General features: G+C 44.2%; 1 protein-coding gene and 1 pseudogene across 1 annotated transcript; both read right to left on the bottom strand.

Annotated features, from left to right (window-relative positions):
* Window positions 1-50,135: 50,135 nt before the first annotated feature.
* Window positions 50,136-53,846, bottom strand: LOC128070369 (transcription factor SPT20 homolog). The gene is made up of 2 exons (XM_052663688.1): window positions 51,890-53,846; window positions 50,136-50,644 (listed from the first exon to the last, which is right to left on the bottom strand). Exons 1-2 carry the CDS (start codon window positions 53,844-53,846, stop codon window positions 50,136-50,138), a joined length of 2,466 nt encoding a protein of 821 aa, XP_052519648.1.
* A 6,988-nt stretch (window positions 53,847-60,834) lies between these two features.
* LOC128069656 (ferritin light chain-like) lies at window positions 60,835-61,419 on the bottom strand (annotated as a pseudogene).
* Between the last annotated feature and the right edge of the window lie 10,670 nt (window positions 61,420-72,089).

Genomic DNA, 72,089 nt, shown 5'->3' with positions numbered 1-72,089 from the left:
ACATAGGAGCATGGTATGACCCTGGCCTTCCAGTGGTGACGGCCACCATCCTTTTTAGGTGAGTTCAGTTCAGTCGCAGTCGTGTCTGACTCGTTGCGACCCCATGAATCGCAGCACGCCAGGCCTCCCTGTCCATCACCAACTCCCGGAGTTCACTCAGACTCACATCCATTGAGTCCGTGATGCCATCCAGCCATCTCATCCTCTGTCGTCCCCTTCTCCTCCTGCCCCCAATCCCTCCCAGCATCAGAGTCTTTTCCAATGAGTCAACTCTTCGTATGAGGTGGCCAGAGTACTGAAGTTTCAGCTTTAGCATCATTCCTTCCAAAGAAATCCCAGGGCTGATCTCCTTCAGAATGGACTGCTTGGATCTCCTTGCAGTCCAAGGAACTCTCAAGAGTCTTCTCCAACACCACAGTTCAAAAGCATCAATTCTTCAGCACTCAGCCTTCTTCACAGTCCAACTCTCACATCCATACATGACCACAGGAAAAACCATAGCCTTGACTAGACGGACCTTAGTCGGCAAAGTATTACCTCTGCTTTTGAATATGCTATCTAGGTTGGTCATAACTTTTCTTCCAAGGAGTAAGTGTCTTTTAATTTCATGGCTGCAGTCACCATCTACAGTGATTTTGGAGCCCCCCAAAATACAGTCTGCCACTGTTTCCACTGTTTCCCCATCTATTTTAGGTGAGGAGGGCCTTAATTGTAAGCGACAGAATCCAATAGCTACTTTAGACAGAAAAAGACTTTATTTCTACTTCTTATCGAAGGATTTAATAAAGTGCTTAGCACTAGTACACTCTGTACCTTGATTAGCTTTTATATATGTATACACTTGTGTAATTACCATCCAGATCAAAATATAGATTATCCCCAGCCTTCCAGAAGTTCTTTGTGTCTCTTTCCAGTCAGTATTCATCCCATCCTCCCACCAGAGGTAATCATTTCCTCTATTTATATTACCACTGATTACTTTTTCCTGTTGTTGAATATTACAGAAATGTAACTACACCATGTGTGCTTGTCTGATCTCCATTGCTGAGGGTGTGAAATTCATCCTTGTTGTTGTGTATATGTTGTTTATCCTTTTATATTGCAGTGTAACATTCTGTTGAATGAATAGGTCACAATTTATATATCCATTCTCCTATTTCTAGACATTTGGTTTTATCTCTCTTTTCTAATTCTGCTGGCTGAAGCTTCTGTGAACATTCTCATTTGTGTCTTTGGTAAACATATGCATTTATTTCCTTTGGGTGACAAACCCAGGAAAGACAGTGTTGGGTCATAGACTGGGCATATGTTTAGCTTAGTCAATACAGTTTTTTTGAAAGTTGATTGTACTATCGGCAATGTATGAGAGTTCCAGTTGCCCCACATCCTTGCTGGTGCCTAGTGAGTCTTTTTATTTTTAGCCATCCTGGTGAGTGTGCTGTGGTGTCTTATTGTGCATTTAATTTGCATTTCTCTGATGAGTAATGATGTTGAGCACGGTGACAGATACAGAGTTTCCCAAAGTTTCCACAACATCTCCCATCATCTTACAATGGAACTGTGGCACTCTTCCCATTCAAGATGGAGTCCACGTGCCCTCCTCTTGAGTCCTGTGACTCTGGAGGAAGTGGTAACATGTAACTTCTGAGAGTCGGTCCTAAAAGGCATTACAGGCGTACCTGTTTTCACTGAACTCTGTTTTATTGTGCTTCATAAAGTTTTGTTTTCAATAAATTGAAGGTTTGTGGCAACCCTGCAGTGTCAGATGATGGTTAGCATTTTTTAGCAATAGAGTGTTTTTAAATTATGGTATGCACACTTTTTTTAGACATGCTATTACACACTTAGTAGACTACAGTATAGTGTGCACTTAACTTTTGTATGCTATTGGGAAACCGAAAAAATTGTGTGACTCTCGTTATGGCAATATTTATTTTATTGTGGTGGTCTGGAACTGAACCCCCAATATCTCTGAGGTGTGCCCACTTGCTTGGGACACCTTCTTGGAGCCCTGAGCTTCCACAGAAGCAGTTCAGCTAACCTGATGTCACCATGCTGTGAGGAAGCCCAAACTAGTCCGAAGAGACCATGTGGAGAGATCCTGAGACTACATGAGAAAGATTCCCAGCCAGCCTGCAGTTCTGACCACCATTTGGGTGTAGCTACATAAGACACCCCAAGTCAGAACCTCTCAGTTCAAGACATTCTCCAATATTTGCTGTTCTCAACTGGAGGAGATTTTGGTCCCAAGGGACATTTGAGAATGGCTAGAGACATTTTTGGTTGTCACAGCTTGGTGGGGGGCTATTCCTGGCATCTAGTGGGTAGAGACCAGATGCTCCTAAATATCCTACAGGATGCAAGACATCCCCCCTCCAAGAATTATCTGGCCCAAATGTCAGTTGTGCTAAGGTTGAGAAACCCTACTTTAAGCCACATAATCCACTAAGTTTGGGGATGTTTTGTTCCACTGCAAAAGTGCTAGAACAGGGACTTCCCTGGTAGTCCAGTGACTAAGACTTCACATTCCCAATGCAGGGGTCTGGCTTCCATCCCTGGTCAGGGAACTAGGTCCCACATGCCCCAAGCTAGATCCCAGATGCTGCAACTGAGAGTTCGCATGACACAACTGAAAAGATCCCACATGTCACAACTAACACCCAGCGCAGCCAAATAAAAATAAATATTAAGAAAAGTACTAGAACAAATACCCAAGCAGAAAGGGAATTTGTTAAAGAAAATTAGATAGTTCACAGATCTCTGAGAGGGCCAGAGTATTGGGCTTAAAGGCTACTCATCCAGGAATAATGGTCAAGCCACACTACATGGTGAAAACTGCTGGACATGGACCCAGAGTTTTCTGTCTGAGGTGCTGAGGACTGGATACCAGGACCTCTCCATGCTGGAAGCCAGTGCCACCCCACCAGGAAGTGGGTTCCAGGTGTTTTCTGCTTCTTCACATTGGTCACTTTTGAATCAGAGTCTTACGTTGGCATGTCTGATGGAAGAACCCTAAATCACGTGTGAATCTGCCTGACCTGTCTGCAAGAGAAGCTGACAAAGCAAGTTTTCTGGCTTCTGCTATGGAGGCAGGACCAACTCAGGAAAGGTGTTCCAAAGATGCTGGGAAGCCACAACCTTGACAGAATTCCCTGATAATATGTTGTTTTAAATCTTGCTGTAAATATGATTGATGATGGCTGCAGAATAACACCCATGATGACTCTACCGTAACTTCCCGATTCTTTTGATAATACATTTGGATTATTTTTATGTTTTTTGTTGTTGTTGTGAACTTATTTTAAATAATGCTGTGATATTATCAGACCTTTGGGCCGGAAGTTTTACTTTAGAGATTTTTTTAATACTAAAGAAATAACTTGTGAAAACTGCAGTTTATTATACAAAGGTCCTTACAGCTTTATTATTTTTAACTGCTGAAAACTGAAAATAGCGCAGACATCTAAAACCATGGAACGGGACTTCCCTGGTGGTCCAGAGCTAAGACTCTGCACTCGCAGCGCAGGAGGCCCAGATTTGATCCCTGATCAGGACACTAGATCCCACATGCTACAAGTCAGCTTCCACATGCCACACAAAGATCAAAGATCCCGCATGCTGCAACTAAGACCTGGCACAGCTAAATAAATTAATCAATCAAAAAATAAAACTGTGGAACAATGGACTGATTTGTAATATAACAAATTCTACAATTTCCTGGGATGGTAGTAATTCTAAATATTAGGCCATATTTGTCTCTGTTTGTTTATATTCGGTCAGACCATGTGTCCAGTTTACTTTGAAAAATGTAGTCACTGTGACTGTGTAATTTTGTTCTAATGGAATTTTACAATAAAAATAATGACTTTGTGTTCTGTTGGGCTAATACATGGAAAGTGGGTACAAAATGTTTTATGGAGGAAACCAAAATATAAGAGTCTCGATATATTCATTACAGCCATGTAAAGTTAGTGTTTGCATAATGCGAAGAGTCATGAGAAGGTTGCCTTTTGTTTTGGGTTTGTAAAGTTGTTTAACTATAGAAAAATAAAAGGAAATTCCCCAGGGTTTGTATTAACCGCTCAGCATCTGGAGAGCTTGCCCAATAGGTGGCACTACTGGATAGGAGCAGATAGAAACTTTTCCAGGCTGCCTTCAAGCGGTGTTTTTCAAACTTCCATTGGCATCAGAAAATGACCTGCTTCAAACACAGCTTGCTGGGCCCTTCCCTTAAATGCTCTGATGTAGTAGGTTTCACACGTGGCCCAAGAGTTTGCATTTCTAACAATATTCCAGGAGAAGCTGACACTGCTGGTCTGGGGACCATGATTGAGAAACGTTGCCTTTGCATGGAGCTCCTTGGAGTGTAGAAGAGTCAAAACAGATTTCTTCTCTCCTTCTTCATAGCAGTCCCCAGCTCACCTCACTGCCACGGCCACCCAGTGTTAACAGAGGAGTAGGGTGGCCACTCCGAGGTGGGGGGTTCCTGCTTGACCCCCTCCATCCTGTCTTCCATTTGAAGGGAGCGAAGTGGAGGGAAGGCTCTTCCTCTGTTGCTTTCCGGAGGCACCGACAGACCTCACACTGGGGTCCTGCACTGGCCAACACGGTGAATGACTGGTGGCCTCAGTTGCCACCCGATGGAGAGGATGGGGTGCCTCCTGTCCCTCAGTAGGCATCTTGGAGTCCTTTGCACCCCCACTTCCCCTACTTCTGTAAACATGGATCTTACTACGCACCTAAGTCTGGGTTAGCTCATTCCAGGCTTTGCGTGTCTTGTGCCCTAACTACTGAAGAAAGAGCTTGTCCTCCACCTCATAGAAATTCAAGCAAAATTCACCACTGTATTTTTCAAAAGCTCTCTCCTCTCAAACTTTCAACCTCTCCTCTCCCTAGTTTTACTCTCTCCCCTGAGCTTCACCTCACTTCCTACTTCACTAAGAACACAGAAAGAAGTAAAATTTCCATGAGTTCCCAGCACCAGAGCCACCCTCCCCACTGCATCTGGCCCCGTATACTGTACTTCCTCCCCAGTGAGATGGATGACTTGTTGATGCTCTCAGCCAAGAGCGCTCCCTCCGCTTGTACACTGGATCCATCTCCTCCCAAGGTCTTGGCTGCTGCAGTACTCCTCTCTACTGCATTGCCAATTTCCCTCTATTTACTGGACTGTTATTCCTTCTGTATTAAGTAGTAGAGTTGCTTCTGTCCATTATCTCCAGTTTTTCTGTTACTTTTCTCACACGAGCCCACCCAGTCACGTTTTGTCCCCATCTCTCTACCAGAACTACCCTGGTCACAAATGACCCCAGGTGGCTGAGCCCAGTGGTCACGCCTCAGTCCTCAGCAGCAGCACTTGACAGGATGGTCACTTTCTCGAAACACTTGCTTCCTTGGTTCCCGCAATACCCCAGTCACCTCTTATGTCTTCTCTTTTTTTTTTTCCAAACAAATTTTTATTGAAGTATAGTTGATTTACAGTGTTGTGTTGCAGAAAAGTGATTCAGTTTTTATATATTCTTTTTCAGATTCTTTTCTATTATAGGTTATTGAATATAGTTCTCTTTGCTGTACAGTAGGTCCTTGTTGTTCATCTATTTTAGATATAGCAGTGTGTATTCCTGGTGGCTCAGACAGTAAAGAATCTGCCTGTAATGCAGGAGACCCAGGTTTGATCCCTGGGTCAGGAAGATCCCCTGGAGAAGGGAATGGCACCCCACTCCACAGTTCTTGCCTGGAGAATTCCATGGACAGAGGACCCTGGCAGGCTACAATCCATGGGATTGCAAAGAGTCAGACACAACTGAGCAACTAACACACACAGTGTGTCTCTGCTAATCCCAAACTCTTAATTTATTCCTCCCCACTTTGGTAATCATAAATTTGTCTTCTATGTCTGTGAGTCTTTTCTGTTTTGTAAATAAGTTCAGTCGTATCATTTTTCTAGATTCCATGTATAAGTGACATTATATGTCTTTCTCTGTCTGACTTACTTCACCTAGTACAATAATCTCTAGGTCCATCCGTGTTGCTGAAAAGGGCATTATTTCATTCTTATGACTGGTATCCCACTGTGTAATACATATGTTCCACATCTTTATCCAATCATCTGTTGGTGGACATTTATTGTCTTTTCTTTTTGATCACTCTCTCATCCTGTTTGCTGCTTTCTCTTCATCTTCCCAACTTCCAAATGCTGAAGTGCCAGGTAGTTCAATCCTTGGACCTCTTTTGTGTCCACTCTCACTTTCTGAGTGATCTTATTTAATGCCTCTGGGCCTTAAATACCACCTACATGCTGATAACTCTCCAATTTCTGTCTCCAGCTTGGACCTCACTCCCAAACTCCAGACCCGTATATCCAGCTGCCCACATGGTCTCTCCACTTTGATATGTGTTAGGCATCCCCATTATCTGTCCCAAATAAGAGTCTTTGATATATATACCAACCCCACTCCAAGCTACTCCTGCAAACTTCACCCCCTCAGTTAGTGGTAGCTCTCCTAGTTCAAAGCCCCAAATGTCAGTGTCATTCTTGATTTCTTTTTCTCCCAACCCAGCAAATCTTCTTGGTCCCATCTTCAAACTGTATCCAGAATTCAGCTGCTTCTTGTTGACCTTTGTCCCTCCCCTAACTGCCACCATGCTGAACCCAGCCCCGAGCATCTCTCACCTGGATTATTGAAACAGACTCCCAGGTGGGCTCTTCGCTTCTGTCCTTATCCACCTGCATTCTCAACACAGCAGCCAGTAATCTCATGAAAACCCCAGTCAGATCAGGTCCTTCCTTTGTTGAACCCCGCCTCCATTTTATTCAAAATAACACCCAAGTCCTTAGGAAGACCTACTAGGCCGCACGTGCTCTGCCCGCTAGGGTTCTAATCTCCTCCATTCCTCCTCTCCTTGTTCACTCCAGCAGCGTGCTTGCCATGCTTCACTTCAAGGCCTTGCAACTTGCTTCTCACTCTACCTGTATTTCTCTTTCCTGGGTATTTATTTGTATGACTCTCTCTCTCTCACACACATTCTGAAAGTTTCCCCCCCAAAGCTCCCTTCTCAGCAGACTTTGACAGAGCAGCTTGGTGTCGCAAGTGGAGGTGGCAGGATTGAGTCAGGGTACGTATGATCTGGGTGGGCCTGGCCAGACTTAGTCTGGAGAGGCCAGCTGCATGGAGGGAGGTTTTCTTTGAGCAAGTGTGCTAGACTGAAGCAAGAGAAGCAGCTGGGGCCAGACTGAGGTTATTTCAGAATGTAGCTCTGGACTCTGATCATTCCTTTTAGGCCAGAGCCAGGAGAAGTCAGAAGTTTTTTGTGTGTGTGGGGGCAGGCCTATGTATTCTTTTTGTTTCAAGAGGCATCATGGTGTTACCCAAGGCCCAGTGAAATAGGGGTCAAAATAACTGATATCAGAGCTTTGGCACTTACTAATGATGTGATATTGGGCAATTCACTAAGCCTCAATTTCTTCATCTGATAATGGGGAGAATAACATCAACCAGCTACATTCTCTCAGGACTTGGATGAGGGCCATATGCGATGATGCTTGTGAAAAAGTCCATCAATTCAAAATTCTGTTCAGCTTCTAAGGCTTGCTATTCTCATTGTAACCAGCATGAGCTTCTCCACAAAGTTTAGCATATAAGCATGCTGCATCTCTTTTATTTTTTTGCAAATTCAGTCGAGAGAGATGCAGGAGCCTCTGTGCCAGGTGGACAGGAAATCCAGCATTAGCCTCGCAGGCTTCTCCACGGCCCTCTGGGCGGTCTGAGAACACAGCCTCACACAGTCCGAACGAAAGATTCCAGCTGGCTGCTGCCTGGTGCTGCCCTTGCTCCCTCCAGGCGCCGCAGAGAACACCCGTCTTCCGGGTCACTGGCCAGTGCCGTTGCTCCTCCGGGCCAGCGTGCTGCACTCCCTGGGTGATGGGCTCCTGGTACAGGCTTCCAGAGGTTACAGTTCTTAGTGTCCCATCCCATAGCCACACCAGTTAATCCTTTCCAGCGCCTGGAGGCCCTAGAAGTGCTGGGCCCAGGCTGGCCCAGCAGCTCTTGCTTAGTGCAACTCAGAATGCTTGCCCTCTTTCCAGTCCCGAGGATCGCCACGGCACCAGAGGGCTCCTCGTATGTCCCCAAAGACAATGGAGGGGCTGTCCCCTCTCATACCCTCTCTTAAGACCTTCATGTCTTCTGCATGCCCCCATCCCCACCCCACCAGGCAACTTCACTCTTTGACCCTGAAACACAAGAGGCTGATGACTTCCTTTTCCTGGACATCAGCAGTTGGTTTCCTCCAACAAGACACAGCCTTTCAAAAAGGTAAGCTTATTTCTGTCACATAGCCTCCCCCTCCCTGTTTTGAGAATTATCTTCCTAAAGGTTACTACGGGAACTAGTTGACTGAGCCCAAACCCCAAGCTTATCCTCTTATAGAACATTGTGACATATATATATACACACACACGTATAATATTATATATAGTATAAACATATATCTATAAATTTTTGTCCTAACTACTCTCTTTCCTCCCTCCCTTGATATATCCTCTGACATTCTGTGCTCTCCCACAGATTTTGCTGCAGCCTTTCTTACTATAACAAAAGCAGACACCACTAAGAACCTGGTGTGACCCCTTCTCTAAGACCAGGGATGGTTCAGAATTTGGCTCGAAAGAGAAGATCAATTTTCCACAGAGTTAAAATGTAGGCTTTAAGCATTCATTTGTACACTTAAAAAATGGCCACTTTATTGAGATAGAATTCACACAGTGTACAATTCACCCATTTAAAGTGTACATAATTCAGTGGTTTTTAATATATTCACAGATAGGTGCAACCATCACTACAAGTCAATTTTAGAACATTGGAATTACCTTAAAAAGAAACCCTGTATCCTTTAGTTATTCCCCCCCATCCTTCCTTCCCAGACCACAGTTCAGTTCAGTTGCTCAGTCATGTCCGACTCTTTGTGACGCCATGGACTGTAGCACGCCAGGCTTCCCTGTCCATCACCAACTCCCGGAGCTTGCACAAGCTCATGTCCATCAAGTCGGTGATGCCATCCAACCATCTCATCCTCTGTCGTCCCCTTCTCCTCCTGCCTTCAATCTTTCCCAGCATCAGGGTCTTTTCAAATGAGTCAGTTCTTTGCATCACGTGACCAAAGGATTGGAGTTTCAGCCTCAGCATCAGTCCTTCCAATGAATATTCAGGACTGATTTCTTTTAGGATTGACAGATTGGCTCTCCTTGCAGTCCAAGGGACTCTCAAGAGTCTTCTCCAACATCACAGTTCAAAAGCATCAATTCTTTGGCACTTAGCTTTCTTTATGGTCCAATCCTCACATCCATACATGACAACTGGAAATACCATAGTTTTGACTAGACGGACCTTTGTCGGCAAAGTAATTTTTATTTTTTAATATGCTGTCTAGGTTGGTCATAACTTTTCCACGGAGCAAGTCTTTTAATTTCATGGCTGCAATCACCATCTGCAGTGATTTTGGAGCCCCCAAAATAAAGTCTGTCACTGTTTCCCCATCTATTTTCTATGAAGTGATGGGACCAGAAGCCATGATGTTAGTTTTATTAATGTTGAGTTTTAAGCCAGCTTTTTCACTCTCCTCTTTCACTTTCATCAAGAGGCTCTTTAGTTCCTCTTCACTTTCTGCCATAAGGGTGATGTCATCTGCATATCTGAGGTTATTGACATTTCTTCTGGCACTCTTGATTCCAGCTTGTGCTTCATCCTGCAAGGCATTTTGCATGATGATGACCTGAATCAAATCCCTTATGATTATGCAGTGGAAGTGACAAATAGATTCAAGGGATTAAATCTGATAGAGTGCCTGAAGAACTATGGACAGAGGTTCATGACGTTGTACAGGAGGCAGTGATCAAGACCATCCCCAAGAAAAATGAATGCAAAAAGGCAAAATGGTTGTCTGAGGAGGCCTTACAAATAGCTGAGAAAAGAAGAGAAGCTAAAGGCAAAGGAGAAAAGGAAAGATACACGCATCTGAATGCAGAGTTCCAAAGAATAGCAAGGAGAGACAAGAAAGCCTTCCTCAGTGATCAGTGCAAAGAAATAGAGGAAAACAATAGAATGGGAAAGACTAGAGATCTCTCTTCAAGAAGATTAGAGATACCAAGGGAACATTTCCTGTAAAGATGGGCTTGATAAAGGACAGAAATGGTATGGACCTAACAGAAGCAGACGGAGAAGGCAGTGGCACCCCACTCCAGTACTCTTGCCTGGAGAATCTCATGGACGGAGGAGCCTGGTGGGCTGCGGTCCATGGGGTCGTTAAGAGTCGGACACGACCGAGTGAATTCACTTTCACTTTTCACTTTCATGCATTGGAGAAGGAAATGGCAACCCACTCCAGTGTTCTTGCCTGGAGAATCCCAGGGACGGGGGAGCCTGGTGGGCTGCCGTCTATGGAGTTGCACAGAGTCGGACACAACTGAAGCAACTTAGCAGCAGCAGCAACAGAAGCAGAAGATATTAAGAAGAGGTGGCAAGAATACAAGAAGAACTGTACAAAAAAGATCTTCATGACCCAAATAACCATGATGGTATGATCACTGGACTAGAGCCAGACATCCTGGAGTGCGAAGTCAAGTGGGCCTTAGGAAGCATCACTATGAACAAAGCTAGTGGAGGTGATGGAATTCCAGTTGAGCTATTTCAAATCCTAAAAGATGATGCTGTGAAAGTGCTGCACTCAATATGCCAGCAAATTTGGAAAACTCAGCAGTGGCCACAGCACTGGAAAAGGTCAGTTTTCATTCCAATCCCAAAGAAAGGCAGTGCCAAATGTTCAAACTATTGCACAGTTGCACTCATCCCACACACTAGTAAAGTAATGCTCAGAATTCTCCAAGCCAGGCTTCAACAGTACATGAACCATGGACTTCCAGATGTTCTAGCTGGATTTAGAAAAGGCAGAGGAACCAGAGATCAAACTGCCAACATCCGTTGGATCATAGAAAAAGCAAGAGAGTTCCAGAAAAACATCTACTTCTGCTTTATTGAGTATACCAAAGCTTTTGACTGTGTAGATCACAACAAACTGTGGAAAATTCTTAGAGATGTAAATACCAGACCACCTGACCTGCCTCCTGAGAAATCTGTATGCAGGTCAGGAAGCAACAGTTAGAACTGGACATGGACCAACAGACTGGTTCCAAATCGGGAAAGGAGTATGTCAAGGCTGCATGTTGTCACCCTGCTTATTTATCTTTCATCCTAAGCAACTAATATTTGTGTCTCAGTAGATTTGCCTATTCTGGATATTTCAGTTAAATGAAATCATGCAATATGTAGTCCTTTGTGGTTGTTTTTTTTTTTCACTCCACATAATATTTTGAAACTTCCTTCACATTGTGCTATGCATCATTGCTTCCTTCCTTTTTATGTTCAAATATTGTTCCATTGTATGGATAGATCACAGTCATCTGTTGATAGACAGTGGAACTGTTTCTAGCTCCTGGCTATTCTGAATGGTGCTGCTATGGGCATTCATGTACAAGTTTTTGTGTAGACATATGTTTTCATCATATGGCATACATTTTAACCCTTTAAATGAAGAGTTTTCTAAAACATACTCTGCCCAACTGTGTGTTCACAGACAAGACAGTGTGAGAACTCATTTGCTGTCTGCTTGACGGCTTGGAGTCTTTGCTCTTCGACAGTAGATGTCCTTGTTGCCTTTTATTGGCAGACTACAAACAAATATATCACAATTCTCAATCTATATTTTTGCCTTCTACAGTCCTCTTCCAGCTCATGCTCTGCTATTTTCTGTGAAACTGGATAACACAATTTGTCAGAATTTTGTTTTCAAAAGCCTTGATAAGCATTGAAGTCAATAAATCTTTGTTCAGTGATCTCTCATGGCCCCCTCATGGTGCATGAAATGTCTTGACAAAAATTTCAGTGGCTCTGGGGCCTCTTTTGCCTCAGCCAGAAACACTTGTGTTCCAGAAAGTTGAATTTGCCAGGAGAGTGGCTTTCAGAAAAGCACAGCATCGCAGTATCCATTGTTTTGCAAAAGGAAGATTTGTAGAAAAATTAAAAAGGCAGTTTTGGACTGGGAATCAGAGACCAGGATTCTGTAAACCAGCCAAGAATTAGCAGTGTGATCTGGGGAAATCATCTACCTCTCTGGGCCTCCGTTTTCTGGTTTTCAGTAAGGTGAGATTGAATGAATGGTTCTGAACTATTTTTTGGTTTGCAACGTCCTTTGAAATTCTAATGAAAGAAATGAACTCTCCTTAGTAATGCCAACTATGAAAAAATCTGTGTATGGTTTCCATGGTCTCTCCGTAACCCCTCCCCAGATGCCAAAACTAAGACTCTAATATTATGCCCCAAATGATTACTATAGTCACTTCAAATTTCAGAGATTGTAATGACTATTTTAAGGAAAATTTGAAGACTATAGAGTCATTCCCAGTACTGTGAACCCAATTACAACACTTAATTGTTTGAGGTAATTTTTACCTAATAAAGAGGAATGTTGTTGTTGTTGTTGTTGTGTGGTCACTAAGTCATGCCCCGAGCCTTTGTGACCCCATGGACTGCAGCACACCAGGCTTCCCTGTCCTTCACCATCTCCCAGAGTTTGCTCAAACTCATGTCCATTGAGTTGATGATGCCATCCAACCATCTCATCCTCTGTCTCCTCTTCCTGCCTACAATCTTTCCCAGCATCAGGGTCTTTTCCAATGAGTTGGCTCTTCACATCAGGTGGCCAAAGTATTGGAGGTTCAGCTTCAGCTTCATCATCAGTCCTTCCAGTGAATATTCAGGGTTGATTTCCTTCGAGATTGACTGATTTGATCTCCTTCCTGTCCAAGGGACTCTCAAGAGTCTTCTCACAAGGAAGAATGTGCAGCATATTTTAAAATGGTGATTCTAGAATAATCTAGTTCACTTGTTGTGCCTAAAAGAAAAACGAGATGATTAATTTACTTCTAAGGTGATGTGTTTCAGAACCAAGCAAACTGAAGATGACTCTGAGTGGGCCTCAGTCCCTCAGGCTTTTCAGTTCCTTGTCCATCCTTCCCAGCCCCTGTCACCATCCCTCCCACTGTCCCCCATGGTCCAAAGTCAACCGTAACCCACTTACGAGTGCCTTTCCAGGTTCACAGATGCACTACTGCCTCACTGGCTTGGCAAACCAATTGGTTTGGATAAACCAGTCAAGTTTGACCAATAGCACCACTCAAGCAGAATTGACCTCATCTCACATAGCACCTTCAGCTCTGGGGACAGTGCTCCTGGAAAGCCAGTGAGAGGCATTTCCATGGGCTACCAGGAGAATCTGACTGATTTTTGGCAGAGAAAAGAATGCGATAGGTAAATCTGGCACTTACACTTCCGGGCTCCAGCCAGCAAATGGGAGCCACAGCTCCTGTCTTTGGACCATTGGAGTGACGGCAAGAAAACAGAGTAACTGCAGAGAGGTAAGTGCCTGTGAGTGGAGCAATTCCTCTGTAATAGGTGTTAATCAGGGCAACATTTGAGTGGAATAATGTGGAATTCAGTAGAAATGTACATTATTACATCCATTGGGAACAAGACAACTTTATCACAGCTAATGTTATTACCATGAGTATAAAAGGAATGAATGATTCACCATTGAGTTACTTTCTGCCCTTCCCCCAACACCTTTTCTGCAGCTTTAACAAACTGGTCTGGAGCCAGCTGCGACATCAGTTTAGTCATGAATTTAAGCACCATTTACGCTGCTATCATCACAATTTAAATTGTCACTTTCTATTAAAAGGTCTAACTCAGAATGGTTTTAAGTGAAAGCGTTCCACACTGACAGTACAATTAAACAAGGAAAAAAAAAAACCTTTCTTGGGATGTCAGTGCAAACGCATTTTAAATAGTGGTTCAGCAGCGCCTTGCTAATTTAAACTACAGTATTGCTTTCTATTAAAGAATAGAAGCTGATTTAGGCTTTTTTTCCTTCCTTGTACTATGACAGTTTGAATTGGCATGGTGTCCCAGGCAAAGCCCTGATATGCCAATGGGGTCCATGAATGTTAAGTTTCTCCTCCTAAGGTAGTAGGCGTTAAACAGAAATAATTTCCCCCATGTGATGGGGAAGCATCACCTTTTGCAGCATTGGCTTGTAAAATTGCCCTTTTCTGATCCAACGTGTCTTTTCAGACTGTGGTCCACTTGCTCATCAGGGAAAGAATTTTTAGTTACAGGGTGGCGGCGGAGAGAGGGGGGTGTCAGGTAGAGGGGACAGTTTTATCAAGATGACAACATTCTGATTCAAAAGTGGACCATTAACTGTAGAGAAAATGTAGTGTAGAAAATAATTCTGAGCACAGGTGTGTGACTTTCTCTCTCTCTCTCTCAAATTTCTGAGTTGAGATCCCGAGGTGGTTTAAGCATTTCCCCAACCTCTTCTTCAATTCAGCTGAGGAAAGTCACTTCAGGCACTTTTCATCTTTGAATGCATTTTAACACAAATGGTAACAGAGTTCTAATGTTGAACGTGCTAGTGCAAAAAAACCATGTTTTATCCACCTCATTTGTCTTCTGGACTCCTATAGCCCCAGTAGTCCATAATTCCCAAGCATTTGGCTTAGATAGATTCCAGCTCTCAGAGAGAATAACACAATTACATTCTTAGGTGTTGGTGCCTTAAATTAGAAGTTGACGAATATTTGAACAGCAGGAATGACTGGCATTTTATTTTAATGGTCTTGAAGTGTTTCCAGCCTCTCTGGGAGTACCTTATGTCGTGAGCAATAGTCTTACTCTGGAGCATAGTAGCCTTCCCAGAAGTAAATGAGCCATAACATTTAAGTTGCTTCTCTTAACATTCTCAATTGATATCGTTATTGCTCCAAAGGACACTGAAATAACATCTTGAGGAAAGTGTCCCAATGATGGTTATAGAGATGCAATTTTTTATGTCTACACAATTACATTTCTAAACTTCACCACATTCCACACTTGACTGCCACGGAAAAGATGATCGATGTAAACCCAGTTCTTACACAAATAATACATAATCTACTGAGATCGAAACTCATTTTTATTTTACAAATTAGGCAGACTTTCTTTCAGTTCCATTTTCTTCCTCTTAATGTAACAGACATTTGTATTTAGCCCTAGGGCAGCTGGAAACAGAAGAAATGGCCTGCTTGATTTGGGGGCTGAGGTGGGGGCAGGAAAGACTTACCCCCAAAAGAAGTATTACTGAAAGGTGAAGAGAGAAGAGAGCCAGAGAAACTTTCTTTGGAACAATGTACACGAGAAAGTGGAGAAATCATTCCAGACCAAGAGAGGGACATAGGTAAGGCGGGGGAGTTTTGCAGGCAGTTGAGTCACAAAGCTTAGGGGCACAAGTTCTTTCCGTTTCACTCACACTTATCCACAAGTTTCAGAGATTCTTAAGAGCAGATTATGGGTCTTATTCATCTTTTTGGATCCCAGACAGCCCCCAGCCCTGGGCCAGGCATGTGACAGTATGCAAGATCAAAACAGCAGCTCTCAGCTGCCTTTTCTGTCTATAAAAATGAGATTCTGTCCCTTTTTTCTTTGCAAGATTAAGTGGAGTTGAACTGTTTAGATGCTGTGGGAAATAGAAATAAAAATGTAAGTTTAAATAACAATCTGGTGGTCATAGATATCCCAAGTTTTCATATCCTGTGGTGACATTGCAGGGATAATTTTGTGAAAATTTTAAGAACAGGGCCTTGAATTGTGTGTCAAAGTTGACCTGGGAAGAGAATGAGAATGCTTAAATGTAAATTTAGCTTTAAGGAATGAGGGAAGAGAAAACAGTGGGGTTACTCCAGCCAGTGATGACAGAGGGCTCAAAATTGAGCTAAGCCAAGATACACGGTGATATCCTGACTGTAGATCAAGGAAGTAATTGTATTCTTTTTTTTTTTTTTTTTTTTACAGTCATTGCATTCTTAATGAGGGACTTCCAGATGCTGGGCAAAGAGTGTGAATGAAGACAACAGTGACTGCCAGTTCTCCCTGGCCCTCTAGGTCAGCCATGTCTCCTCCTCCCATGAGGAATTTGGGAAAGGGTGCTGGAGGGAGGGCCTGAAAGTCTTTTATTCTTTCCCAGCACAGGATTCCTTTAAGCTTTCTAGCAGCATTTATACGATGAGATGCATAGGTTCTTTCATGACCCTGGAAATGTAATTTATTGAAGGTTAGAGGTGTAAACCTATTTAAAATGGCAGAATTTCATTTGCTCATACTGTTTTTTGTAAACTTTATTGAAGTATAGTTAATTTACACTGTTTTGTTAATTTCTTCTGTACAGCAGGGACTCAGTTTATATATATATATATATATATATATATATATATATATATACTTTTTCATATTCTTTTCCATTATGGTTTGTCACAGGGTATTGAATATAGTTCATTCACTGGGCTATACAGTAGGACCTTATTGTTTATCCATCCTATATGTAATAGTTTGCCTCAAAAAAAGTAGTTTGCCTCTGCTGATCCTAAACTCCCATTCCTTCCCTCCCCTCCTCCATCCCCCTTGGCAACCACAAGCCTGTTCTCTATATCTGTGAGTCTGTTTTTGTTTTGTAGATGGGTTCATTTGTGTCATATTTTAGATTCCACATATAAGAGATAACACATGGTATTTGTCTTTCTCTTTCTGACTTACTTCACTTAGTCTGAGAATCTCTGGGTCCATCCATGTTGCTGCAAATGGCATTATTATTATTATTATTTTTTGATGACTGCCTTTGCTCATTTTCTTTGCACATCTCTCACCACAGTCAATTTGAGAATATTTTTGTCCCCCTTGAAAAGGAACCCTGTACCTATTGGCAGTAACTCCCCAGTACCCACTATCACAGCCCTAAGCAATCACTAATCTACTTTCTGTCTATATAGATTTGCTTATACTGAATATTTTGTCTACATGAAATGATACAATATGTGACCTTTTATGTCTGGCTTCTTTCTCTTAGAATAATTTTTTTTGTAATTTTATTTATTTGGCCACACCACGCAACATGTGGGATCTTAGTTCCCTGACCAGGGTTTGAACCCTGGCCCCCAGCATTTAGAGCACGAAGTCTTAACCCCTGGACCACTAGGCAAGTCCCTAGCTTAATGTTTTCAGGTTCATCCACATTGTAGCATGTGTCAGTAGTTCATTCCTTTTTATTGCTGAATAAGATTCCAGTATATGGTTATATCAGATTTTATTTTTCCGTTCATCATTTGACAAACATTATGGGTTGAGTTGTGTTGCTCCCCAAAATGATATGTTGAAGTCTTAACCCCTGGTACTGCAGAATGTGACCTTATTTGAAAATAGGATCATGGCAGATACAACTGGTTAAAATGAGGTCATGTGGGAGTAGGTGGGCCGTTAAACAGTGTCTTTACAAGAGGAGAAGAGACACACAGGGAGGCGGCCATGTGCTGACAAGACGCAGAGACTGGAGTGATGGAGCTGAAAGCCGAGGAACTTCGTCTTGCCAGCCACCCTCAAAAGCTGGAGGAGCCAAGGACCGATTCTCCCCTGGAGACTTCAGAGGGAGGCTGGCCCTGCCAATACCTCTCTTGAGAGACTGTCTCTGTGTTTTAAGCTGCACAGTTGGTGGGATTCATTACAGCCACCCTAGGAAAGCAATGCAATGGGCATGTGGGTTGCTTCCACTTGACTTTTAGTTTGAATATTGTATATTTAAGATGTGTATAATAGTGCTTTCAGCCCATTCAGGCTCATTGCCTCAATTCATCCACACAACAAACTAGAGAGGCAGGTTGAACCCTTCCCACTTTTTGGAGAAAGAAACTGAGGTTCAGAGATGATGGGAAGGGCTCAAACCAGGTTTTAAACCCAAATCTTCTCATTCCAGCCTCAGCAATCAATCAACCAGGATGCCGAATAAGTAACTTCCAAAAGGAGAGACAGCTATGTCAGATAGGCTATCTTTCCCTAAGAAAACTACCATCTATAGTGACAGTGGCTAGCATTTACTGAATATTTACTGAGTACCAAGCACTGGGCTCTCCAGTGGCAGGCACTGCTAGCTGCCTACACAGTATCTTCTTCCTCACTAAGAGGAACCTAAGCTCGCTAGGGTTGCAGTGATATCCGGCTGAGAATTACATTTCCCAGCCTGTATTACAGGCAGGGGTGATCAGATGCCATAGTTCTAGGCAATAACATTTCTGTAGAAATGGCTATGGATCTCCAATGTGACAGAGACAGCTGTGTCCCTAAAGATTCATGCTCCCTTTCCGTGACAGAGAGATGTTGCTAGGAGGCATTGTCCACTTAGGGACTTTATTTTCTGGTTCCCCTTACATTTGTGTGGACCCACGTGACTGAAGTCTGGCTAATCAAATGTGCATAAAAATATAGTACCTCGATTCTCAATCTGATCCATAAACCTTCTTATACAATTCCCCATATTCTCTTTTTCCTTGCCTGCTGGTGGGATATTCATGCCTAATATAAGCCCAGAAGCCTCATACTCTAAATTGGTCCTTACATGATTGTACTGAGCAGAGCTGCATCCCATCCTATCCCTACAACTCCTGCCCTCTGCTATCAGTTGATGTTGGCAGAAGTGAGAAGTAAACTTCTATTGTGCTAATCCACTGTGCTCCTAATGAGTGGGGATTTGTTTGTTAAAGCTGTTAGCCTTCCCTAACTTAAACATCTGGGAAAGTTTTTGCTGTCTTGATTCAATCACTAACATTCTCTCCTTTTTCCTATTTAGGAATATGGATGTGATGGCTGAGGCTGCAGCAGCCATTTTGGGATAAAGAGAGAAAAGTCATGGGAGCTGCGAAGACCTCAGCTCTGAAATTTTTGAACCCCTTAACCAAGGCCAGTGACTGACTACCTTCCTCTGGGCTTCTTGGTGAGTGAGAAAAACTAATCCCCTGGTCTGTTGAAGCTACTGTTTAGTCAGGGATTCTGTTTTTGTGGTTTAGCACAATCTCTAACTGATACAATCCATTATTTCAAGTAAACATCACCCAAATGCTATTACTACCTCTATTTTATGTTAAGTTAAATATTTTGTTGAAGATCACACAGCTAGTAAAGAAACAGAAACCAAGATTTGAATCACTAGGCCACAAAGCCAGAATGTTGACCAATGTACCATATGGCCTTTAAGGAAGACTTTTTCCTAAATATGTCTTATCATTCTGTCTTGCATGACATTCTATCTTGCATGACATTCTATCTTGCATGACATTCTATCTTGCATGACATTGTTCCTATACACAAATTCAACTACTTATTTTTCATCCAGATATATTGACGGGTCTCTTTTATAGACTCAAGCATCAGTGTTGGAAGATGATACTTCATAAAGTGAACCTAAGGACTTTATGGAGAGACAGCCTGCTTCATCATATAGGTATGTTTTTCATATATGGAAAATATAGATATATTACAGCATTTAATCAGGAATACGTCATTTGAACTTGCACTATTAGCAATAAAGTAAGATTGATCATACAACAGAAGAATCTCTTAGTGGCTGAGTCATTTGGTTTGAAAAAAAAAAATGACTCAAAGGCAACAACTTAAAATAATCCATCAAGCTTTCACACTTAATATGTACTTATTCTTTTCTTAATCCAGTTCTCTTCTTAGAAATCCTTTGTCATGCCTTGATGCTTAAAATACACTTATTCTTTCCTTGATCTAATTCCCCTCTTTCTGTGACATAAAAGTGCTTCTCTTTTTCTCTTCTTTTTCTCCTATACAGGCACAGTTCAATGCCTGGCAACTTCCAGGAACTAAACAAATCAGCCCAAAGCCTGGATTGTCCAGAGGTAAACTAGTCACAGAGAGCAAACAGGAAAGACAGCCAGGAGCGGGTGAGAACAGCCATGTCCCAGCAACTAATTGGAGTTTCTAGTGGATATATTTTGAGGTGTCCACTTAGCAAAATCAGTGATTCCTCACGTCGCCAGGAATTATCTCTCCAAACTTCCTCACCCTCATCACCATTTTTCAACATGGTCCACTTAGAGGAAGTGTTTGTACGTGCCTTCCTGTCTCATTGGCTGCAGATAATTGTCCGAGGCTAAGCACCTTACCGAGGGCAATCAGAATCTCTTTCTCAGGAAAGTTGAAGGTTCAATTCTGTGAGACTTGAGTTCCATTTGGATTCTAGGACAGCAGAGATATAAAAGCTCAGAAACTGTGAATAGCAAGTGTGCAGAAAGCTGATCTGCAGAGAAGGAAGAAAGAAATTGGTGTACAGAGCAAAACAGGGAAGAAAGAATGGGGAGAGATATCCCCAGCTTTCAAAGAAATTGAGTTCCTTGATTTTAGTCCCTTTCTAATCCCCACTTAGGTTCCATGAGGCACACCAGCAGCCTTAAAGTGGATTCTTGTTTTGGTTCAGTTGGCTTTGGTTGGTTTCTGTGCTTACAGCCAGAGCTCTCTGTGATGCATGTTATAAGAATGACTTGGGTGATACATGTGTCAACAATAGCTAATGGACATAGTGGACACATTAAGTAAAAGCTGACTTTCCTTTTCTCAAAACCTGCAGTGAACCCTGAATCATGCAGACATGTAGATTATCTCTCTGTGAATTCAGTTCAGTTCAGTCGCTCAGTCGTGTCCGACTCTTTGCGACCCCATGAATCGCAGCACGCCAGGCCTCCCTGTCCATCACCAACTCCCGGAGTTTACTCAAACCCATGTCCATCGAGTCCGTGATGCCATCCAGCCATCTCATCCTCTGTCGTCCCCTTCTCCTCCTGCCCCCAACCCCTCCCAGCATCAGGGTCTTCTCCAATGAGTCAACTCTTCGCATGAGGTGGCCAAAGTATTGGAGTTTCAGCTTCAGCATCATTCCTTCCAGTGAACACCCAGGACTGATCTCCTTTAGAATGGACTGGTTGGATCTCCTGGCAGTCCAAGGGACTCTCAAGAGTCCTCTCCAACACCACAGTTCAAAAGCATCAATTCTTCGGCACTCAGCTTTCTTCACAGTCCAACTCTCACATCCATACATGACTACTGGAAAAACCATAGCCCTGACTAGACGGACCTTTGTTGGCAAAGTAATGTCTCTGCTTTTGAATATGCTATCTAGGTTGGTCATAAGTTTCCTTCCAAGGAGTAAGTGTCTTTTAATTTCATGGCTGCAATCACCATCTGCAGTGATTTTGGAGCCCAGAAAAATAAAGTCAGCCACTGTTTCCCCATCTACCTGCCATGAAGTGATGGGACCAGATGCCATAATGTTAGTTTTCTGAATGTTGCATTTTAAACCAACTTTTTCACTCTCCTCTTTCACTTTCATCAAGAGGCTCTTTAGTTCCTCTTCACTTTCTGCCATAAGGGTGGTGTCATCTGCATATCTGAGGTTATTGATATTTCTCCTGGTAATCTTGATTCCAGCTTGTGCTTCTTCCAGCCCAGCATTTCTCATGATGTACTCTGCATATAACTTAAATAAGCAGGGTGACAATATACAACCTTGACGTATTCCTTTTCCTATTTGGAACCAGTCTGTTGTTCCATGTCCAGTTCTAACTGTTGCTTCCTGACCTGCATACAGATTTCTCAAGAGGCAGGTCAGGTGCTCTGGTATTCCCATCTCCAAGAATTTTCCCCAGTTTGTTGTGATCCACACAGTCAAAGGCTTTGGCATAGTCAATAAAGCAGAATTAGATATTTTTCTGGAACTCTCTTGCTTTTTCAGTGATCCAGCAGATGTTGGCAATTTGATCCCTGGTTCCTCTGCCTTTTCTAAAACCAGCTTGAACATCTGGAAGTTCTTGGTTCACGTACTGCTGAAGCCTGGCTTTGAGAATTTTGAGCATTACTTTACTAGTGTGTGAGATGAGTGCAATTGTGTGGCAGTTTGAGCATTCTTTGGCATTGTTTTTCTGTGGGATTGGAATGAAAACTGACCTTTTCCAGTCCTGTGGCCACTTCTGAGTTTTCCAAATTTGCTGGCATATTGAGTACAACACTTTCACAGCATCATCTTTCAGGATTTGAAATAGCTCCACTGGAATTCCATCACCTCCACTGGCTTTGTTCATAGTGATGCTTCCTAAGGCCCACTTGACTTTACATTCCAGGATGTCTGGCACTAGGTGAGTGAGCACACCATTGTGAACTTCCAGATGTTCAAGCTGGATTTAGAAAAGGCAGAGCAACCAGAGATTAAATTGCCAACATCCGCTGAATCATTGAAAAAGCAAGAGAGTTCCAGAAAAACACCCACTTTTGCTTTATTGACTACCCTAAAGCCTTTGACTGTATAGATCACAATAAACTGTGGAAAATTCTTAAAGAGATGGGAATACCAGACCACATGACCTGCCTCCTGAAAAATCTGTATGCAGGTCAAGAAGCAACAGTTATAACTGAACATGGATTAACAGACTGGTTCCAAATCAGGAAAGGAGTACATCAAGGCTGTATATTGTCACCCTGCTTATTTAACTTCTATGCAGAGTACATCATGAGAAACACTGGACTGGATGAAGTACACGCTGGAATCAAGATTGCCAGGAGAAATATCAATCACCTCAGATAGGTAGATGACACCACCTTAATGGCAGAAAGTGAAGAGGAACTAAAGAGCCTCTTGATGAAAGTAAAAGAGGAGAGTGAAAAAGTTGGCTTAAATCTCACCATTCAGAAAACTAGCATCATGGCATCCGGTCCCATCACTTCATGGCAAATAAGTGGGGAAACAATGAAAACAGTGAGACACTTTATTTTTGGGGGCTCCAAAATCACTGCAGATCGTGACTGCAGCCATGAAATTAAAAGACGCTTGCTCCTTGGAGGAAAAGTTACGACCAACCCAGACAAAATATTAAAAAGGAGAGACATTACTTTGCCAACAAAGGTCCATCTAGTCAAAGCTATGGTTTTTCCAATAGTCATGTATGGATGTGAGAGTTGGACCATAAAGAAAGCTGAGTGCAGAAGAATTGATGCTTTAGAACTGTGGTGTTGGAGAAGACTCTTGAGAGTCCCTTGGACTGCAAGGAGATCCAACCTGTCAATCCTAAAAGAAATCAGTCCTGAATATTAATTGGAAGGACTGATGTTGAGACTGAAACTCCAATCCTTTGGCCACCTGATGCGAAGAACCGACTCATTTGAAAAGACCCTGATGCTGGGAAAGATTGAAGTTAGGAGGAGAAGGGGACGACAGAGGATGAGATGGTTGGATGGCATCACCAACTCGATGGACATGAGTTTGAGTAAGCTCCAGGAGTTGGTGATGGACAGGGAGGCCTGCCGTCCATGGGGTCGCAAAGAGTCGAACACGCCTGAGCAACTGAAGTGAACTGAACTGAACTACCACATGCCAGGTATGCTGTTAGGTTTTGAGGATACAACTGCGAATAAAAGAAAGTCCTTTTCCCCATGAAGCTTCAGTTCCCATGGGGGAAGATGGAAAACAAACAGGTAAATTAAATACTCATGAGAAGGGAAAGAAATGGGGTGCTGTGACAGAGATAAAATCATCAAGGAGGGCCTTTTTGAAGAGGGGAATGTAAAAGAAGAGCAGCAGGGTAAGAGGGCCACCCAGGCAAGGTGCCCAGGGAGCATGTCTTATGGTCCAGGAATAGGCAGCAACCTATGCAATTGGATGCTGCTGAGGGAGTTGGGGGGTAGAGAGGTGGGGAGAGAGGGGGGAAAGGGAGGGGGAGAGAGGAAGAGGGGGGCAAGTCTGGGTGAGACACAGCAGCAGCAGCCGGATCTTGGAGGCCAAGATGAGGCGTTTGGATCTTCTTCCACTTGAAGTGAGCAACTATTGAAAGGCTTCCAGTGGGAAAATGGCTTCTAAATCACCACATGATGGATTACTCTGGCTGCTGGGCTCAGAATGGCTTGAATGGGGTGAAAGCAGGAGGCAGGAGGCGTTTGCAGTCAGGGTGGGAGGTGGTAATAGTTGGAGCAGGCAGGTGGCCCCGGCGATGGTGAGCAGTGCACGTTTGTGACTTCTGTTTGAAGGCTGAGCTGATTGAATGTGAGGAAGGTGCAAGGGATTTGACGTGAAGGCCGAGGGAAAGGAGAAGATCAAGGTGGAGCCCAAGTTATCGGCTTAATAAGAGGTTGGATTTCGGGCCATTTCCTGAAATGGATCCTGGACAAAGACTACTTTGGCAAATGGTGATATGAAGAGTTTCCTTGTAGGGCTCACATTGTGGCCAACTGAACTGGGCCTTGCAGGTGTCTTGTCTCTGAAAGATAGTATGGAATGAAAATTAGGCTTAAAAGGAGAGAGGGAACAGAAGGGAGTCTGAGGTTTGCCAGTGACTAATTGTCACAGGCTAATTTATCTCTGATAGAAAGAAAACAAATTCTATTTCACAGACAGGTCATTACATACCAAGTTGACTTATTGCAAAATGCGTAGTCACACTGTGTGTCCCCCATACACAATATAGAGGTTTCAAAGGTTGTTTGTAGTTGTGATTTGCAGAAAGCAGTGCTGCCAGTTGGCTACACATTAGAGATCACTTTATTTATTTTGATTTTAATTTTATTGGAGTATAGTTGATTCACAGTGTTGTGTTAGTTTCAGGTATACAGCAAAGTGATTCAGTGATACATATATTCATTCTTTTTTAGATTCTTTTCTCATATAGGTTATCACAGAATACTGAGTAGAGTCCCCTGTGCTGTACATTGGGTCCTTGTTTGTTATCTGTCTTACATATAGCAGTGTGTGTGTGTGCTCAAGCTCTCCATTTATCCCTCCTTCCCACAGTTCTCCTTTGGTAACCAGAAGTTTATTTCTGAAGTCTGTAAGTCTGTTTTTTGAGTAAGTTCGTTTGTATCATTTTTAAAAATTAGATTCCACATATGAGTAATATCATTTGATATTTGCCTTTCTCTGACCTACTTCACCAAGTATGATAATCTTTAGGTCCATCCAGGTTACTGCAAGTGACATTATGTCATTCTTTTTATGGCTCAGTAATATTCCACTGGGGCTTCCCTTATAGCTCAGTTGGGAGAGAATCTGCCTGCAATGCAGGAGGCCTGGGTTCAATTCCTGGGTCAGGAAGATCCCCTGGAGAAGGAAATGGCAACCCACTCCAGTATTCTTGCCTGGAGAATCTCATGGACAGAGGAGCCTGGAGAGCTACAGTCCATGGGGTTGCAAGAGTCAGACAGGACTTAATGACTAAACCGCCACTGTGTATGTGTACCGCATCTTTCTCCATTCCTCTGTCGATGGACATCTAGGTTGCTTCCATGTCTTGGCTGTTGTTAATAATGCTGCAGTGAACATGTATCTTTTCAGAATGTGGTTTCCTTTAAATTTATGCCCAGGAGTGGGACTGCTGGATCATAAGGTAGTTCTATTTTTAGTTTTTAAAGGAATCTCCATGTTGATGTATGCAGAAGCCAATACAATATTGTAATTATCCTTCAATTAAAAATTAATAAAGTTTAAAAAAAAGGATCACTGCCCAGGTTTCACTTGAGATCAGTGATTCATAGTCTTTGAAGGTAGGGTCAGTTACCAATATTTTTTTTGGAAAGCTGTCCTCAGGTAATTCTAATATAGCAACAGCATGAAGAACCATTTTAGCAAAAAGCAGTTTAAACATGGCTGACGACATTTAGAAATGACCATTTTCATAAGTTGTTAGCCTTCAAGCAGTGATTCTCTACTAAGCGATATCTTGCACCCAGACTGGGCACAATTTGTCTTGATTTTCCCGAGTGTTTTTTCATACTACAAGATATTAAGTGTGTCCATTATTCAACAGTCATTTTTCAGAAGGAAATCTCCCCAAAGTAAAACACGCCAGGCAGTTTGTGTCCAAATTACCATTTGATGGACGACTTAATGTTTGGCTGATTGATTCTATTAAGAGATGGAACCATCACTACCCATGAAAAACTGACAAGCTTTCCTTACCACTGTGTCAAATGGAAGCTTCTGGTCGGTCTCAGCTTGGAACAGTCAGAGGCTTGCAGAGCAAGCTGTTTTCATGGTGGAGTGTTTCACAGTGTGGCTCAGGTCAGAGCCACATTCATGGGAACCCCGCCGCTGCTGAGCTATGAAATTTCCTGATTAAGGAAATGAGAGGAAATAAGTCATTAACTAGCACCTACACACAGCGCACAATTTTCTTTTTCTTCAGGGGAATTAAAAACAGAAGATGCTGCTGTTAACATTCCCTGAAATAAGATGACAAAACCAAGGATGAACATTAAACAGCTGTTTTGGAACTGATTCTGGGAATAAACAGAATGCTGCCTATGGTTTTGCCACAGTTAAAAAGCACAGATTCTCTGTGATCCATCTGAGGTCTATAGCATGCAAGCTGAGCCAACGAAATGATGCCAAGAAAAGACGGTGACAAAGGGAGAGACTTAATCATCATGACGGTTGCAATTATAATCAAATGTAAACTTGAGAAGAGGATTGCTTCACTCCGGTAAGAAGGCCAAGATTTGGGAGAGTCTACAGCAAATGGACCAAAGGCCATTGTTCAGTTTCCCTCCCTACTCAGAGAACTTCCCACTTTAAGTTATTATTAATATTTATAAAATACAAGAAGAGAAAATACAATTATTTTAATAGCCCATATGAGAATTCTGAGAAGTTCTTTTCTTCTTTCCTCTTTTGTCTTTCTCCCTTCCTTCCTTCTCTCCCTCCCTCCTTCCTTCCTTTCTTCTCTCCCCGACCTTTGTCCTTCTCTTTTCTCTGGCATGCCTAACCTCCCTTAACTTTTAAAAATAAGCCTGTTTCAAGTAGAAGCTGAGATGGCCTTAGGGCCAGAAGTGTGAACAGAGCTACAGAAGGGCCTGGCACATGACAAGGAAAGTAATTTGTGTTTTGAACCAGAGGGGAAAGGGACAAGTGAGTCCCGGAGAGAGTGGAGTGAGCATTATGGCCGAAGACTGGGGGGAGGGTACCAGATCTGTGCCCCCACACAGATCCTCAGTGGAGATCTAAATGTACAAAATGCTTGTGGCGGGCGGCAAGTTGGGACTCTTGGGCAGCATCTGGTGAAGGGTCTGACCTTTGGCAAGGAAGGGAATCAAGAACACACACAGGAACAACAAATCAGGGCCATGCAGTAGAGAGCTGAGAACCCACAGAAACTATGGGGGGCTATGGACTCTCATTGTGCAACTTGGTTGTCTCAGCAAGTTTACCTTCATCTCCCAAGGCCACGCAGCCTTCATCTGGGATCTGTTTGCAAAGGTTGGGAGAAGTTTTTTATGTAAGCTACATGGCTGTGAAGATGAGTGGTTTTTTCATTGAGTTCTGTGCACTGTATTTTAAAGTCCTGCCTAGAGCGATTATGAAGTTTCTATGGGGAATGTAAAACTCTAATGTGCACTTCCCAATTCTGACTGCATCGTGTGTCAATCCAGTCAGTGGGTTGGACAATATCCATCATCTGACCAACCATCAGTCTGTTCACCTATAAACTCAGTAGACATACAGAGCCCTTTCTGTGTTTTTTGGGGGGGTTTCTTTTGACTGTATTCTGCAGCTTGTGAAATCTTAGTTCTCTGACCAGGGATTGAATCTTGGCCCCAGCAGTGAAAGTGCCAAGTCCTAACCACTGGACTTCCAGGGAATTTCTGAGTCTTTTCTGTGTTCAAGGCACTGTACTAGGCATTTGGGGGAAAGAGAGGAGTGAAAAAGGTGGCTTAAATCTCAACATTCAGAAAACTAAGGTCATGGCATCCGGTCCCATCACTGCATGGCAAATAGATGGGGAAACAGTGGAAACAGTGACAAACTTTATTTTGGAGGCTCCAAAATCATTGTAGATGGTGACTGGAGCTATGAAATTAAAAGATGCTTGCTCCTTGGCAGAAAAGCTATGACCAACCTAGACAGCATATTAAAAAACAGAGACATTATTTTGCTGACTAAGATCCATCTAGTCAAAGCTATGGTTTTTCCAGTGGTCATGTATGGATGTGAGAGTTGGACTGTGAAGAAAGCTGAGTGCCGAACAATTGATGCTTTTGAACTGTGGTGTTGGAGAAGACTCTTGAGAGTCCCAACCTGTCAATCCTAAAGTAAATCAGTCCTGAATATTCATTGGAAGAACTGATGCTGAAGCTGAAATTCCAATCCTTTGGCCACCTGATGCGAAGAACCGACTCACTGGAAAAGACCCTGATGCTGGGAAAGATTGAAGGCAGGAGGAGAAGGGGACGACAGAGGATGAGATGGTTGGATGGCATCACCGACTCGACGGACATGAGTTTGAGTAGGCTCCGGGAGTTGGTGCTGGACAGGGAGGCCTGGCGTGCTGCAGTCCATGGGGTCGCAAAGAGTCAGACACGACTGAGCGACTGAACTGAACTGAAATATGAACAAGACATAGATCTTGGTCTCGTGGAGCTTAGTCTAGTAGTGACAACTGTAGTGGGTTGCACTGTTTTTACCCATCCGATTGGGTGGGCCCTTCATTTGATGACAGTGTCCTTAAAAAAGACAGAAAAAGAAAAGCCACAGAAAAGCTGGCTGTTTCAATCTGGAGGTCGAGAGAGATTAGAGTCATCCTCTCATAAGCCAAGGAATGCCAAGGGTCGTTGGCAGCCACCAGAGACTAGAAGAGCGGCATGGAACAGCTCTTCCCTCAGAGCCTTTAGAGGGAACCAGCCCTGCTGACACCTTGATTTTGGACTTCCAACCTCCAGGAGTAGGAGAGAATAAGTTTCTGTTATTGTAAGCCATTCAATTTGTGACTATTTGTCACAGCAGCTCTAGGAAACAAATGCACTGCAGGAACATTCGTACTGTACTCTAGGAAACAGCCACGTGTACTGTAATAGCAAGGTACTGTTACCTGTTATCCATGGGGTCGCAAACAGTCGGAGACGACTGAGTGACTGAACACAGCAACTGTTACCCAAAGAACAGAAAAGAGAGTGCACTGATGAGGAAGCAGAGAGTTGGAACCTTTATGCACTGTTGATGAGAGTGTGAAATGGTGCAACTGTTATGGAAAATGGTATGGAGGATCCTCAAAAAATAAAAATAAAAACTATCATCTGACCCACGAACCCCACTTTTCAGTACATATTCAAAAGAATTCAAAGCAGGATCTCCAAGAGATAGCATTCATCATAGCATTATGCACAGTAGCAAAGAGGTGAAAGTAATCCACCCTAAAGGCCACTGACAGATAAATGCATAAAGAAAGTGGTGTGTGTGTGTGTGTGTGTGTATTGCTGCTAAGTCAGGTCAGTCATGTCTGACTCTGCGACCCCATAGACGGCAACCCACCAGGCTCCCCCGTCCCTGGGATTCTCCAGGCAAGAACACCAGAGTGGGTTGCCATTTCCTTCTCCAATGCATGAAAGTGAAAAGTGAAACTGAAGTTGCTCAGCCATGTCTGACTCTTCGCGACCCCATGGACTGCAGCCTTCCAGGCTCCTCCATCCATGGGATTTTCCAGGCAAGAGTACTGGAGTGGGGTGCCATTGCCTTCTCCCAACAGCTTTAAGTCCTGTCACATGCTACAACATGGGTAAACCTTGAGGATGTTATACTAAGCAAAAGAAGCCAATCGTAAGAGGACAAATACTGTATCATTGCACTTATAAGAAGTATCTAAAGTAGTCAAAATCATAGGAACAGAAAGTAGAAGGGTGGTTACCAAGGGCTGGAGGAATTTGTGTTTCATGCATATAAAGCTTCAGTTTTCATTTTTTACAGTTTTTTTTAAACTGAAGTATAGTTAATTTTCAGGTGTACAGTGAAACTATTCAGTATATGTACACACACATACATTTTTTCTATTACAGTTAATTATAGGATATTGAATATGGTTCCCTGTGCTATACAGTGGGACTTTGTTTATCTATTTTATATATAATAGTTGTATCTATTAATTCCAAACTCCCAATTTAGGTTCCACATATAAGTGATATCATATGATATTTGTCTTTGTCTGACTTACTTGTCTCTGTATGATAATCTCGAGGTCCGTTCATGTTGGTGCACGTTGCACTATTTCATTTTTTATGGCTGAGTAGTATTCCATCATGTGCGCGCGCGCGCGTGCACACACACGCACACACACACACACATCTTTATCTGTTCATCTGTCGTTGGACATTTAGGTTGCTTCCATGTCTTGGCTATTGTAAATAATGCTGCTAAGAACAGTGGAGTGGATGTATCTTTTTGAATTAAGGTTTTCTCCAGATATATGCCCAAGAGTGGGGTTGCTGGATCATACAGTAGCTCTATTTTCAGTTTTCAAAGAAACCTCCATACTGCTTTCCATAGTGGCTGCACCAATTTCCATTCCCATAAAGGTTCAGTGGTTTGAACTGAAGCAGTTATAGAGATCTGTTGCACAACAGTGCAGATATACTTAACACTTCTGAACGGTACACTTAAAATGATTAAATGATGGTAAGTTTAATGTTATATGTTTTTTACCAGAAAATAAAATAGCTGAGTACCAGGCAGAAAGGGCTGAATGCCATAGTAAAGAAAGTAAGGTGCTTTGAAAATTCAGCTGGAGAACAGACTTAAAGTTGGTGGGAGTGCAGGAGAGAAAGCAATCCAGAGGTTTTATGGCAGTGACATTTGTGGTGGATCTCCAGAAAAAAATGGGCTTCCCTGGTGGCTCAGATGGTGAAGAATCTGCCTGCAATGCAGGAGACGCAGATTCCATCGTGGAGTTGGGAAGATCCCCTGGAGAAGGGCATGGCAACCCACTCCAGTGTTCTTGCCTGGAGAATTCCATGGACTGAGGAGCCTGGTGGGCTACAGTCCAAGGGGTCATAAAGAATCAGACACAGCTGAGTGACTAACACTTCAGGAAAAAAGATATGATTTTGACATTCAAGGATGTTGGTGGACATGGACTAGGGCAAAGCACCTACTTGCAAATGACCAAGCTGAGTACGAGATGAGCATGGCGCCCTGGACCTCTGCTGGCCGTTATGGTGTTTTGGGGTACTCTAGAGAAAGATGGCCTGGCTCAGCCAGCAGAGTGCGACTGGGTTTCAGCTGGGGGCCCTTTTGCATTTCAAATTCTGTGGAATAGAATTAGCTGTCTCAGGTCCACACAGAAGTAAGAAGCTCAGCTGAGGAGAAAGAGTTCCGTGGGTCAGCAGAACATCCAGGCAGAAATAGGAAACAGAAAACTGAAAATGTAGAACCAGTGTTTGGAGGGAAGTTTGGGATTCAAAGTGTAGATTGGGGAGTCACTTTCATGGTATTAAAACGTAAATTATTTATATGGTTCAACTTAACTCCACATAGACTATAGAACATTGGGAGTGGCCACCAAGGCGGCAGACAGCGCCCCCTGGTGGACGTACAAAAGCACTCCTTATCAATACGTGCACAAAATAATTTTGAGCAAATACAGTTCAAGAGCATTCTTTTTGAATAGGTATCCAAACCTTGCTGCCTGGAGCTCCAGGTGGGTTTGTTTAGCCCGGGTTGTGCCAGACACTGAGGCTTCCTTCTCCTCCCTGAAATTATATTCCTGCTGAGCATCCGGGTCCAGTAAGAGATCATGCCACTGTTCACACTTTACTCCACTCTAAGGTGCTGAGGGCGGCTGGACCAGGCACAGATCCTGAGAAGCCCTGTTCCTCTGCCCCTTATAGCCTAGAGATTAGCCAAGCTCAGGGGGGCAGGGGCCTAGCTCCTTTGACCTGGGGTCTCACTTGGTCCCTCCAAGGCACAGAGTCTGTCCCAGGAAGAGACTTCATCCACTTCATCAGACCACTCCGAGGGAAGATGGGGAGACAAACCACTTACAGAGAAAGAAGGGAGAGAACTCTGATCCCTCCACTCTCTTATGAATCCGCATTCTACTCCCCGCCGTTAGAGGATGAGCGAGGGATCCCGTGGTGTCAGTTTGCTCTGAATTCTGGCTGGGACTCTCTGTGACACCAAGAACAGCAGGGAAGAGCAGAGGCTTTCCATCTCATATCCGAGTGGATCCTCATCACAGACAGTTCTACAGAAGTGTTATTATTCCCACTTTATAGTTGGGAAGACTGCAAGTTCAGAGAGGTTACATTACTTTTCCAAGGTCACACAATGCTACCAAATGGGCCCAGGCAGAATTTTTTTTTCTTCTTAAATTGAAGTTTAATTCACAGACCATAACATTCATAAAATTCAGTGGTTTTTAGCATGTTCACAAAGTTGTGCAACCATCATTGCTATCTAATTCCAGAACATTGTCATCACCCTAAAAAGGAACTCTATCCATTAGCAGTGATTTCTCATTCCTCCCGGTATTTGTCTCTTCTAGACACTTCAAGCAAATGCAATCATACAATATGTGGTCCACTGTGCCTGGCTGCTTTCACTTAGCATAACGTGTTTAGGGGTCATCCCTGTGGTAGCCTGAATCGGTACTTCATTCTTTTTTATGGCAGGACAAGAATGTCCATTCATCAGTTGATGGACAATTGAGTTGTTTTCTCTTTGGGGCTATTATGAATAATGCTGCTCTGAACACTCATGTACAAGTTTTTGGAACGTATGTTTTATAACCCCACTGCTCAGCATACAGGATTTTAGTCCCCCAATCAGGGATCAAACCCACATCTCCTGCAGTGGAAACACAAAGGCTTAACCACTGGGCCACCAGGGAAGTCCCCATGAACATTTGTTTTTATTGGTCTTGGGTCTGTACCTAGGAGTGGGATTGCTGGCTCACAGGGAGCTCTCTGTTGAAGTTTCTGAGGTGCTGCCAGAGTTTTCCAAAGTGGGTGCACCATTTTTCTCTCCTACCTGTGATGTGTGACAGTGCCAATTGCTCTACAAGTGATTTTCAAACTTATTTACTTCCTGGCTCTCCTTCTCCCTTAATATATATATTTATTGTTTACTATGTATCCAAGACTGTGCCTCACAGTGGAGATTCAAAGATAAATATGCCTCCAGACTCAAGTCATCTTCAACCCAGGGCAAATACAGCATACTTATCTTTGCAACAAGTCCCTGCCTCGGACACTTTTCTTGGGCTGTCCCAGCCTCAGGTGTCACTTCTTGTAACATATAAAGATGAATTGCAAAGTTGATGCCAATTTAAAAACTTTTTAAAAAACTTAATGACAGTAGCAAAACAAAAACAAAAACACCATTACAAGTTGAGAGAGAGAGAAAGGCTGCAGAGGAAAAAACTGTATTTTAGGAGCTCTATTAGCACTCATTTGCTTCTTTTCAAACAAGGCTGTCCCACATTTTTATTTTGCACAGGGCCCCGCAAATCCAGGCTGTGAACTTGACTGAGTACAGCAGGAAGGCGTCACCAAATTCCATGGCAAATGCTGTTGATGTGGGGAGAGGGGAGAAATTGGGCCCTTGTGTGGTTTACCACACCGTGCATTTGATGACTTGGGGACTTTTTCATCCTGCGAGAACAGGAGGGAATGGAAGGTCTCAAAATGCTTAGATCTTTAATGTTTCTTCCCCACAGCGATAAAGGATGACATTGGATTTAGTAAGAGCCATTGACCCTAAGCAGATTCAATTTTAATTTTATAAATGAGATAGAATTTGGAGCCAGTTGATAGTTTATCTCTCAACTTCAAACACAGGGAAGCCTTAGCTGGTCTTACTCACTGCTGACATCCTGGGGAGGGTTGTTTTGCTGAGGGGACTGTGAATTACTCTGATTAGACAGTCCCTTGAGTGGTAGGGAAGGCTGAAGAGAAGTGGTGGTAGAGAAATGAACCAGAGAGGGTATCTGACTTCTTCCCTGTCCCCTCATATTGATAGCCTTTCTTTATGTGAAACTTCTTTTCTGATTTCTATCTTTGTCTGTTTGTTTGTTTAAAATGGACTCACAAATTTGGTGGAAAATGCAGACATATACCCAAAGTTACTTAGCTAGTAACCAGAACACCAAAGGTTAGAATCCATATCTCTGTACTTTTCCTTTTATTTGGGAAGAGAGTTGCTCTGTATTTTTTATAGACTCTCAAGTTGTTTTTGTAAATATCATTTTGGGGCAACATATTTTTTTGATGATTTTTGTCTCTTTTCGCCTTAAATACTGAAATATAAACATCTGTCTGGCCTCCCAAAGTTTAGTTTGCACAAAAACGTTGTCATGTGTTTAAGATTTTGAAAAAGTTTTTTTTGGCAGTTCTACTAACCATCAGACAAGAAATGAGAGAAACAAACTCACTGTCTGCTTAATTCAGCTGTTCAAAAGAATTTTGCTTAGGAATATGTGTTTCTATCCTAGAAATGATTAGTGGCTGGTTCAGTTACAGAAGCAGCGAGAATTAACATTTTGAATGAAAGGGTATATAATGAGAGAATTAGAGGTGGAAGAAAATTGCTCACAAATAGAATAGGATTTTAAGCAAGAGATGAATTGATCCAGCTATTTATGTACATTACCCATTTCAATCAGTACATTTTGAGCTCCTTTTCAGTTCTGGCCAGTCTTTCTTAACCTGCTAAAGGTTGAAATTTTACTGTCCAGAGTTATACTTCTGAAAATAGAGATGCATAGTCCTGAGGAGTTGTGCAGCCAGTTTGACAGCACAAGAGCAGGATAAAGCTAGTGTGTTTGCCTTCTCACTTTCCTTTGTCCTCTCATTACTGGGAGGTCTGGTCCATGGGGAGACGTGTATGTTGAGGGCTTTCACCCACAAGGACAGAAACAACCTTTCAGGTTCTGTGGCCCAGGAGAGGCAGGCAGAACCCTGGCTAGTGACTTGTAGAAGTTCTAAGAGGCCAAGTGTTGCCTAGGTAAAGCCAGGTAAGCCAGCTCAGGTGTAAGGTTTTTCAACGTATCATGTGCTACAACCACTTTGGAGACTTCAGCCTGCTAACATGGTGGCCGTACAAATCACTGAAAACTCTCAGGGGCAAAATGCTGGAAGATTTTTTTCACTTGTCTATTATCATCTCTCACGTATCAAGGAACTGTTTAACACTGGCCAGCCAAGGGATGCCTATGGGGGCCACTCAGTTATCCACATCCCTGGAAGGGTGAGGGACTCAGGGGAGACCCTTGACCGTGAAGATGGGCTGATGGGTGAAGACTTGCCCCTTCTGGGTCTGATGAAGATCCAAAGAACAGGAGGGTCTCAGGCAGATCTTCTACAGGCCCTGAGCTGGGCCCAGTGTGGATAAGCCATGATTGCTAAAAGGGGCAGCTTTCCACAGTGAACTACCCGTATGCATTCTGTCACCTTGGGGTCGGCATTTGGAAAGAGTCAAAGCTAAGAGCCAGCATTTGCATGTGTTCAGAAAACGGGGGGCAAGGGAAAAGCCATAACTGAAGTGCAGGGGCTATCAAAGGACACAGAAGATACAGCCTGTCGGAAAGACATGGAGGTAGATCCCCAGGATCTCCTGGGGCATCCGTGAACGACCAGATTTATTCCCTGATGACTGATCCAGCTGTGCAAGGGCAGAATGCCCTGACTTGTGTGGACTTGGACCCCTCAGATGAGCATCCTACAGGCTGCGCTTGACTGCCCTTGGCCCAAAGGAGGGACTGCGGAAATGAAAAATAGCCCTGCTGGCAGCTAGGTTGTGATGTTCTCAGCTGAAGACAAATAGCGCTTGTAGAAAGTAAATAATGTCCAGAGAAGGCCACTCTGACCATGTTAGGAACTAGAAAAAGTCAAGGCCACTCCTCAACCCAGAAAGTGATTAATAGTTCATCTTCTCCCTTGACCGACAGGACTCACTATAGCTCCCTTACCAAGAAATTAATAATTCTAGTCCCTTCTTAATTTTCCTCTCTCAGAGAAATGTGAAGATGCCCAGCTATTATATTATTGCTACCTCTTAGCAACATGGAATTCAGCACATGCCCCCTCTTCTGTAAACTCTTCTTAGAACCACTCAATGCCTGCCTAAATCCTCTAATACCCCCTCATATTTCTTCTTACTCAAGTGCCCTGTGGCTCCCCAGAGTGAGTTCTTCCTAGCTGCTGCAAGCTAATCAGATTTTGACTACAGGCATGCCCCTGTCAGTCTTCTTTTGATAGGCCTCCGTACTGGCCTCTTCCCTTGACACCATCCAATTAGCATCAGAAGAAATGCTAAAGAAAAGAAAACAAATGCCATGATTTTCAAATGTCCACCATTTCTTCTTCTTTCCTCTTACTCCTGTCTTTGCCTTTGTTAGCTGGAACTGATTTTTAATGACTTCTTTTGTATGCATATGAAATATCCTAACAGCTCCCTATATAGTGTGTCTCTGAGTCGGTTTGCACACTGTGGTAGACATTTTCTGAAGACGCAGCAGTCACAGCAGGATCTCCATTGTGCGTCCATTTAGTTGATACCTTATATTCAGTACCACACATCTCTCTTTTGAAAATGTCCACCATTTCTTCCCACTTGGACTCCAGCTTCCCAATAAGTTGCTTAACTCTCTTCTCTGCTGCCCACCAGAAAACAAACAAAAATAAACCCTTCAAACCCCCAAATTCGAAATGACATCAGAAAGCCTCCCACTTTTTAGGCAGAGCAATTAATCTCACTCAAGCCTCTTCCTGAACACTCAGCTCCTTTGTAGATCTAAGGACTCGTTAATGAATGAGAAATGGAAACTAAGCAGAGTATCCAGTAATTGGAGAATAGTTAAGTATAGTGCATCAGCCTAGTGGACTATCTTACCGCTGTTAAGAGGCATCTAAGGCAACCTAGGTGGGCTGCTGTCTATGGGGTCGCACGGAGTCGGACACGACTGAAGCAACTTAGCAGCAGCAGCAGCAAGGCAACCTAGGGCTTCCCTGGTAGCTCAGCTGGTACAGAATCTGCCTGCAATGCAGGAGAGCCCGGTTCGATTCCTGGGTCAGGAAGATCACCTGGAGAAGGGACAGGCTACCCACTCCAGTATTCTTGGGCTTCCCTGGTGGTTCAGACAGTAAAGAATCTGCCTGCAGTGTAGGACATTTGGGTTTGATCCATGGGTTGGGAAGATCCCTTGGAGGAGGGCATGGCAACCCTGTCCAGTATTCTTGCCTGGAGAATCCCATGGACAGAGGAGCCTAGGGGCTACAGTCCATGGGGTTGCAAAGAGTCGGACATGACTGAGCAACTAAGCACAGCACAAGGCAACCTAGAAACAAGGAAAATTGTGTACAAAACAATTGTTTATGAAGATTATAATATAGTGCATACTGTGATTACAACTATTAATAGGTAGCAGTCATCTATGTGGAGCTCAGGGCCTAAGCTGGGTACCAGGGGGGCTTTATAGGTATGACTTCATGGCATGAGCAGTTGGCTCTCCACGGCTCTACCTGAATGAAGCATAGAGGAACCTGATGGAAAGCATCTGGGCTTGGGAATAGGGTGAGACACTTGCACAAAATTTAACAGCATGCCAAACAAAAGAAACTTTTGGTAATTTGGGCTTCCCTAGTGGTACAGTGGCTAAGAACCCGCCTGCCAGTGCAGGGGACACAAGTTCAATCGTTGGTCTGGTTAAGTCCCACATGCCATGAGGCAACAAAGCCCGCGTGCCACAACTACTGAAGCCCGCTCACTCTAGAGTCCAAACTCTGCAACAAGAGAAGCCAGTGCAGTGAGAAGCCTGCAAACTGCAACTAGAGTGTAGCCCACCCCCGCCTCCGGCTCTCTCCCTCCTCTAGGGCTGAGCCCCATTGAGAATAAGGGCCACTCCTTATTAACCCCAAAGGAGGGAGAGTCCAAAGGCACACACTTGGTTAGGGGACGGCTGATTGAAGGGAAGATATTTGCGTGTAGTCAAATGTTAAGTAGATCCTCTAGGGGCTTGGGCTGGAACAAGGAGGTACAGCAAGAAAAAGTGCCCCATCATGCGAATCTCCATACAGAGCCGCTCTTATGAATGTAACCCGGGGGAGTGACTCGTTGAGATCCTTGCAGTGCAAAATGGAGTCATGTCTAGGAGTCAGAAGCAGCAAAGGACACCGCTGAATAACCTGGGGCCCTGGGGCACTGCTGTCTTTGTGGGAGCAGAGGCTGAAGAGGCATGTTATGTTTGTGCAAAGATATATGTGGGACAAATCAGAACCCCCCGAGGGAAGACAGACATCTGGAGATGACTTTTTGGTATTTTCTGAAGGTTGGGGGTGGGAGCTGATCTTGTTGAGATTCAGTTTTGTAATGGTCGTAAACCTGTTGAACAGCCAGGCTAGGGTGGCCTGTGAAAAATCAGATTCTGTACACAAGTATGCAAGGATGAGAGAGGAATGCCTCTGAACAAAGGTGACTACGTCAGAGAGAGAATGTAATGGTTGTGTAAAATCTTTTCATGTTTCTCTTAGTGTTTTTATGTGATTTTTTTTCCAGCTAATAAAAAGGAAAATGAAATTACCGATGCAGAACCAGGCCTCATAGCCTGGAATTCAGCAAACTTAAATGGTTGTCCTACCCAAGTTTGTATGCCTGACTCACCACGAGGCCAAACACACTGAAATGCTGAAGTTTGGAGCACAGAAAGATTTACTGCAGGGCCAAGCAAGGAGGACTGGTGGCTTGTGCCCAAAAGGCCTGATTTCCCTGGTGGTTTTCAGGGAAGAGTTTTCATAGCCAAAAGTTAGGGGAAGGTATGCAGTGTATGTGACCTTCCGGTGATTGGTTGGTGGTGAGGTAATAGGGTGGCACTCCAGGAATCTCAGTCATCAGCCTTTTGGTTCCAACCAGTCTGGGATCCACATGCTTGTGCTCAGCCTGCAGTTACCATCCTCCACATGGGTGGGGACTTTAGTTCCTGTGGAAGAACTCAGAAACATACAACTATGCCCACCCCTTGAAGAGGAGCCAGGACGCTGCTTTTACTGCCGCACTGTTGGTTCTTAACTGTTCCTCCTGTTTCTGAATTCCTTCCTTTCCCTCATTAGTAACTGTTTGAAGCTGCCCTTTGGAACTCAGGGAAGGCCTAGAGGCTGAAGCCTTTTTCTCTGCAAACACAAAATGAGGGATGTGGAAAGGGTTTTGTCCTTGGGGAGGGCCCCACAGGGTCCTGCTCGGGTTTCAAAATGACAGTATCTCACATGATTATCTGAATATAAATATGTGAGGTTATATTGAGATCAAGAGCTTAGTTTTCCTAATAGTGTCCTTACTAGAAAACAGTAGGTCAAGTTTCTATGAAGATAAAGTATCTATAGGATGAAGCCTAAAATAAACGTTCTTTTATTTATTCTGGGACTTCCTTGGTGGTCCAGTGGTGAAGACTCTGTGCTTCCAGTTAAGGGGGCATGGGTTCGAGCCCAGGTCAGGGAACTAAGATCCCACATGCTGCGAGGTGTGGCTATAAATAAATAAACATTTTAAAAAATAAACATTCTGTATTAAAACAAACTAACAACAACAATAAAACCGTGGCCAGTCATTCTGACATGTAGCTAAGACTGAGAACTAATGAACTAGTGTTGCCCAACAGAACTTCCTACGATGATGGAAATGTTATACCTGCACCATCCAATAGAGTAGCCACTAGCCATGTGTAGCCCACATGTGGCCACATGTGAGCACTGAAATGTGGCTAGTGTGACTGAACTTTTAATTTGTGTTCAAATAAGTTTAAATGTAGATGTGAATGTACTGCCACAGGTGACTCCCGGCTCCTGTGTTGAACAGCACAGGTCTCATGCACTAGTGCTCAGACTTGGGCCGAGCATCAGAGTCCCCTGAGCAACTTGGTAAAGATACAAAGGTCCAGGCTGCATCCCACTTCAACACACTTGGGTGTCTAATCTTTATTTGCTGGGAGATGGGTCCATAGTGGCACTTTGCAGACTTTTGTGGGGATCTTGGCAAAATGCAGATTCTGATTCAGTAGGTCTGGCATGGGGCCCTGCATCTGCGTTTCTAACAGGCTCCCCTGTGACGCCAATGCTGCTGATCCAGGACCGCACTTTGGGTAGTGTGGCTCTTCAGCGTGGCTGAACCTCCAATACTTTGGCCACCTGATGCAAAGAGTCGACTCACTGGAGAAGACCCTGATGCTGGGAAAGATTGAAGGCAGGAGGAGAAGGGATGACAGAGGACGAGATGGTTGGATAGCATCACCGACTCAGTGGACATGAGTTTGAGCAAGCTCCGGGTGATGATAAAGGACAGGGAAGCCTGCTGTGCTGCAGTCCATGAGGTCCCTCCCAGTGGACACAACTGGGCAACTGAACAACAACAACAACAGACCTTACTTGTATCTGTTTCTTTTTAAGGTACATTCCTGAGTGGATGCTGTTAGCCCATTTACAAATGTTCTACTCAGTGGAAGTTTTTTTAAAAATTCATTTAAAAATTTGAGATATAATTGACATATACCATGTAAGCTTAAAGTGTACCACACGTTGCTTTGATCACTTGTGTATGGCAATATAATTACCATAGAGTTTATTCACATCTCTATCACCTTACATAATTAAAACTTCTTTTTTGTGATGAGAACATTTGAGATCTAGTCTCTTAGCAACTTTGAAGTATATAATACAATATTGTTGTCTGTAATCATTGTGCTGTGCATTAGATCTCCAAGATTTATTTATCTACTAGTTGCAAGTTTATACCCTTTAATAATAGTTCCCAAGTCCCCTCACCAGGGGAAGAAGTGTTTGGGACATCAGCTATTCTTTCACTTCCCTCCCCTGTTTGAACCAGGCCAGCTACATTTTGTCCTCCTGCCCCAGTTCCCTGCACGCTGAAAATGCCAGCATCTCCCTGAAGGCTAGGAAGAGGTAACAATCCCAGGTAAGTGGCATCCTGATCATATCTGTATTTTGTGCAGAGCTTTATTTTTCTTTCATACTTTACTACCAGTTCCAGAAAAAAAAGGCTCTGGGGTGTGGGGGTGTGTGTGTGTGTGTGTGTGTGTGGAGGGGGGGCACTCAATGTGCACAATGAAAGTGTTTTGAAAATTTACCAGTTGCCACAAACTCCCATCACTGAAAAATGAAAGCTCTGCACATCTTATGGCACAGCAATGGGATCTGACTTGTATTTGCCAGTATTAAACAGTTGTAGTTCCTATAGATATTAGAAAAAATTTCCTAAACCTATTGCTAAAACTTGACAATATAGACTCCTGATTAGTCAATAGAAGAGAAAGGGGGATTTTTAGTGGGTCAGAAGCAGTACATTGTCTTAACGTGGACTCACTTTTTAAGTCTCAGGAAGTTAAATTGATCTTTAATGGGAGATAATGGGCACCCTCTTTCTATTTCCACTACTGGTGTGTTCCACAATGTCACCCATACATCAGGCAGCTGCTCCTAACAACACTCCAAGCCTACAAAACTCCCATTTAGATAAAAGAACCTAATTCTGCACTGTGCATCTCAATTACAATCTGCTACAAATTGCAGATGCGGGAGAATGAAGGGCTGTGAGAAGACCCGCGGCTCCCTCAGCCTGCCTGCAGGGAAGGGCGTGTTGTCCCCCAGGCTCTGTCTTTTCTGACCCTGAAGTTGTCTGACTGCTGTGGCTGGGGCTGCCTTTACCTGTATGTAGGTTGTTGTCCCCCAGGCTCTGTCTTTTCTGACCCTGAAGTTGTCTGACTGCTGTGGCTGGGGCTGCCTTTACCTGTATGTAGGTTGAGGCTTCCAGAAATTACCATCCATCCACCTTCCTGCTCTTCCTCTACTTTCTTGATCACTCCTCAGTCTCCCATTCGAGTTTATTCTTTTTATTTTTACTTATTTTTGGCCATACTGCACAGCATGTGGGATCTTAATTCCCTGACCAGGGATCAAACCCAGTGAAGTGCAGAGTCCTAACCGCTGGACCACCAGGCAAGTCCCCAGCTGTTATTCTTTTCCCAAGCTGTAAATGTTGGCATCTTTCAAAGCTCAGTCCTAGGCTTGCTTGCTTCTGCATTTAGCTGCTGAGTTGCTTGGAACATAAAAGTTTCTGACACTTGTGCCTTCTGTTGTTCCATGATATACCTCTTCAGTCTCTCGAAGGTTCTTTTATCTTCAACCCCCCCCTTTCCTGATCATAATATTGCCATTTCTGTTTTTTATGGCATTGGCCTTGCTGTCTCTTCTTTTTCTTCCTCTTCTTTTTTATCACTTACTGTATAGCTGGGTTTGGTCTCAGTTTTCAAAACTCATTTTGACATTTTTGATCTTTCGATAGAATCAAGTCCGTTTGCATTTACTGAATGACTGGTATACTTGGTTTTATTCCTTCTGTGTTGTATTTATGCTATACCATTTGACTTTGATGGTCCTTTTTCCTTTTTTTCCTGGTTTTATTCAGTTTCTATCCATTCTATTTTTTTGCCATTGTTAATGGCATTCCATTGTACTTTTCCATTCTTTTAATGGCAGCTTGTTATTCTCTGGTATTCTTAATCAATTACTTCTTTTGTTACCATTGTTTGAACATAAGGCACCTCAACTATTTTTCTCACCAAGGCAGAATATTTTTCCCTGAATTCCTTACCCCAATAAGATGATATTGTTAGACTATTTTCTCTTTCTGCTCTAGTTGAGAAATTTCAAATGCTGTTTCTCCACTCTACCTCCATGCTCACCACATCCAACGTCTAGGGTTTTCTGAAGGTTTAGTTCTAGATTATCATAAAATTGTCTTTGCAGCAACCTCTTTTGTTTTAAGAATCCTTATCTAGTATTTATATTACATATTCTAGGACTTTTATGATTGATTTATATTAAACTACATACTACTTATTTTTAGAAATCTAATCATTATCCATTTAATTAATGAATGAATTTGGGGGGATTTATGTTCTTTGACTTTTAATTTTATATTAGAGAATAGTTGATTGACCATGTTGTTAGTTTCAGGTGTACAGCAAAGATATATGTGCGTGTGTGTATGTGTGTGTGTGTAGCTTCTTTTCCAGATTCTTTTCCATTTTAGTTTATTACAGGATACCGAATATAGTTCCCTGTGCTATACAGTCGGTCCTTGTTGGTTATCTATTTCACACATCCTCCCCTGCCCCTTTTCTCCTTTAATAACCCTAAGATTGTTTTCTATGTCTATGACCCTATTTCTGTTTTGTATGTAAATTAATTTGTATCATTTTTTAAGATTCCACATTGAAGTGATATCATATGGCTTTTATCTTTCTTTGATTCACTTCACTCAGTATGACAATCTCCAGGTCCATTCATGTTGTTGCAAATGGCATTATTTCATTCTTTTTTTATGATTGAATGGTTAGAATGATTTTTCTCAATGAGAGCATGTTGTTGTTCAACTTTTTTAATTCTTAAAAACCAGGATGGATGAATGAAATACTGGCTGGGTATGGGATTTGTGGGTTGTAGCCCTTTACTCTCAGTAACCTCATAGATGTTACTTCAACATCTAGTTTCTAGGACTTCCAACATTGTCTAAAAAAAGCCCAATACTTATCTTACTTATTATTTATACAAAACTTGTTCTTTCTGACTAGAAAATTATGATTTATTTTTCATTATTGAGATTTATAATTTTACCAGGTTCTAAGTGTGTATATCAGCTTTTGCCACAGTAATGCTGTGTAACAAACTACCACAAAAATCTCATTGGTATTAATCAATGAGCCTTTTGTCACTCACACATGCACAAATCTAGCCTGGGCTTGCCTCTGAGACCCAGGTCAGGTCCAGGCCTGCTTGATGTGTTTGTCAACCTCCTCAGATCAGGAGCCTCCCAAAGCATGCACTTCTCAGGGCAGAAAGCAGAAGCATGGGGTGGTGAGCCCACTGTGCAGGTGTATGTCAAGTTTTTTCTTGTACCATATCCATAAGAGTCCATCTGCCAAAGTGAGTCACGTGATAAAACTCAAGCTGAAGAGTTGGGAAAGTTGGATTTGCTCCATGTTAAAGGGGAGGGAATCAATACTTGCTGAACAGTAATTAATCTACTATAATGGGTAGATTGTCTACTGTGCTTCTAAGGGAACCTGGGAACTCAGTGCGTTTTTTTTCAGTTTGTAAACGTGGGTCTTTGTTTTGTTTAAGGAAAATTGCATTTTTTACTTGCTTAATCATGCTTCACCTCCATCAGTTCCTTTCCCTCCTTCCTGATCTCCTATTTTTGCTTGCTGTATCTCCTAGATCTATCCTCCAAGTCTCTTAACTTTTTTTTCCCTCTAAGTTTCTTCTTTTTAAAAATTTTGAGACATTATCCCTTGAGTATTTCTTCCCTTTCACCCAGGTTACTAACTCGTCTGGCCACCACAGTAGCTGTCCTCTCCCTTAATTCAGCTAATCTATTTTGAAGTTTAAAGCCATAGCATCCATTTCCAGAATGTTTATGATTTTTTTTTTAAGTTGCTATCTGTCCGCCTCTAGCAATTTTGTTTTGCTGGATGCCTGTCCTGTTTTATGTTCCTCCTTCTGGCTGCTGGGAAGTATTAGTTGTCTGTTATTTTTCTTTATCTGTTGTTCTGAGACCGTTTGGGTATCACGTGTCATGCATCAGGGCTTGGAATGAGTGGAGCTGTCAGCTTTACTGGGGGACAGGAAAACTTGAAAGAGCAAGGTAGCAAGAGAAGAGAAGGCACAGGTCCCCCTCCTTCCATGATTCATTCGAGAAGTGAGCCAGTGCCACTGGCTCTCCTGGGTGCATAGTATCCCCGTGGTCTGGTAAAGGGACCGCACCCTGTTCCTTTCCTTTTATAGAATGAGCATAGAAAACAACCTTATCAACCCACCTTGGGGTTGTCCCCACAGGACTTTGGAGGGCGAGGAAACGAAGACACACATGAAACTCACACTGCCTGTTGTGCTATGAGTAATAAACTCCTTTGTCTCTGACCCAACAGTCTTGTCTTCTGCCAGCATTCATGAAATTAAGGCCAACTTGTTAGGTTGCAGGGGAGAGTCTCAGACCCCTCAGAGTACTCGACAGAGATCTTTAGAAGTGACATGCCCTCCAGTTGGGAAGCTGAATTCCGTGGGAGTGCTCTCCATTCTGCTCCAGCCCCAGCCAATTTGTGGTCCAGGCAACCCAGAATAAGGTTACTTTGGGATAATGCTTATTCAACATAGTGGGTAACTGGCAACTAGAGGGTGTTCAGTAATTCCTGACCTCTATATGGAGGAAGCCCTAGTCTATGGAAGAGTTGTCATCCAGTGATTTCTTTATAAGTATTTTTCCAAGGAAATAACTTTATAGATGGCAGTTATACTTAGCCCCAGGTGTTCTTAGATTAGTGCTCTAAACTTACTAAGCAGGTTCAGTTTAGTGGTTAAGACTGTCGGTTCTGGAGCTGGACTACCTGATTCAAATGCTGACCTGTCCTTAGATGTGTGACCTTCGACAAATTACATTGCAAATTATATTCACCTCAGTTTCCTCACTTGAAATGGATGAAGTTAACAACACTAACTACCAATACGGTCTTTTTTGAGGATTAAATGAATAATACATGCATTTCCAAGCTGCTGTGATAACCATTCAGTTATCTAGTCACTATGTACAGTGTGAGCGAATGGTCCCTGTTAGCCCTGTTGATGGGCCTTCCCTGGTAGCTCAGCTGGTAAAGAATCCACCAGCAATGCAGGAGACCCCGGTTCGAATCCTGGGTCAGGAAGATCCTCTGGAAAAGGGATAGGTTACCCACACCAGAATTCTTGGATTTCCCTGGTGGCCAAGATGGTAAAGAATCCGCCTGCAATGTGGGAGACCTGGGTTTGATCTCTGGGTTGGGAAGATCCCCTGGAGGAGGGCATGGCAACCCACTCCTGTATTCTGGCCTAGAGAATTCCATGGACAGTGGAACCTGGTGGACTACAGTCCATGGGGTCACAGAGAGTCAGACACGACTGAGCGACTAAGCACAGCCCAGTCCTGTTCATATAGCACACACCACCGGAGATGATGCTCATTACCTACTTCTTCTGCCAGGGGAGGAGCTTCCATTAGGGCAAGTATTCTTAACCTGGGGCCCATGGACATTTCTAGGAGATCCATGAATTTAATGAGAAAAGAAAATGCTTAGTGCTTTATGTTTATTTTCTCTGATCTCTAAGTGAAATGTATTACTTCCCACAACTGAAGACAGATAACAGACCACGGTAGTATTAACAATGTCTGTGTCTTTGAAGCAAATTAGAAATCACAGGTGTTTTCACTTACTGCAGATACCTCAAAATATCATTCATGCTCAGCACTTGTTTGAAATTATGATAATTATTAGTTCTACTGCTAAATCTTATTATTTAATACATTAACAAAGAAGCATATTTATTATGTATTATTTATATACATACACATATATTATTATATACATATTATTTATATATATACTTTCAGGGTTGTATTTTAGTACGATGGGCTTCCTTTGTAATGTCATATACTTTATGCACATAAAAATGTTATTCTGAGAAACGATTTATAACCTTTACCAAATGCCAGAGGCCTCTTATCCAGGGATTAAGCTCTTCATCAAAGTAAACTTGGACTTGCACTGCCCACTCATTTCCCTCTGTGAGAGAGCCAGACCCACGGGGAGGGTCTGTAGATCTCCAGCCCTGCCTGTGAGTGAGCGAAAGAATCTAATACAGGGCACAATATTAGAAAACCTGCTTGGTCTAGATCTCAATTATGTCTCTGAATATATGAGCATAGCATATAAAGAGAATATATCAATGTTTAGCTGAGTATAGAATCTCCTTCAAATGGTCAGAAATACCAACATATAGCTAAGTGACAGATGGTAATCTGTCACTCCATCCACATGTTTTGAGTCTATGTCTTGCCCTCAGTGAGGCAGTGGAGAGGGTAGTGTGTTAAAGGATGTGGTCTCTGACCCCAGGAGGCTTGGGTCCAAATCTGGGCTCTGATACTTCATAGCTGGCTGCCCAAGAGAAAATTATTTAAGCACTCAACGCCTTGTTTCCTCATCTACCTACCTTGCTTGCAAAGACTGAGTGAACTCAAACATGTAAAAACAAAATAGCACCTAGCAGAGAGTGAGAACAGAGGGGAAAATTTTGTATTTTAGAGCGTAGATGTTTCTCAAAATGCAATTAAAGCAGCTAAGTTTTACATTTCCCCTGCAGATCAAATACTGAAGTACTGGAGTTGAAGGATTATTTTATTTGATTTTATGGGAAAAGACATTTAACTATCTAAAACACTACTAAGACTGTCAATGTTGTCCTCTTCTTTGCCAGTAAGCCAGCTTTCTCTAAGGAACAGGGGGTCGTGGTGCTCTTTCAGGAGGCAAAACACAACAAAAGCCAACAGGCCGATATTGGTATCTGCTGAGGTGGCAAAAGTAAGAACAGGGCATTGCAGATAGTCTGTCTAGCAAGAAACCTAATATGCTTCTGTTACTTTAAAGAAATAGTAATAAACAAAAGATTTCTCAAAACAGCAATCTAGAATTGAATGATAGATTTTTAAATTTATCACTTATAAATAAGTACAAATTCTCTGTGCAGATACACGTACCCAGACTTCATGAGCTGGGCAACATTTTCTCTCTGGAGTCCTAGTTCCATCATTTCTTTGGTTTGTGTCCTAACATCCAACTTGTGGCAGGGGGTGAGTCACTAAAACCTTGAATCTTCTGCTGTTTCCCATTTTCTCTGTCATGTACTCATCTTTAGATATGTAACATTCATTACTCTATTGAGACTTTATCTTACAGGGAATCTAGCTTGAATTGCTGATGGATAAAATTACATGACTTTTGGATGAGACCTACATTCTAAAGAGTTATTTTTCTTTGGTATCTGCATTCTCCCCATCCCACCTGGGGCCTCACACAGTACAAGGTACATGGGAAGTCCTTTCTACACAGCTGTTTGAATGAAGACATCCTCTGGGATTTTATTTCCAGGAGTATGGTCTTCATCAGTGTGGCAGTTGCTTTGAATTACCAACCTTGGTGAGGACCATTAGAAGGAAATAAACAAAGACCGCCAAACAGTAATCTGAAACAAAACTGCATTTATTTGCTTGTCTGGGAAGGGAGCAGGACTTCAGCTGGTGTCGCCATGTAGCACTTGAAAAGGTCAGTGAGGACAAAGCAGAGAAGGTACACAAATTCTGAGTTCTGGTGTCTGGTTGGCTCACAAGGCTGAGCACAAACTCTTCCTTGCAATTGGCCATTGCACTGCTTCACTCCTTAAAAGTGCAGGCACCATTCCCGAAGATGTCCAGGGTGGGCTGCATGAAGCTCTAATGCACTCAGGGTCACTCCCTGGCCTCTCTGCGCCGTTGGCCTCCAGCTGACCAAATCTTTCCTTAACAGGATCTCTAGCACATTAGTACAGCTGGGTTGATCGAGTAAGACCCGCCTGTTATCTGTCTCTTTGCTCATCTCTTTTGGAACTGCCAGACCAAACTTCCCTTTACTTGGTTAGGGCATATATGTATACTTAGAAAAAATAATTTTATAAGCAAGTTCACCTTCAAAGTTATAAGAACAAAATATAAGAGGCATTCAGATACTTGTACACAAACGTTCAGAGCCACACTATTCACAATGGCAAAAGTGGGAACAACCCAAATGTACGTCAACACACAGTGGATAAACAAACGCTGGTGTTCACAAACAAGGAAAGGGAATTCAACTCTAAAAAGGAAGGAAGTACTGAGATCTGTGCCAACTTGGATGAACCTCGAAAACATCATGTCAAGTGAAAGGGGCCAGACAGTAAAAGTCACAGAGTCTCTGATTCCGTTTTTAGGAAAAATGGAGAATGGGGAAGTCCACAGAGACAGAATGTAAATCGGTGGTTTCCTGGGCTGGGGGAGAGGAAGCTGGGAAGAGAGTGCTGAATGGGTGCAGAGATTTCCCTTGGGGGATGAAAACGTTTTGGCAATAGAGGCTGTGGGTGCACAACACTGTGAATGGAGTAAATGGCACTGAATTGCACACTTTAAAATAGGCGATTCTTACGTAAACTTACCACAATAAAAAAGGGGGGAAGAAAGGGATGAAGTAAACAGAAAAGTTCAGGGATCTTTTGAGCCCCATTGAAATAAGAAAGAAGGAAAAAAATAGAGAAGAGGAAGCAGGCGTGGCTGACCAATGGGTGATCACAGCAAGAGACAGAGAAAGGAACAGGGCAGGGGGATGTCACCTCGAATGTAACAAGGTTGAAAACACCTGAAAAGCAAACAAATCGACTCATTTCCAAACGTTTAGCTATTTACCTTCTGCAAACCACCCAGGGATCTCAAAAATGTAAATGATTTTATAGAGACACAACCACATCCCAGAAGTGCCTTTTCAAAGCTGCAGCCTGGAGGACACGACCTGGGCTGGGGACAACCATGCAAGCAAGTGCCCCACCTCCTGCTGCACACCTGCAGGGGTCCCAGGGTCTCTAAAGTGATAGGATCAATTTTTGGTACGTTTAGCTATTTCTCCCCCAAAATGTGTAAAAATTGCATTTCATACACTGTGCAAAAACTTAAACAAATATGGAAGTGCATTCTCTTCTGAAGGATGTTTCTAATATTTCATAGGCCACTTCACTGTAGATTACATACAGTGAAACCCTTTGTAAAAAGCCATGACCTTCCTGTGGCATGCTAACAGGGATGGACCTTGAAGTCAGGATACTCAGTGAAATTAGCCCCTCACCAGAGATGACAACTGCAGGACCCCACTTCTAGGAAGACTCTACCACAGCCAGACTCAGAGACCCAGAAAGTAGAGGGCAGGGGCAGCGGCTGGGGGAGAGGGAACCCGAGGAGTTGGCACTCCACGGGGAGAGAGTTTCACTTGTGCAAGCAGAAAAGAATCCTAGAGATGTGTTGTACGACAAGGTGAGCCCACCGAACACCAGTGAGCTGGACATGTAAAATAGTGAAGGCGCTACAGTTTATGTGTTAGTAACGCATCTAAAAATTTAAAAGTCATCTTGTTAATACTAATTTTTACTGTCTTGGTATTACAGTTTTATTGCCTGAGAGAAATAACAAGGCTTCAGGAGTTTAAACTGACCCTAATTTGGGTCTGGATACACTTGAGAATATCACAAAAAAATAACTGTCCACAACCACCACCAAAGCCATGGCTTACGTGAAATAATCCCAGTTTATTAAAGACCTTCGGGGCTTGTATGTAAAAATTGTGCCTCTGCGGAAGGTCTGCACATCCAAGAACGTAAAATAGTGACACGTTAAAAAAAAACCAAATGAGGTTGGCATTCGGGATTCATTTGGTGGCTGCTCTTGGATTTTTTTTTTTAAGAGAGAAAACCAGGCAGGTCTCAGGGCTTTGGGGTGGCTGGGGGGCCTCCCTCCGGGGTCCCTGCTGTCTGGCTTCCTGGACTGGGGTCCTGAGGGGGCAGCACGGTGGGGGCTGTGGGGTCTGCAGCCACTGGGCACTGCACCACCGTCCAGTAAATCGGCCGGCGCGGGGCCGCCAAGGTCTGGATCCTGTGATGCAAGATCCTCCGTGCAGGGTTGCTCTGGTCAGAGCCTGGTGGAGACAACCCAGGCATCCGGGGCTGCAGGGGGTCCCGCTGCCGTCGGAGGTGAATGACCATTGTTGGCTGGCTGTGGACAGTGACATTGGGCCGGGCAGCGCCCTGTGCCCCTAGAGGCTGTAAACCCAGACCCTGTGGCCTTGAGACCTGTGCCTGTGGGGTCTGTGGCCCTGGAGCCTGTGGCCCTGAGGTCTGTACCTGTGGGGTCTGTGGCCCTGAGGCCTGTGCCCGTGGGGGCTGTGCCCCTGGGATCTGTGCCACTGAGGCCTGTGCCCTTGGAGGCTGTGGCACTGAGGCCTGTGCCTGTGAGGTCTGTGGCCCTGAGGCCTGTGCCTGTGGGGGTTGTGCCCTTGGAGGCTGTGGCACTGAGGCCTGTGCCTGTGAGGTCTGTGGCCCTGAGGCCTGTGCCCGTGGGGGTTGTGCCCTTGGAGGCTGTGGCCCTGAGGCCTGTGCCCGTGGGGGTTGTACCCCTGGGATCTGTGGCCCTGAGGCCTGTGCCCGTAGGGGTTGTGCCCTTGGAGGCTGTGGCCCTGAGGCCTGTGCCTGTGGGGTCTGTGGCCCTGAGGCCTGTGCCTGTGGGGGTTGTGCCCTTGGAGGCTGTGGCACTGAGGCCTGTGCCTGTGAGGTCTGTGGCCCTGAGGCCTGTGCCTGTGGGGGTTGTGCCCTTGGAGGCTGTGGCACTGAGGCCTGTGCCTGTGAGGTCTGTGGCCCTGAGGCCTGTGCCCGTGGGGGTTGTGCCCTTGGAGGCTGTGGCACTGAGGCCTGTGCCCGTGGGGGTTGTGCCCTTGGAGGCTGTGGCCCTGAGGCCTGTGCCCGTGGGGGTTGTGCCCCTGGGATCTGTGGCCCTGAGGCCTGTGCCCGTAGGGGTTGTGCCCTTGGAGGCTGTGGCCCTGAGGCCTGTGCCCGTGGGGGTTGTGCCCTTGGAGGCTGTGGCACTGAGGCCTGTACCCGTGGGGTCTGTGCCCCTGGGATCTGTGGCACTGAGGCCTGTGCCCGTGGGGGTTGTGCCCCTGGGATCTGTGGCCCTGAGGCCTGTGCCTGTGGGCATTGTGCCCTTGGAGGCTGTGGCCCTGAGGCCTTTGCCCGTGGGCGTTTTGCCCTTGGAGGCTGTGGCCCTGAGGCCTGTGCCTGTGGGGTCTGTGCCCCTGGGATCTGTGGCCCTGAGGCCTGTACCCGTGGGGTCTGTGCCCCTGGGATCTGTGGCCCTGAGGCCTGTACCCGTGGGGTCTGTGCCCCTGGGATCTGTGGCACTGAGGCCTGTGCCCGTGGGGTCTGTGCCCCTGAGATCTGTGGCCCTGAGGCCTGTGCCCGTGGGGGTTGTGCCCCTGGGATCTGTGGCCCTGAGGCCTGTGCCCGTGGGGGTTGTGCCCCTGGGATCTGTGGCCCTGAGGCCTGTGCCCGTGGGGGTTGTGCCCCTGGAGGCTGTGGCCCTGAGGTCTGTACCTGTGGGGTCTGTGGCCCTGAGGCCTGTGCCCCTGGAGCCTGTGCGCCTGGACCCTGTGTACCTGAAGGCTGTTCTGCTGGCTGCCGATGACTCACAAGGGAGGGCTGTAGCGAGAGCTGCTGGGGAAGTACCTGGAAGAGGCGTGGCTGCAGGACCCCACGCTGGTTGCTCCAGACCACCAACCCCTGGGGGAGCTGCACCACAGTATAGGGTCTCAGACCAGAAGTGTTCTTCAAAAGCACCTGCACCGCTCTGGGAGTAGAAGGAAGAGAAGCAGGTCCAGGAAGCCCCGGTGGTGCTGCGGGCTGCAGGTTCAATCGCTGAGGTGCAGGCTGCTGGCCTGGCTGGATCCCCACAGGAGTGGGGGCCCTAGGGGCACACCCTCTCCCTGAAGCCTGGCTACTGCAAAAGGGGCCCGCTACTCTGATGACCTTCACACCAGGGGAGACGGTCGTGACCCGGACCTCTGGGGTTCTCTGTAACGCACCTGGGGTGGACAGGGTGGCCGCAGGAAGCGAGCTACCTCTGTTCAGCTGCACAGACGACCTCTGGGAAAGACTGGGTGGCTGAGCAGCAGGGTCAGCAGATGGATGGGCCTGAGAGCTGCTCGCCTGCTGTGAAGTAAAGCTGTCACTGCAGGAGCTCTTCTCTGGGCTCCTGGGACGTCTCTTGAGTGGGGACGGAGGTCTGGCTCCCCAGTCTGGAACTGAGGACTGAATGGACGCAGCCTTAGGCTGTGCTGACTGTGTCCCTGGAGAAGGCTGCCTGAGATGGGCTGAGCCACTGGAGCTGGGTGACGTCTGCACTGGACACTGGGCGCTCTTCTGGACCAGCTGCTCGGATCGACTGACCACTCTCCCAGCATCAGTCTGTGGCCTGGGCAGACTCTTGAACTGGTCATCTGTGGAGGCCTGGGGCAGACACGGCTCTCTCTCCCTTGTGGCTTCTTTCTCAGACCCATTTCCAGTGGCAAGTGAATTATCAGTTGGCTGCCTGACGGTCAACCTCGTTGCCTGGGATTGGTAGGCAGCCTCACATCCAACTGCAGAATCACCTAGTACCTCCTGGGTTGGTTGTGACTCCTCGTATCTGACAGACTTCTTCCCTTTAGCATACTTCTGCACATCCACTTGAGCAGGGACGGCCAAGTTACAGGGTCTCTGTTTCCATGTATCTACACACTTGCCCACTTTAAAAATCTTAAGGCCATGATGCTCACTTGTTTTACTTTCTCTTATTTTTTTGCAAGAAGTCAGGATTCTTGGCTCAGGAGGAGGTGGACAATGGGACAGCTCCTGTTGCTGATTCAGAGTGGGCGCCGAAAACCTCCTGAGGCTCCTTTTCATGGCAAGAGTGTTCAGCTTTTGTTTGTTATAGAGCAGTCTGTTTTCAGTGCAGGCTACTGATACAGAAGGGTCTAGACACAGTGGTTCCGCTGTAGCTAAGATCAGTTGGCTCTCAAGCAAAAGTTTGTCCTCCTGGGTCCAGTTCTGGTGATCGCTGGCTATGGCCTCTACATCGCAGACTAACGTCTGCATGGTGGGACGTAAGAGAACATGCCTGCTTTGGTAACGCGGAGGTTCCCCAGCACTGGACTGCCTGTAGTCCCGTATCTCTGCTATGACACACCCCTGATGAAAAACGTTAACCGCAGAATTTTCCAGGAAATTCAACAAAACAGGAGGTAATTCTTCTGCATCCAAATATTCGAGAAATTCTCGTTCTTCATAAGGCAGCCGAATGCTCTCTGAAAATGATCCATTTTCCCCCTCGAGCATCAGGGAATAGCCCTGCTTTCCTGGGTACAGGTTGATCACCAAACACGGCAACGACTCTCTCCTAAGAAGCTTCTCTAACAGGTTCACATTGCTTCTTAATTCCTCTGTAACCTCAGGCTCTTCTCCACATTCTTCAACATAAATGTCATACAGTTTTTCCTGGAGAGATGTCTCTCCGCTCGACGAGTATTTCCTTTTCGGCGGTCTCTGCTGGGCAGTTGCAATGACATACTCCGCAAGATCCAAACCTTGCTCTACAGCTTGTTGCATTATCGTACAAGACGGGGACCCTGTAAGAAGAGAACATGGAAGTGGGCGATGAACCGGGCAAAAACTCTTATCCGAAGTATCGATGTGCAGTCTTGCAAACGCAGCCACTCGACTGTGGAGTGAGCAGCGTACCTCCAAATGAACACCAAGAAACCTGCCCCCTGCCCCCCAAGAAGCAGAGTGCAAAAATACCTGCCATTTGGGGAAATCCAGCGCTGGTCTAGCCTCGCGCTCCTGCAGATGGGCCGGAAGTAGATGGAAGCGGTTCTCCAAACTCCCAACCCCCCGCAGCACAGCGCCCCCTAGGTGCGCATGCGCAGGTCGCAGTTTCCTGTCTCATCATTCAATTACTTCCTGGACGTCTGGCTTGCAGTTCGCACTTCCGAGACTGAAACTGCCCTTGTGCCAGCTGCTGGGCGGCGACAGACCCTCTTCATAAAACCTTGAAAGCAAGCATCCCAACGTACAAGCGGTCATCATTTTTTTTTGTACGGCTTTAATACACACCAATTTTCATGGTAATCAGTTGTTGGGAAGGTCATGAAAGGTGGCTGTTTCTTTCCTTGGCGATAACATCACCAAGAATTACCCACTGTTTTGGGCGTCATTTGTTCCCAAAGGCAGGACTGCTCCTGAGGTCCATCTTCAGTTTAACACACCCAGTTTGTACCTCTTGACTCCAGGGACACTTGCTGTATTTGGCGCAAGCATCAGAATTCTTCAATGACTCTTCCCATGATCTCCTGCCTGATGCTTTTCATAGAGATATGCACGGTAACATGACATTCTTTTACGTAAGTGCTTCCCTTTTATTTCCCTAGCTATTTCAGAAAGGGCTTTTAGTGTGTGGTAGGTAAGTTATATTGTCTGGCAATTGCAGTTCAGGATTAAGCTGTTTTAAAAGGTGGTTTGTGTCTGATAGGGTTGAGAACTATTCTTCCTGGTGCTGGCAGCACAGTTTAAATGATTACTCTAACTGTAGACCGTAGCCACAGTCCTAGGGACGGTTTAGAAGGATATGACTGAGTCCTAGATACTTTATGGGCCATTGTTTTCTATTAATATTGTTGCCTTGAAATCTGCCAGCCTTTTGAATAAGCTTTTTTTTAAACCTCTTGATGCTTAGATTTAGACATAATGATAATAGGATATTCATTCTGAAGAGTCACAACTGAGAAGAATCCAAAATCAATTGGTGAAACTCCTGAATTACAGACTACTATAAAATAAATGTTTTTCTGACCAATAGCAGTTATGATAATTACATATTACGGTAGATACAATCTATTGAAATAGGACTAATAACTCCTTGACTAAGAGTTCCTGAAGCATATCCCTTGTTCAGGACTGGACAGGAATCATTGTCTCCTGGCATGTCAGTTGTCTTGGGGCAAGGGTATAAGTCATCCCTTGGTATCACCAGGTGACTGGTTTCAGGACCCCGCGCCCACCCTGCTGCTTTTAGGGACGAGCCAACTGCCCAGAGCCAGGTCCTCTGACTGTTGTGTGTTCTGTGCCAGGGGGTCTCAGTCTTGGTGCTAGTGACATTTGTTAGGGGGGACTTTCCCGGGCACTGCAAGATGCTTGCTAGCATCCCTGGCCTTACCCACTAGATGCCAATAGCTTTCATCCCTGTCGTGAGAACCAAACACAGCTTGAGGTATTGCATGATACCATTGGGGGCATATCTTTCCCTTGGTTCGGAACCCTGAGGTGCCCTGCTCTGTAAACCATGAGCTTGATCGCAGTCAGCCCCTCAGCTGATGTCCCCGGGTGCCTCTCTCTCAGGAGAGAGTTGTATCTGACCCTCTCCTCTGGGATGGACTACAGGCTCCGTTGTTGTGGTGACTGGGTCTTTGGGCGCGGTGCCCAGGAGCCATCCCTGACAAGAGGATTCGAGTGCAAGGAGTTTATTTGGAGTTCATCCTGAGAAACTCTGGGCAGGGAAAGGGCAGCTGAGTCAGGACTGGGGAAGAAGGTGGTAAAAGGCACAGTCAGGAGCAGAAGGCTGCTGGGGACAACCGGTGCCTGCTGGGGGCCTTTGGGAGACAGTGCCGAGCAAGCGTCGGGTGGTCCTCCCTAGAGGCACGGAAGCTGGGATACATATCATCCACTCCTCTCTCTCACGGGCCGAGGACAGTCCTGGGGGCCGTATTCCCGACCCCTCTGGGTTGCCACATAGGAGTGCTGCCATGCTACTGTGGCTGGAATGCCCTCAGTGAGCGTCAGGAGTGTTTGCGGTGATGCGCAGTGCTCCTGTCCAGGATGGCAGTACCGCGCGGGCATGGGCAGGGCCCTGGCAGCATGGGCTACGCCATCATTCTCGATGATGCAGAGAGTGCGCCGTGTAGTGTATCTGGGCATGTGGACACATGAGACTCTTTTGCCTCCAAGCGAAATGAGTGATGTCACATGAGGTTTTGTCAGCTGCTACAGCCCACCAGGCCGACAGTGGAGAGTGTGATCCTCGCCTTACTCCTCATGGGGTAAGGCAGTCTGGCCACACGTGCACCGGCTGAGGCTCTGGGCCTAGCCGTGCGTGTGTCCCAGTGAGCTCTGGTTGGCCTGCCAGGGCTTCTCGTGGCTCAGCCACCCCCTGCTCCTGAGCCCCCTAATTGCCTGGTCTTTCGACTGGAAGAGGGTTTTTGAAATTTTTCGCAGTGCACACCATCCTTGAGTCTTCAAAACACATCCACTAGCATGAATATAAAGACTCCAACTGCTGCTATCCCCTAGAGCAGCTTGACACAGATGCACATGCTGGGAAAACCCATGGCCAGATTAAGACGTGCTGGAGGAGGAAGAGAACTAATTGCAGGAAGTTACCTAATTTACAGTAGTCAGCTCGTCCGTTCTCCACCCACTGAGGTCTAGGTCTAGGTTTTTACCACCTCTTCCCTGCTGCAGGGAATTAGATGGCCAGGCAGAGCCTTGGAACTGCAGACATCACAGATTGCAGAAGGTGACGAGACATTGTTCGTCGGTCTCATCCAGCTTTAATCCTCCATCACTCATGTTGAGACTCCATGTGTTACCCTGTGATCAGGCCCCAGATTCAATAAAGCAAATCCCAGGGAATGTTGTAGCTCTGTGAGATTATGTGAGCGGAGGTCACTCCCACAGCCTCTTACATCATTCTATCCTGCCACATCTACTAGTTGTTTCATGGATCTAAGAACATCTCAGAGCCCGTAAGTGTTGCACTGCATATTTATTTTTTCTTGAACTGTCTCTCCCCTTCCACCTTTCTCCACTTGTGTATCTTTTTATCAGTTTACTGAAATTGGATGTTTTTCTGGTTTTATTGCTCTGTTATACACTCCTTGAGATAAATAACCATAGCCCGAGTCATGGTTTCTCAGCCTCTGCTTGTTGTCACTGTTGCAGGGGACTGTCCTGGGCAATGTCGGGTGTTTAGTAGTATACTTGGCTTCCCTGATGGCTCAGCGATAAAGAATTTGATTGCCAAGCAGGAGACTTGGGTTCAATCCCTGGGTCGGGAAGATCCCCTGGAGGAGGGCATGGCAATTCACTTCAGTATTCTTCCCTGGGAAATCCCATGGACAGAGGAGCCTGGTGGGCTACAGTCCATGGGGTCGCAAAGAGTCAGACGCGAGTTAGCGACTACACAACAAACAAACAAGCATCATGACCCCATGGTATCACAAAACAGTTGGGTTTGGAGAAATGAAGTGGCAATCTACAAACCACAAAACACTTCGAATCTTAATTTCTAGGACAGCTCAAATGATTCGATGTGACTTTTAACTTTTTTGTTTTTTGCTGCAATTAATTTTATGGTTGGCCCCAAATTATCTTGCCAATTCTCTAAAATTTCCATTGGACCTAATTAATATACAGAGTCTCTGGCTAATAGGAGAGAGGCAAACAAAAATATCATTAAATCTTTAGAAAATAGATTTTCAGAAACATACTAGCAGAGATTTTCCTTTTAAATTCATCTGCCTGATAACAGTCACTAACAATTTCCCAATTTTTCAGCTTTATTCCACAATTGAGAATTTTTGCTTATTTCAATAATTTTTCTTTGATCTTCGCTCAGTATTTGCTCTTTCAGTGTATGTTCTCTGTGCTTCATTTTGCTTTCATAATGTCAGACCATCCCTGAACTCACTCCTTTTCTCACTTTTCTCTATTTACAGTCAGTACTTCAGTGACTTCATCTAGGTGCATGGCTTTAAAACATAGATGGTTTCTCAATTTATATCTCCAGCCTGGACCTCTCCCCTGAACTACAGACTCATATCATCAGTTTCCTATTAAAAATCTCTACCTGGTTGCCTAATAGGAATTTTAAATTTAATATGCCCAAACCCAACTTCTGATCTGGTACCCAAACTTGTTCGTTTGGCAGTGAAACATTAGAGTTCCTGGCTCAAAAAACAGCTCTCCTCTGGTATCTCCTTGATACCTGAAATTTTGAGTCAAAGTTTTTTTTTATTTTAATATGTGCTGCTTTCATTTGTAAATTTTTGTTTATTTATTGTGGGCTATGTTGGGTCTTTGTTGTTGCGTGCAGACGTTTTCTAGGTTTGGCCAGCCGGGACTACTGTCTCGTGGCAGTGGCTTCTCATTGCAGTGGCTGCTTATTGCAGAACACAGTCTCTAGGTGCACAAGAGTTAGTAGTGTCAACCCGTGGGCTCTAGAGCTGGGACTCAGTAGTTGTGGCACGTGGGCTTAGTTGCTCCAGGCCTGTGGAATCCTCCCGGACCAGGGATCAAATCTGTGTCTCCTACCTTGATAGGCAGACTCCCAGCCACTGTACCACCAGGGAAGTCCCAAAGTTTTTTACTAGGAAAACCATGGACAGGTTTCAGAAGGTCTTTGAACTTTCTAAAACAGTAGGTGAACTTCAGATCATTCCTGAGAACCTGTGTGGTGGGGTGTTTTTTTCTTTTTCTTTTTCTTTTTTTTTGAGGGAGGAGAGAAAGCATAGGCTGTTTGAGGGAGGTGAGAAGAAGACCAGAGACTTGAGTGGCCAGGAAGACATATTTCACCTACCTTATAACTTTCTCAGGAGTGAAGGAAAAGTCACCACCCAGGAAAAGACCACTCTGTAGTGTTACATGGGCAGGTGGTAGAAGCTGAGTCAGCCTCCAGGACTCAGTGTGTGGATGGCGAGGAACAGTCCCCCTCGAAAACTGCACAATTAAACCTCCAGGGGAGTTAAAACACTCAATCCAGCTCTTCAAGAAAGGCCTTTTCCTTCCTAAACCTTGAAGCTCAGATGCCACTTCCCAGCTGTTTCCTTTCATCGTTTTCTCTGCTTTTGTGATCCCTCGAGGAACCGAGGATGAGTAAAGAATGTGGTGATCAATTGACAGGCCAACCCATTGAAAAAGGGTCATTCAACAAGAGAACAGGTCCCCTTGCTACCCCATCTTCTGTCTGCCCAGCCTACCAATCACCAGGTGAATTTTCTTTGGAAAGCCACCAGCCTCACACTGAGTGCCAATGAAAACTGTCCTGAATTCACTTTAGAAAGAACCACTTTCTTGGAGTGCTCTCTTTAGTGAGTTTCCCCAATCCTGGCACACATGTCTCCCCATCACAAAAATGTCCACTGGTCCTTCTTATTGTGGACAGTGATGTCAGCACTGGCAGTGTGTTTGTTTTGAATTTCCTTCATTAAGCTGAGAGTTTTCATCCTGGGTTATAGCAGATTATTTAATGTAGAGAAAGACTCCTTAGCATCATCACAATAGACACTCCATAAATAGGAGCTGTGTGCCACATAAGGTGGGTGATATGCTTCCCAGTTTGTTGTTGTCGTCGAGTTGCTCAGTTGTGTCTGACTTTGCAACCCCGTGGATTGTAGCCTGCTAGGTTCCTCTGTCCATGGAATTCTCCAGGAAAGAATACTGGAGTGGGTTGCCATTTCCTTCTCCAGAGGATCTTCCCAACCCAGGGATTGAACCCACGTCTCCTGCAGGCAGATTCTTTACCACTGAGCCACCAGGGAAGCCCATGCTTCCCAGTTTACAGACGAGACAGGAGTCTGGAGACTCATCAGAATCATCTTGCTCGATGACAGCAGTCTTTAGAGCAGAGGTTTATACCCGTAGCTATTCCTTAAAGTCATGGGGGGATTTTAAAACTAGCAACATCTGGAATCACGCCCAGAGATTCTGTTGCATTGCTCTGGGTGGTACCCGGGCATCCTTCACTTCCACAAGCTTCTCAGAGGATTCTAATGTGTTTGTAGCCAGGATTGAGAACCAATACTTTCAAACTTCATTCGAGTCTTCTAGCTCTTATTTGTCTCTTCCAGACAGCATCTGGTCCAGTGACAGTTTTACAGATGAGAACACTGAGATCCAGGGAAGATGAGTGGTTTTCTTAATGCATCAGAACTGGAAGTAACCATTTTAAAAATCACAATTTATAACCCTTCTCTGTCTCTCCATCAGCTAAATGCAAACTTGGCTGAGCATAAGAATCACCTGATTTCTTATCAAAAATAAGAAATCCCAGGTTCCCTCCCTGGATATTATTTTTAAGGAGGTTTGTGGTAGGATCCAGCTGTCTGTAATTTAATAAGTATCCCAGTGATTAATATGATCTAGCCAATTTATTGGTTCTGTATAATTTTTAAAGATTCCATATATAAGTGATATATATTTGTCTTTCTCTGACTTACTTCCCTTAGTATGATGATCTGTAAGTCCATCCATGTTGCTACAAGTGGCATTATTTCATTATTTTTTATGGCTGAGTAAAGTTTCATTGTGTATGTGTACCACATTTTCTTTATCCATTCATCTGTCAATGGGCATCTATGTCCGTTCTGGTGATGGACAGGGAAGCCTGGTGTGCTGCAGTCCACGGAGTTGCAAAGAATCGGACACAACTGAGTGACTCAACTGATATCCATTCTGAACCAATGTGATTCTTGTTTTTTTTTCCCCCTGCAAAAAGTTTTCTTGTTTTCATTGGTGCAAGGCTTGGGAGAGGGCTCTAGGGTAGTTAAAAAGCTGCCTCGTGGCTGTAGAGAGGGGCTTCAGGCAGAAGCTCTGCCATCAGAGGGGCTCCTCCAAGACCACTGGGCTCAGGCGGCTCCTGGTGGTGCTTGCAGGTGAGCCCTTGGAAGAGAGACCCGCCCAGCCCCGCCTGGGGACCAGCCAGCCTGACGAGGTCGGTCAGGTGGTCGCCCATCTTCCTGATGAGTTTCACCTGCTCACCTAGGATGCGGCTTTCTTGGAAGTGACGGAGGTGGGGGCTGCGTGCGTAGAATCCCGGGCCTGCAGGTCCATGACGGCCCGGTTCGGGTGTTTGTCCCCAAGCTCGGTGGCCTCCACAATGTCCTAGGCTTGGCCCCACTCATCCTGAGATGCGGCTGCGGTCCTGGGAGAGGGCGCGGCCACGGTCCTGGGAGAGGGCGCGGCCGCCTTGCTGGTCTTGCATAATTTTCAAGAGATGCTGGGCACCCTTGCGCTTCTCCTGGGCCAGTTTGAGGACAAGGTGGCCACTATGTTCCAGAGCCACGTGGTCGTGGTGGAAACAGAAGCCTAGAGAGAGGTGGGTGCATGAGGCCCACAGATGCAGGGTGACCCGTCACCTCTGGAGTCATTCTGACGAATCTAGGAGGTCAAGGTCAAAAATGGTGTTGGTGGTCTGGGTGGCTGAAGGGAGCTGAGGGGCTGATTCTGAAGGTTGTGACTGGAAAAGAGGTTGGAGGGTGGTCGGAGCCTGGAGCAAGGAGTATCCCTGGGTCTGTTCCATGCAAACAAACACCACTGTAGCAAGAGACATCCACGGACCGCCCAGCGCACTGCCTGTTGATACTTTCTAAGCTAGAGAAAATTTTAGTTCATTCACAGTAGTACAAAAAAGAACTTAAAATTCTTTTTCCTCTGTGGGAAGATATTAAGAAAAGGTAATAACCCTGCTTTATCCAACTCTAGGCTTTAATTACAGTTCTCTAATTCTTATTTTGTTTGGTTGTTTTATTTTTTTATTTATTTATTTTTTTTGATGGGTTTATTTTTTTTTCTTTTATTATCCGTAAATTATTTTTTTTTAATTTTTTTAATTTTTTTAAATTTTAAAATCTTTAATTCTTACATGTGTTCCCAAACATGAACCCCCCTCCCACCTCCCTCCCCATAACATCTCTGTGGGTCATCCCCATGCACCAGCCCCAAGCATGCTGAAGTGAGTTCTTTACTCAAAACAACATGGATATACTTTTCAGTTGGTATTAAGTTGTGGGTTGAACTCAAATGGTTATAGCTTTTGGGGACAGAAAATTAGCTGGCTGCTGCTGCTAAGTCCCTTCAGTCGTGTCCAACTCTGTGTGACACCATAGACAGCAGCTCACCAGGCTTCCCCGTCCCTGGGATTCTCCAGGCAAGAACACTGGAGTGGGATGCCATTTCCTTCTCCATTGTGTGAAAGTGAAGCTGCTCCGTCGTGTCTGACTCTTAGCGACCCCATGGACTGCAGCCTACCAGGCTTCTCCATCCATGGGATTTTCCAGGCAAGAGTACTGGAGTGGGAACTGGCTACTACTATGACCAATTATAATGACACACGCCATTCTGCCCTCTGCTCCAAGTCTGGTGGTTTCCAGGCAGGAAGGGTGAAGCAGCTATAGTCTTAGGTGGTCAAGCTGAAGAGTGCAGCTCAGCAACCACTTGTCAGGGGGCCCCTGACTAAGCATGTGACTCCACAGGAATGCCCTTAAATTCCATTCTTCCAAAGGCAGCTTTTCTAAGAGATGCAGTGGGAAGAGCCCTGGAATCCAACTCTGAAGACCGAGGTTCTGAGATACTGTTCTCCCACCTACTTGCTATGACTATCATCAGATCGTTTGATTTCTATGAGTCTCACTTCCACATCTGTGGTGAAGATAATGTTATCCATTCCACCTACCTAGTGAAGGATAGTTGAGTGTTACATTAGCTAATAAATTAGTTAGCATTTGCCTCATAATAAATAATCACAAACCTCTGTGGTATATGACAATAAATATTTATTTTTCATAGATCTCTAGGGTTTAGCTAATCTAGGCTGGGCTTCCTGGGCAGCTTTGCTGATGCTTGCTGAATTCACATGCCTGGGACATTGACTGATCCCAGCAGGGCTGGAAAAGGGTGATTAACCCAGATGTATCCTTCTCATGGAAATGGCAGGGGTGCAAGATTGCATGAGAACAGGCCCCGGTGCAGAAGCACTTTTACAAGCCTCTCCTGTGTCATATATCTACCATTGATCAAAGCAAGCCACATGGCTCAACTGAAACTTAAGGACTGAGCTTGTACATTTGGCCTTTTGATGGAAAGAGGTGTAAAGTCACACAGTGAATGGCATAGTACTGGAAAAGATGAAGAAATTGGGTTATTTAGCTGTGTTATCTAACACAGCTGATGCTTATGAAGTGCAATGTAAAATATATTAACGTAATGAAACTTTGGTGATCTGGAATGATAAGTAAATTAACCATATGTGAACGGGTATAACTCGTTTTATATTCCAAGTATTTTCCGTTTTGGTGGGTTTGTAGGTAGCTTTGTGTATTGTGCCTTCACCAATTATTGTGCTGCCTGATTAAACAGTATAGGACACAAATTTAAATGACTTGGTTTTCGGAAAGAATTTTTTCTTTTTTCCTGGATTAAGATCTTGAAGAAAGCCAGTTGTGTATATCAGAGGTTCGTTTCACAGTTTAAAGCTGTTTCTCTGGCTGACTCCAGGGAAGGAGCATGATTGAATCAAGATGAGTGTGGAATATCATGATGTGTCAGGAAGTAAAGAAATGATCTGAAAAATGATAGGGACATGCCACAAGTGCAGGGGAGCCAGGTCAGGTTTCAGCTGGCTAAATCTTAGACAGTTTGAGCACAATAATTCATTATGGTATTGAATTATAAACCAATGGAAAAACAGGCAGATAAATGGGTAAATGGTGAAGGGCTTGCTTACAAGCTCTTCTGGAGAAACCCTGTGGACAGAAGAGCCTGGTGGGCTACAGTCCATGGGGTTGCAAAGAGTTGGACATGACTGAGCAACTAAGCACACACACACGTTAATAGAATGCTAAGTACTGACTGGTCAATGTGGAGGAAGTCCTAGAGTTGGAAGATGATCATTTAGCCTTGATCAGGCAAGGATCATCAATGGATACTAAATTTAGAGCAGATTTTGACGGGCAGGATATTTCCATGATTGTTCAGTATATTGCCAGAGATTGTTCATTAGTAGCAGGGGAAGGAAAAAATAGTAATTATACAATGGAAAAAGTAGACAACACCTAGGCCAGGTGACCAAAATCGACATCACCAGTGAAGGAGAGATGGACATCATCTAGCTGCAGAGGTGATACCCCAGAAAGGGTATATATGTCATCTAGGCAGTATTTTGACTGAAAATGTAGAATCTGAATCTGATCCTGAGGAAACATCAGCCAGACACAAAACACGGAAAAGGAAGTGGAGCAATATTCTTTCAGTGTCATAAAAGACAAAAAAAGGCTGTGGAAATGTTCCAGGTTAAGGAGTCTAAAAGATATGACAGCTAAGTACAACACCTGAGCCTAGACTGAACACCATATTACGGGGAAAGTGAAAATACTACAAAGGGCCTTATTAGGGCAAGTGACAAAATTGAAATGTGGACAGTGGATTAGACAAAAACATCGTTCTGGCCATGATGAAGTAACAGGGACCAGATTTACCCTCCTACCTCAAACAACTCAAGAACCAGATAAAATGAAATGATGGTTCACGGACTTTGGAACAGGCAGCACAGGACTGAGATCCCTAAGAGCAGAGAAACAAAGAGGGTGAACCCTCTAATTGCCCCTGCTTACTGTCTGGAGCAAGTTTCTAAGCCTCAGCGCACAGACGGACATGCAAACAAAGCCCCCAGGCTTTGTGAGTTGAGACATAGTTGAGAATTTGGAGAGGCCACTGTGGCCAGGATTCCCAGGGCAAAGGACCAGATAGGAGAGCACTGCATGGAGATAGAACAATGGAGGTCTGCAGAGGGGCTCCCTTGAATCATCAGCTTGAAAAATGAAAGTGAAAGTCGCTCAGTTGTGTCCTAGTCCATGGAATTCTCCAGGCCAGAATACTGGAGTGGGCAGCCTTTCCCTTCTCCAGGGGATCTTCCCAACCCAGGGATCCAACCCAGGTCTCCCGCATTGCAGTCAGATTCTTTACCAGCTGAGCCACAAAGGAAGCCCAAGAATACTGGAGTGGGTAGCCTAGCAGATCTTCCCGACCCAGGAATCAAACCGGGGTCTCCTGCATTGCAGGCGGATTTTTTACCAACTGAGCTATCAGGGAAGCCCCCAAAGTGCTGATCTGTGCATGAGTTTCTAAGGAAACTGCCTGAGGCCAAGGGAATCCTCTTCCAAAAGTATCTGATGGCAGACTTCTTGGAGATTGCACAGGCTTGGGAACAGTTCATCTTCCCAGCAGCCAGGCTGGAGAACCCTCTTACTATGTGGGCCTTAGGGAGAGTACTTAGAAAGTAATGGTGAGAACACTTGCGCTTATAAGCTAGGCCTAACCTAAAGGCTACTCTGGTCTGGTCCAGCCTAACAAAGCTGAAAAGCAAAATTGGAAAGAATCAAATTATTTCCAAGTAACTTACCTGCATCCCAGAGGAAAGCACAAAATTATTTACCAAAAATTAGAGAATATTACAAAAATTACTTAAATCCAGCACCTAACTATGGACCCAATGTCTGGCATCCAATCAGTCTGTAACTGTACTGTGGTTATGTAAGAGACTCTCTCCATCATTCCGAAGTACACACTAAAATATTTAGGGATCCAGGGCCATGACGTATGAAATTTGCAAAGAGGGAAGGGTGGAGAATAGGTGAATCTGGGTAAATTCAGGTATATCCTGAAAAGGACACACAGGGTTCTTTGTACAATGTTTATTTTTACAAATTTTTGAATTTGAAATTATTTCCAAGTAAGTTAATTCAAAAAAAGAAAGATAAAGTCAATCTTTCTTGTACCTCAGAAATTAGCAGAAGCCTATCTGGATAGTGGTGTGATGGCACTCAGTCCATCCACAAGAATGTGTATAACTTTAATCAACTGCTGCTGCTGCTGCTAAGTCACTTCAGTCGTGTCTGACTCTGTGTGACCCCATAGACGGCAGCCCACCAGGCTCCCCCATCCCTGGGATTCTCCAGGCAAGAACACTGGAGTGGGTTGCCATTTCCTTCTCCATTGTGTGAAAGTGAAGCTGCTCAGTCGTGTCTGACTCTTAGCGACCCCATGGACTGCAGCCTACCAGGCTCCTCTGTCCATGGGATTTTCCAGGCAAGAGTACTGGAGTGGGGCGCCATTGCCTTCTCCGTTATCAACTGCTACAGAGAATTAAAAATGGCATTTAGTAGGGATCCTGCAAAAGCAGCAAATTTGAAGGTGGGGGAAGAAGAGAAATATAACTATTTGCTACCATAATGAGCATTTGGAAATTCTTTTAAGTGTTAACTTTTTCCTTCATCAGCCAATTCCTATGTTTTGCTGAACTGAAGGATATTCCAGTTTGCTTTTCTCCCACCTGTCGTGGTTCTCTGATCTATTGCATTCTGGATGAGTGAAATCTAGAACCTTTCTGATCTAAGTGTTGAAGAAATCTGACTTACTTTGCAAGGAAGGAACAGATCCTAGTATGAGGCAACCAGCAACAGGGAGAGACCTGTTTCTGGTCTCAGGGGAACCCAACAGTTTTCTGCAGCTCTTGATGTTACAGTGTTTTCACATGTTCAGTCTAAGTTGAGGGCATATGAACCTTCACTCTGATGGGAACTGGATTTGTCAAAACAAAAGGAAACAGACTTAACCAGAGAATTCTGGCTCCTTCTCTTCCTGAGTAACCCTTGAGGTCTTGCAGTGTCTGTCTAAAGTTCTGTTGAGATCTTCAGTTCTTATCCTGTGACCAGTTGGAATTATTTTTCTACATAGTGTGATCCTCAGATGCAAGAAAATCCCTAAGTTTATGCTGCATCAAGGTGATGAATGTAAATTCCCTGTTCAGTTTGGGTTTTGTGGCACCTATAATATCCTAGGATTTGGGCCTGAGAGAGAGGAGGAGGTGTCACAGATTTTCTAGCCAGTGGAATAGTCCCTATTTCTGATATTTGGGAATAAATTTGACCAAAAGAAAAACAGAATTTTAGTTTGCAGTCACTATCTTTAATAGCCCTGGAACTTACCTCTCTCAGATGTCCAGAGAGGTGGTCATTGAACATTTTTCTATCTCATGGTCTATTGATTTGCTTTAATATGAAACTTCAATTCCCACATCGAGTCTTTCCTAATCAGAAACATTCTGCAAGTGTAAAAGGTAATAAGTAGTTTTATTTTGGGAAACCATGAAATTTAGTCTCATTCGTAACTAATAAAAATTTGTGCTCCAGACAAATTTAAGTCCTGAAAACCATGTGCAAAAATCACTAAGAACAAATTGGTCAGCCTAGCACATAAAGAGGATGTTGAATGATGTTTAGAAGAGTCTATACTGCATGAAGTCCAGTGGATCTCAACTGTGGCTGTACCTTTGTGGAGCTTTAAAAAATTCCATGACCAGGAAGCCAAGCACTGGATTGATTAAATCAGAATCTCTGGAGGTGGCTTGGGCATTAGCAGCTTTTAAAGCTCCCAGTTATATGTGAACTTACAAATAAAGTAAATTAATGAATATAACAAAACAGAAATAGACTCATGGATCTTGAGGATTAGTGGTTACCAGTGGGGAGAAGGAAGGGCAGGATAGGGAGAGGGGATTTGTCATTGTTCAGTTGGTAAGTCATGTCCAACTCTTTGTGACCCCATGGAATGCAGCACACCAGACTCCTCTGTTTTCCACTGTCTCCTAGAGTTTGCTCAGATTCATGTCCATGGAGTCAGTGATGCTGTCTAACCATCTCATCCTCTGCTGCCCCCTTCTCCTTTTGCCTTCAATCTTCCCCAGCATCAGGGTCTTTTTATATATAAAATAAATAAGCTAACAACAATATACTGTACAGCACAGAGAATATAGTAAATATTTTATAATAACTATAAATGGAGCATAGCCTTTAAAAACTGAATTACTAGGTTGTACACCTGAAACTCACATAATATTATACATCAACTATATTTCAATTAAAAATAAAGCTCCCCAGGTGATTCCAGTATGTAGCAGCCTGTGTTGAGAGCCGCTGAGCTAGAGTGATAGCTGATTTTCACCTTCACTCTGAGGCAGGTATTTCAAAGAAGAAAACCAGGGGGATGATTTTCAGTTGTTCTACATACATGTGTGAATTATGGCTATTAGGTCAAACTATAAGCCCAAATTCCATTCTGTGCCTATAAGCACAGAAAATGTAACTCCATATGGTTTAAATAATGACAGTATTAATAACCCATGCAAGCAAAAAGTTTACAGACTAGGTTGGCTTTTGGAGAGCCTTGATCCAGTGGCCTAAGTACATCAGCAAGGATTTTGTCTCTCCACTCTGCCTTTTGCAAAGTCATTCAACCCAAAGATGCATCCTGTTGTAGTCTCAAGATGGCTGCAGGCAACACCTATGGTTCCTTTTTCTTTCATTTCTAGCAGGAGAAAGAGAAGTTGCTGCCTTCTCAGCAGCAGTTTTAAGATTCACTCTGATTGGCCTAGAGAGTGCCACATGCCTACCTCTGAACCAATCATTGTATAGAGAGATGGAGTGCACTTATTGGCTTAGCTTTGCTCAAATGCTCCACCTCTGAGAAATACATGGTTGTTGGAAGGAAAAGTTAGGGAGTGGGGATGAGAAATTGATATTGGCAGTACAGCCAACTAAAGCCATGGGATGGTTTCAAAGTTAAATGTGAATAATTGATGCTTTCAAACTATGATGCTAAGAAGACTCTTGAGAGTCCCTTGGACTCCAGGGAGATCAGACCAGTCAATCCTAAGTTCAGTTCAGTTCAGTTCAGTTGCTCAGTCGTGTCCGACTCTTTGCGACCCCATGAATCGCAGCATGCCAGGCCTCCCTGTCCATCACCATCTCCCGGAGTTCACTCAGACTCACGTCCATAGAGTCCGTGATGCCATCCAGCCATCTCATCCTTGGTTGTTCCCTTCTCTTCCTGCCCCCAATCTCTTCCAGCATCAGAGTCTTTTCCAATGAGTCAACTCTTTGCATGAGGTGTCCAAAGTACTGGAGCTTCAGCTTTAGCATCATTCCTTCCAAAGAAATCCCAGGGTTGATCTCCTTCAGAATGGACTGGTTGGATCTCCTTGCAGTCCAAGGGACCCTCAAGAGTCTTCTCCAACACCACAGTTCAAATGCATTAATTCTTCAGTGCTCAGCCTTCTTCACAGTCCGACTCTCACATCCATACATGACCACAGGAAAAACCATAGCCTTGACTAGACGGACCTTAGTCGGCAAAGTAATGTCTCTGCTTTTGAATATACTATCTAGGTTGGTCATAACTTTTCTTCCAAGGAGTAAGCGTCTTTTAATTTCATGGCTGCCATCGCCATCTGCAGTGATTTTGGAGCCCCCCAAAATAAAGTCTGACACTGTTTCCACTATTTCCCATGAAGTGATGGGACCAGATGCCATGATCTTCGTTTTCTGAATGTTGAGCTTTAAGCCAACTTTTTCACTCTCCACTTTCACTTTCATCAAGAGGCTTTTTAGCACCTCTTCACTTTCTCCCATAAGGGTGGTGTCATCCGCATATCTGAGGTTATTGATATTTCTCCCAGCAATCTTGATTCCAGCTTGTGTTTCTTCCAGTCCAGCGTTTCTCATGATGTACTCTGCATATAAGTTAAATAAGCAGGGTGACAATACACAGCCTTGACGTACTCCTTTTCCTATTTGGAACCAGTCTGTTGTTCCATGTCCAGTTCTAACTGTTGCTTCCTGACCTGCATACAGATTTCTCAAGAGGCAGGTCAGGTGGTCTGGTATTCCCATATCCTTCAGAATTTTCCACAGTTTATTGTGATCCACACAGTCAAAGGCTTTGGCATAGTCAATAAAGCAGAAATAGATGTTTTTCTGGAACTCTCTTGCTTTTTCCATGATCCAGCGGATGTTGGCAGTTTGATCTCTGGTTCCTCTGCCTTCTCTAAAACCAGCTTGAACATCAGGGAGTTCACGGTTCACGTATTGCTGAAGCCTGGCTTGGAGAATTTTGAGCATTACTTTACTAGCATGTGAGATGAGTGCAGTTGTGCGGTAGTTTGAGCATTCTTTGGCATTGCCTTTCTTTGGAATTGGAATGAAAACTGACCTTTCCAGTCCTGTGGCCACTTCTGAGTTTTCCAAATTTGCTGGCATATTGAGTGCAGCATTTTCACAGCATCATCTTTCAGGATTTGAAATCAAAATTCATTGGAAGGATTGATGCTGAAGCTGCAATACTTTGGCCACCTGATGTGAAGAGCCGACTCATTGGAAAAGACCCTGATGCTGGGAAAGATTGAGGGCAGAAGGAGGAGGGGATGATAGAGGATGAAATGGTTGGATGGCATCATTGATTCAATGGACATGAGTTTGAGCAAACTCCAGGAGATGGTGAAGGACAGGGAAGCCCGTCATGCTGCAGTCCATGGGGTCACAAAGAGTCAGACACAACTTAATAACTGAACAACAAACACAAGTTATATAAAAAATAATGAAACTCATTTCACCCATCCTTACCACCAGTCTTGTTAGTTTATAGCAGGGGGTTCTCAGGCTTACAACTGTTGGCATTTGGGGCTAGATTTTGCTGTTACTCTGGGGGCTGGCCCATGCACTGTAAGATGTCTAGACTGCACTCTCTGCTTTCCTTCCCAGATTCCAAGGGACAGGAAGGGGAGGCAGAGTGAACTCTGTGTCTGGGCCACGGGGGAAATGTGTGTTTTGAAGTTGGGCATATGGACAAATGAAGTTTAAATCTCAGCCTTTCCCTTTTCTGGGTTACACTAAAGAAGTCGTGACAGCTCAGTCACTTCATCTGAGAACCTGAATACTATCTACCTCACTGGTTTGGTGTTGTACCTACCTGAGTCTTTTTTGTGTGAAAGTACTTTGTAAACCGTACTGAGCTATGTCCTTGAACTGTGTTACTGCTGGTATCAGTGAGTGTCTGCAGTCCTTTCTGTGGTGTCCATTTGTGGCCTGTTTCAAGGCTGGTGGCTCTGGACTCTGAGGGCAAAGCCTCTTAGAAGTTAAAGCTCTGTGTCAGCATCATGGCATCCTGGATGACAGGAATCCTTTGTTTTGAAAACCCAGCATGGATCCTGGATCCTCTCTTATAGCACCACACTTTCCTCTGTATTTCTTCTCAGTCTGAGATTAATTATAGATTTGTAAACAGTGTATTTCTTTAGTTTGGGCCATGCTGGGTCTTTGTTGCTGGATTTGGTCTTTCTCTAGTTGTGGCGGGTGAGGGCTCCTCTATAGTTGCAGTGTGTGGCCTTCTCTTGGGAAGCGTGGGCTCTAGGGTGCAAGGGCTCAGTAATTGTGGTGCATGGGCTTAGTTGCATGTAGAATCTTCCTGAACCAGGGATCGAACCTGTATCCCTTGCATTGGCAGGCAGATTCTTAACCACTGGACCACCAGGGAAGTCGATGATGGATTTTAGTGATGATAGAAATAAAGTTATAGTACGTGTTCAAAATGTTCTGTTCTGTTTTGATCAATTAGTAATAGATTGTGAGAATTTTCTGTCACAGTCACTGTAATTATCTTTTAAAAAGTTGTTGGACTTCTAGGCTGTCTCTGATTTTTCATAGGGATAAATAAAACTACAAAGAACATGTTTCTGCATAAAAGTTCTGTTTATCTAAATCCATCTTTTAACTTTGTTCCTAAAGTTTTTTTTTTTTTTTTTTTTTTAAGATAGCTGATTATTTGGACTTTTTATGGTCTGGGATGGGGATTAGCAAACTTTCTCTCTGAAGGACCAGATAGTAAATATTTTAGGCTGAGGCCCATACAATCTCTGTCACAATTATCCCAACCTGCCCTTCTAGTGTGAAAGTAGGCATAAACAATATATAAATGATGGGCATGGCTGTGTTCCAATAAAATTTTATTTACAAAAGCAAGGGCAAGCTGTACTTAGCCCACAGGCTATAATTTGCTGATCTCTTGTCTGGGAGATCTGACAGAAAAAATTGATCCAGGGAACAAAATCTTTGTAAAACATAAGTGGAGAAGTAGATATTGTCCCTAAAATTGGTAAATCTTTTATAGAAATATTTGTGTTCTCCATGATGT

The sequence above is a fragment of the Budorcas taxicolor genome, chromosome X, assembly GCF_023091745.1.
Source record: "Budorcas taxicolor isolate Tak-1 chromosome X, Takin1.1, whole genome shotgun sequence".
NCBI lineage: Eukaryota > Metazoa > Chordata > Mammalia > Artiodactyla > Bovidae > Budorcas > Budorcas taxicolor.
Note: the sequence above shows the minus strand (reverse complement) of the source record. Positions and strands in the feature narration are given on the sequence as shown.

What these genes read in the sequence shown, in the direction of transcription:
- LOC128070369 (XM_052663688.1), bottom strand. Translation starts at nt 53,846, where the DNA reads ATGCAACAAGCTGTAGAGCAAGGTTTGGATCTTGCGGAGTATGTCATT. An exon ending in GCTACAGCCCTCCCTTGTGA is followed by an intron (nt 50,645 to 51,889) that starts GTCATCGGCAGC and finishes CACAGGCCTCAG; the next exon opens with TGCCACAGCCTCCAAGGGCA.